Source organism: Chanos chanos, chromosome 8 (genome assembly GCF_902362185.1).
Source record: "Chanos chanos chromosome 8, fChaCha1.1, whole genome shotgun sequence".
Taxonomy (NCBI): domain Eukaryota; kingdom Metazoa; phylum Chordata; class Actinopteri; order Gonorynchiformes; family Chanidae; genus Chanos; species Chanos chanos.
In genome coordinates, this window is record NC_044502.1 from 28931711 (window position 1) to 29003799 (window position 72089).

The 72089-nt window shown below is 40.2% G+C and overlaps 3 protein-coding genes across 3 annotated transcripts in view; 2 read left to right on the forward strand and 1 right to left on the reverse strand.

Moving 5' to 3' along the window:
- Positions 1-12051, reverse strand: part of nrg2a (neuregulin 2a) — a 73145-nt gene extending 61094 nt beyond the window's left edge. Inside the window, exon 1 of the mRNA XM_030782402.1 lies at positions 11643-12051. Within this exon, the coding sequence (XP_030638262.1) occupies positions 11643-12051 (409 nt within the window). The remainder of the gene's footprint in view (positions 1-11642) is intronic.
- Positions 12052-19433: 7382 nt separating this feature from the next.
- On the forward strand, positions 19434-20462 carry puraa (purine-rich element binding protein Aa). The gene has a single exon (XM_030782156.1). The coding sequence runs from the start codon at positions 19434-19436 to the stop codon at positions 20292-20294; it is 861 nt and encodes a 286-aa protein (XP_030638016.1). The 3' UTR covers positions 20295-20462.
- A 13753-nt stretch (positions 20463-34215) lies between these two features.
- Positions 34216-56070, forward strand: LOC115819543 (SH2 domain-containing protein 4A). Its single transcript, XM_030783052.1, has 7 exons — positions 34216-34423; positions 41423-41570; positions 41863-41980; positions 43123-43161; positions 43344-43394; positions 50336-50546; positions 55847-56070. The coding sequence occupies exons 1-7, from the start codon at positions 34237-34239 to the stop codon at positions 56068-56070; spliced, it is 978 nt and encodes a 325-aa protein (XP_030638912.1). The 5' UTR covers positions 34216-34236.
- Positions 56071-72089: the final 16019 nt, after the last annotated feature.

Consider the following 72089-nt stretch of genomic DNA (forward strand, 5'->3'; position numbering starts at 1 on the left):
TGCTGGAGGAGAACAGAAAACATGGATATCATGTGCAAACAGGAAATACTAACATGAAACTGCTCCTGAAAGACACCATTTAGCCTCCAGCTAAACATTCACAGCGCTTACTCGTTTATTTTTACTTTCAGGGTTCATGAAGTAAAAGCCATGAGTTCAGTCAAAACCAATATTTTCCAGATTGGCCACTACGATAGCCACTTCCTCAGTGTTTGCATTCACCACAATGGCGGACATGTAACTCAACACTACTGAAATCTTCGACATGGAATTAACTCGCTCATTGTGTGGATTTGACACTTGAGGCGAACTGACCCGACGTTTGCTGCAGACAAGTGCGCCGTATAAAAGGCAAGAAGCAGAATACTCACTGACTCATTCTGTCCTCTATTTTTTCCCCCCAAAGTGTCTGTCATTTGAAGAATGAAATAAGAGATAAAAAGTCAAATTTACATACTTTAAAAATCTGTCACTGAAGTGTTGCTACGACATTGCAGCGGTGTAATGACAAATAGAAAAAAAAAAAGTCTGGTGTCATGCGGCTTTATTGAAAAAAGAGTTATGTCCCGTGATGTGTCAGTCAATGGCAGATGTGTACTACACTTTGGTTTCTGAAACACTTAGGCCTGATACTTACTGTGTGTCTATGCAGTTGCCAGGGCTGATGGAGGTAACGTCACAGCGTTCAAGCTGGACTGCAGCAAACTTGTTCCTTCTAAGAACATTTTGGGTCAGACAGAATACTGTTCATATACTGCCTCTATGTGGTGAATGTGATGCACTCTCCTAAGTGTGCTAAAATTCCCCAAAGTTGAAAAGAGAGAGATGATTCTAGAAAAAAAAAAAAAAGTCAGATGAGTTGAGTCATTGGTATTATGGGCTTACAATATGTATGAGAACATCATTTAATTTTGTTGGTCATGCTGTGCATCAAGATACACTGGCGTACATAAAAACCTTTTTACAGGCTTTTTCAAACCAGGAAAAGAGACCGTACATTAAATTTTTGCCATTAGCAGACGTCATCAAGAGTTTATAGCCATTTTAAATGTTGCAGATAATGTGAAACATGCTGTGACATTTAAACAATTTCCTTAAATTAGTAGAAAGTGGTTGTAAGATCATATTGATCATCCTACCAACCTCTTGGCAGAATTTATAAAGGCCATAATAATGTAACAATTGCTACATATAACTGCTTACAGCAAAATATAATGCTAAATATTACCCCATTGCAAAATTAACCCAGAGACTAATGTCGTCTTCAACTGAACAGAGAGTGTGTCAGTGTCATTGTTGTAAATGAAATTCCCGTCAGCCTTGAGTAAAACGCACTAGCCTGAATTTACCGCACGCCAACTGAGTGGTATTGTACTGCCTCTGTGAATTATCTCATCCTGCATTACTCCTCTGCTCCCAATTGGCTATACATACTGATCAATCATCAGTCCACGGCATGACTCACAGTCCATAGCTTTGATGTTTCCGTAGTTCAACAAGGTGTTTCTAAATTATGTCTATGGTTCACTCGGTTACACTATCACCGGACGCTGTTTAGACCAATTAAATATTATTACTACTTAGTGACAGACCATATCTTCATTTGGCTAATCATTGTTCAGGAAAGATTTCATTTGACTTTAGAAATGAGGGTGACTGACATATTACAAAAGAGTAAAACGAGGACGTCGTCGAATTTACCGCCCAGACATCTTTAATTTGGAATCGTCAATCTAATTTAACAATGTCGTTAAATAATCGCGCTTCTCGTTCAAGCAGGAAAATGAGGAAAGTTCATCAAGATAATGATAATAGGGGCAACATCCGCTACCAATCCTTCTCCCGGCTCGAAGGCCAAGGCTCGGTAGGCACCAGGCAAAACAAGCCTGCCTCAGAATCTCTCCCACGGGACGACGTCAGTTTCAATGAGAGGGGACTGACCTCTGTGCCGTTTGGATGGGAACTGAAATGACGGTATTTTCTAGAAGCTCTGTAACTGAGTGATTTTTGAATTGGGTATAATGTAATAAAAATGATTTAGTTTTGCGTGGTATTCAGTTACAAGGAAACTCATTGAGATGTTTGTTTAATGAGAATAGTCGATGTTTATAATTTCGATTGATTTGTTCTCCATATTGGCTTAAGAGGACAAAAAAGAGAGAGACAAAAAAAAAACCAAAGCATCCATCTGTGGCAGTTCTCGTGATTTGATGGGGTGATGGTCTCTATTATGCTCGTAAAGGGAAAATTCTAGAGAGCTCATCAACTATTATTCTTGAGTTAACCACTCAGGTCTGGTGTTAAGTAATACCATGATGACATGTTGTCAAATGGTAACTTTAAGTTTTATAAGGCTATTCATTTAATAGACACAACATGAACAATTTGAATTGTTGTAATTTCTCTTCCAAATCTGTGTTTAACTCAGGGTTTCATACTAAGGCCCTTATGAGATATATATATAAGTATCTAACCTCACCTTTATCTTTACAGTGGAGAAACCTTAAATGAAGTACTTCAGAGACCTAAGAGATTATGCTGTTTCATAGCAGTTATTGAAAACAGTATATCAATATCTATATATTTAAAAATAATAATAATAACAATAAACAAACAAGAATGCAGTTAGCTACTGAGGACTGTCTGAGTGTAAATGTGATTGAAGATGGAAGCGTTGTGTTGCAGTGGGGGAAAAAGACCAGAAGCCTTCCCACAGTCTGCTGAGGCTGTCGGAGCCATCAGAGCATGTGCTTTGCCCTGCTATGGTAGCCTAATCTGTTCCAACTCTGTCCAGCAACTGCACACACAGAACTGCTGACTAGAAAATCAATGACCGCAATTCAAATGTGACAGGACGTTTAAAGCCAACAAATAATCAGCTCAATGGGCAAGAAACCTGGACCCCGTGCATCTCAGCAATTTTCGTCCAAACAAGAGGCCGGTTAAAGAGACGGAGCACGCTCCACATCACAAGAGTCATTTCTTACCACAGCAAGCTATTAACTGTAAAATATCAGTTTCTGACAATTGTGGCCATGTTCCAATGAACTACCTACCAGTCTGGGCTGAGACGATCTGATTACATGAGACCCCTTCGTCTACAGTTTTCTACACAGTTTTCTACACCACTGTTTTCCTAAGTCCATATCCCTTGGACAGAAATGATTTTGCTCTAAACCATCACTGATACACCTTGTATGACTTATCAACGTAGCCCATAATTACTTAAATGAGAGGTGTTGTCACAGGGTTACAGTGAAAAAGACTTTTCCAGATTTTTCCAGTTGGTCCCAGGGCAAAATGTGAAAAAAAAAAAATGTTCTGCTGCACTCAGCCTAGGGAAATGTCAGCTATCGCTACTTGATTAACTGCAAACCTCACCAATAAATCTTTAATATCTATGAACAATTTTCACACACAGACATTCTGCCATTATCCACACTTTTCTCACCGAAACATGAAAATCATCATTTAAATCACTTTTTTGAAGGCAGGCCGATGAGACTTGCAAGCAGCTTTGACAAAGTCATCACTGAAGAAAAAAAATGTATATAGCAGCCATTGGTAAAAATAAGAGTAATAAATGTCTCTATGCTACCATCAAAGCCAAAAAATGTACGGCATTTTTTTCCCCGAACCATTGCTTGACACAGACACTATGGAGAGTGGATTTCATGGTGTAGATTTCAGGCATCTGAAACAGACCTGGTCTATCAGTGTGTGAGAATGCTGAAACTCCAGTGTGGAGTGCTTGTGATTTCTGTGAATACAGCAGGGCAGCTGGTGGACGGGTCACCATTTTAGCTGAAACCGTAGCTGAATGGTTGCTGGAGAGTAAAAGAGGCCCAAGCATGCAAAACTGTTAGGTAAGAGCTGAGCCAGCAATAACATTAAACAGGCATAGGGAGGAAATCACATCCACTAATTATGTTTAAGGAGCTACCCTCCTCAAAGCTGCAAGAAACCTCTCTCTCTCTCTCTCTCTCTCTCTTTCTCTGTCTCGTGCTTACAGTGGTACATGAAGTTCTCTCTCGACGGAATAGTGCAAGTTGTTTCTGAAGAGTGCAGCTTTTGATTTTATCGATCACTCTGTTCTCATTGACAGAATCGAAATATTGAATTGGGATCTGTGGGGCTGTATTGGATTCGTTCTTACCTGTTCTTACGTGTCAAACTCTAATTTGTCAGTTTCTGTAGATATAAATATTTTTTATCTTCTTCAGCATTAATATCATGTGGTATGCTACTAAAAAGACTTAGCCAATCTCTCCTCATTCTCATGAGATATATTACCATGTAAGTCACAAACATGATGCATCTTTTCACAGTTATATCTGATCATTTCAACAAACGGCCTGTTCTCCATGATTGCTAAACTGATGCACAAAACTTGATGTATCATAGTTTTTTGTTGAACTATGGTAAAAACCTAAGTGCCAATTGTTGTTTCTGAGTTAATCTTTGATCAGTTGCAACTTGACTATGACATCACTGGCTCTCATTATTACATCAGTTTCTAGAAATCTAGCAATCACCTTTGATCTACAAGTATATTTTGTGCAACATATGAAAAAGCTAGAACAGTCTTTTTTTTAAATCAGCTCAGAGATAACATACAATAAAATAAGATCATTTTTACCTTTGAACAATGCAGGGAAAATTATATGTGCTATGATTGGTTCGTGCCTTGATCATCATTATGCCCTGTGAGATGCCTCAGCCAGAAGACCTTTGCTTTGACCTCAGGTTGCACAGAGTTTTGCAGCTCTGCCTCAGACAAGGACAGAAACCATGTCAGACATTACTCCAGTGTTGTTTCCTCTACATTGCTTTGGCAGTGAATGCTAAAATTGATTTTAAAATTTCATTAATCACTCACAAGGCATTACATGAGGTTGGCTCCCACCCATATTTTGCACAGAAGCTAATTCTTCTCCAAACTCCGGGGCCTCTCAGGTCATCCAGTCAGGGACAGTAAGGTGACCAAGCCCTTGCTGTAATGGAGGCTAGACTTGGAACAGCTTTCCATGGAATGTTAGATCTACTGAGTCAGTGTTGTCTTTTGAATAAGGTTTCAAAACTCATTTTTATAGGCATGCTATTGCATTTTTACACGGTGTTCAGGATACGCTCCACTGTATTGTAACTCTAATGTAATTTTCTTTTATTATTTTACTTTTCGTAGTTTGACATTTTGTCTGTTTTTACCAATATGAAGCATGTTCGGCTATATGTTATACAAATAAAGTTATTAGTTGTGTTATTATTAACACAAAACTGCTTTTGCTAGACTGGTAAAGACTGACATAAAACACCACTGTTGGCAGATAGATCAATTCTTTTTTTTTTTTTTACCATTGGAAAAATTAGTTGTTACTCTGTTATGATATTTTTTCCTTACACAGCAAGAAAATGAGACAAGACAGCAGCTTTGAAAAAAAAAATCTAGGTGAACTGAAGCTCCAAAAATGAAAATTCCAAATAAAGATGTTAGTCTTACAAAGCTCCATAAAGAGAAAGAAAAAGTCTGTGGTATAGTAATATTAAATAAAATGCTTTACGTCATATACTGTACAGTGGGTGAAAAAAAAATTAACTCCAAATGCCCACCACCGGCCCTGCAGGATGAAAAATGAGGGGACCGTGAACTCTCCAGAAACTCATATATTTTGATATGACATTAATGACATTTTACTGGTTATCACACTCTGTTTCTCAGATATGTAGACACAGTTCCTTTTGTAGCAAACAGTAAAACTCGAACCATTTCAACCTAAAAAAAGACCTCTGCAAATAAAAGCACACAGCATCCATATAGCTAGACCAGTTCACAACGAGCATTTAACTACAGTGATTCAGTTCTGCTGATATATGCCAAACCAAACTGGAGAACCTTTCCTTGGCTATCATTTGCCTTTTACAGGAATAGCTCCACATCTTCTAACATTAACAGATCAAGACACTGGTGAACCAGGGTGCTCATGTAATTAGCTAATTTGGAAAAGACACCTCCAGTTCCATTTTTTCCCAACAGTATGGATGAATGCTGCTGCTTTTTGACTTCTTCTGCTAATTAAGTAGTCGTTATTCACCTGTTATACAATACAATACAAATGTATTTAAATGTACAAACTTCTGGGGGACATTAACAACACATTTTTATGACGTCTGAGCCATATTATTAATGAAAGTCTTACTGCTAAGACATCCAAGAACATTACCTGATCATTACAATACATCTTTACACCACATGACTCTTCATGCTCATTAACAATGTACTAGAATCTATTAGGAATACTTACCCTTCTTTGTGTGCATATATGGGACCAAGGCATAACTGCAGAATAAAATAACAGTGCTTTGTGTTGCTTGTTGTGATTTTGCAACAATCACACCTGGTAACAAAAGGCAAAATGATATGATAACAGAATAAATAAAAACCACGCCTTGTACCATGACTGAAATCTTCTGCTCCTGTTGTTATACAGAATAGTTCATGAAGTAATAGACAGAGAGAACCATACATGTTTGACATTGTCTCCTTTTGGCTTTTCTTTATTCTCTCTGATATGAGAGATTTACTCAACAGAAGTAGAAGTGAAGAAATTGTGACCTGGCTTAAGACCCCTGAGAAATGAGCTAATAAATTTCCAAAAGAGATCAGAGAGGGGCAAAAAAAAGTGAAAGAGTTTGCAGAGAGTGTTTCTAGCAGTAACGGATGTGCTTTTTGCATAGTCACAGTGATCATGATTGTCTTTTGCCACACACCAAACTCAATTTTGGAAACCAAAAGTAGAGAAAGCAACTGCCAAGAAAGAAAACAAAAATCAGGAAAAAAAACCCCACAAACAGACATGCATAACAGCTAGAGCTTTGAATGGAAGAGGCATCTCTTGTGCCTTTGGCTTCTTATACTGGTTCATTTTGACCTGAACTGTGACAGTACACAGCTTTCCTCCTTCACTTGTATATTCTCCCTCCCACACACATGCACAGACAGAGAGATAGAGAGAGAGAGAGAGAGGGAGAGCACAAATACACTATAAATACCCTGTAGCTTTTAGGTCAGCTTCCTCCTAGGTTCCAAAACCAGGGGTAGGCTACATCTTCCTTCTCCACTGGGGTCGAAGTGTAGGCAGGTTTTTACTCAGAGCCAAGTCAAACACATCAGACTCAGCTAATCAAGACTCAAACAGAATTATAGAATCTAGAAGCTAAAAGGGTCAGTTTTGGACCAACAGACGGCATATACTAGATTACGCATCTCATAACCAGACTGGGTGGAATTTTAGTTGGTTGTAAGCTAGTTGGCAAGAATTATTCAGGGAGGCATAACAGTACCAGCAGCTGAATACCACATGATCAATATATTCACCAAATACGTTCTCCATTTACTTACGAATCAAATGAATGCATTCATGAGGGCTAAAATGAGTTTTACAGACAGTCTTTTTGCTTCTCTGCTCCTCTTTTTGTAGCTCTCTTAGTGAGCTACTGAATTATGAAGCACTCTTTTCTTTGTCTAGCATTACCTAGCACTGAATAGGAGTTCTCACATCATACTAAATTACCACATTATACTGAGATCTGGTTGAATCAAAGCACACATTTACCTCCTTGTGAGAATCATACCACACATCAGCATCACCCTGCATGCTTAACGGTAGTCATACATCTTCGGTCGACTTCATGGAGTGTAAAACAGTGACGACGAACAGCTCGGTTTATGAATCCTTCTCCAGGAGAGGATGAGGAACAGCTTAGAAAAACATTTATCATCATGTGTGACCAGGATCAATACTAAAGCCCTCTTTTGGGTATTCCACTGGTAGTCAGTCAATCTAGTGCTGTTTTTTTTGTTTTTTTTTTAACTCAAGAGCCCACTGCAGCAGACCACAACAGCCCCCCTCCCCACCCCCACCCCCTCAGAGATGAACAGCACATGAAGACAGAGTTCGCATTACACAGATGGATGCCTGACTGCTAGCTTTGTGGGCCTTGTACAATGCTGAATGATGAGGGGGTCTAACTGCTTAACTGCTCTAAACATCATACAGGAGAATATGCATCATAAATCATCTAGCCGTGTGCCTTGCAAGTTTAAAAAAAATAAAAAAGCACATTTGTAAAGTCAGGAAGAAAAAAAGGAAATAAAAATAGTTTTGTATGAGCAGTCATACAGTAATATGAAGACTTTTTGTGAATTCTAGCATACCATAAATCAGACAGCAAATCTGACAAGCAGGAGAGACATCTGGCAGTAAAAAAAAACAAACAAACTGAAATTTGTTGAAATCTGACTTAATGTATCTCTCATGTAATAACTATGTGAAGCCGTAATGATCACTTATTTGAATGTGAATGTCTGCAGCCAAAGATAACTTATATGAACTATTGATTCCAAAATTAAACTCTTGTCACATTACTGGTTTTTCTAAGGTTAAGACGGCATATCTACATGTATCTAAATGCGATGCTCCCTTATTATCAATAACCTGGTTTTTATCAGTCGTTTAACTGAGTAGCTTGCCGTTGACTCTTGTAATAATTTTTGACTCAAAAATGTATCTGAAAAGAGTTTGTGTGGGTGAGCTGCACAGACAGATGCTCTTGGTAATAGAGCAAGGGCAAAATGGGACGAACTGGATCCATCTGCTCTGATTTCCTTTTGCAATTCACAGGATAGCAGCTGAGATATACTGCGGTTATAAGTACTTTGTACATGTCACTGTCATAAATCCTGATGGCACCAAATCCTTTCATGTTCGAATTGCAAAATTTGAGAATCTGCAGTAACACTGTCTGTCACATTGTTCTACTTACAGTACTAAATTCAGCGTGTCAATGGAAAATCTCAGCTGATTACATCAAAGTCTTTATGCAGGTGTTGTTCTGAAATTAAAAAAAAAAACAAAAAACAAAATTATATAATGAATGGACCACTGTCTAAATATTTAAGATGAGGTCATTGTCACGTTTTCTTAGGAATGTGTGTTTTTTGGTAAATCATCATATAATTCTAGTAATTGGTTGGTTTCCTCTGTCTCGGCCAGCCGGTAAAAAGTAGTGTCTTACTGCACCCTCATATTAGTTTAAATGTAAATATTTAAGACACTAATTTTATAGGGGGAAAAGTTCTCTTCCCCCCGATGCGTCAATCAACAGTAGTTATTCTTATCCTGTCTTGGGCAGCTGTGGCAGAGTGTCCTCTAAAATCAGTGCTAGTGAGCCATGGGCATATTCAGGGCTGCCTCCTCTCCACAGCTGTGACCCGCATGCGGGGCGGGTGGGGAGTGGGAGTGGGGGTGGGGGGCAGAATCTGCCCTGTACTCCAGCATTTTCTACTCTGGCATTGCACTGGATCATGATTCCTATGATGAGGATATAAAGAATGGGAAGGAAATTCACATACACACACAAAGCTAGGTAGAAAAAGGACTATGCAGGGAAGGAAGAGAGAGAGAGAGAGAGAGAGAAAGAGAGAGAGAGAGCAAGAGATAGATAGATAGATAGATAGATAGATAGATAGATAGATAGATAGATAGATAGATAGATAGATAGATAGATAGATAGATAGATAGATAGATGGAGAGAGAGAGGGGGGGGCAGTAATAGGCACCCCCTTCCACACCCATACACACACACACACACACACACACATACAGAGCTGGCAGGTTTCAGTGAGACAGACTTTTCCCTCCACACACAATAGACAGGGGCTTGAAGGTGATAATATGTAGGTCTCCTCCACACGGGATCTGTCTGAGAGTAGACATAAAAAAATAATAATAAAAAAAACAATGAAAACCCCCTTACAACCTACCTGCATCTACAGACTTCCAATCTAGGCTGGGCCTTTAGGGACAAAAAACATATTTTTATCCACAAAAACTTGAGGCAGCAGCCAGACCTGACATATTTGAAAGCAGAGTTGGTAAGTGAAAGACTGTGGCCCTGCTGCCTGACTCCCTGTCAGTTCAGAAAGACACACAGTAAAGCACTCAGGGTTGGACAACATACATGATCCTCTGTAGAAACCCTAAACTCAGAGACACCACTACCCCTTTCTCATGTCAGGACAGTGCTCCAATAGACAAGAAAAGAGTCACAGAAGCTTACACATTCTCTATGCAGCTGAGAAATTGGAATTTTATTCAGCAATGAAGACTTCACTCTGTAAATCAGCGTATGCAGGAGCCGCACACATATATCATCCACAAGGAGGGCCTTTAACTTTCAGACACTTTAAGGGAGCCTTTTCTCTAAAACAGAGGGTCCTGTAATACAAGATACTTTTGTTGTGTTGCACTGAGCACCTGTAATCTGGATAACAGCTTTTACTGTTTCAAACAGTCACAATTTCAGCAATAGCTCTTTGGTTGTGGGTTTCTATGTGTACACAGTTACACCATGTTTTGAAACGTAAATCTAAAGCAGACTTAAAATGTGTATGTCCTTTTAAGCAGGCCTGAGAACATGTTTGTTCCAATCCTACAAACTAGGCTCAGGTGTAACGACACAATTAACATCTCTGAACCGAGAGGGAATGCAGCTCTTTCTTGGAGAGAATTTAATTTGAGACACTTTCGTGGGGTTTCATCCGGTAAAACTGAACAAACAATAATATACATCTCCAGCTCTCATTTCCAGATAATTCTTAGGAAATGATGCATCACCTGTATGATACAGAGGACAGCGCTGCGAAGTTTCCAGGAGTTACACCGAAAATGAATGAACCACACAAATGCCTCTCTTTGTCGAGGCTAAGGTTACCTGGTCTACATGTCACAGATATCAGTATACTTTTACCGTTCACTGAAATCCCGTTAAAGTGCCTCGATACATAGGCAAGCTTAGGACACTGGCGGGTAGGTAAGCTTTTTATTCTGTCCTGGCATCAGCTTAGAAACATTCCACTCCCAGTGCAGTTGTTCTAAGGGCCCACTAAACTAGCGCAGAGCAGCATTTCCCAACATCACCAAAGAGAACGGGTCCTCATTTGAAGCACAAAAGCTGTCATTCTCGTTTAAGTGTATTTTCTAGAAAGCGAGACATACACCAATGCCGTTGCTCTTTACTAATTACATTAAAGCTGACAAATACGAATTTATTCAGTGCTATCTTTTTACACAAACGGCATAAACTTACACACACCCCATAATGAATTAACAAGATAATTTATTGTAAAGACATCATAACATCGTGAGGGTACAGAGGCCACTGTGTCATGAGTAGCCTGGCTCTAATATCAAAAGAATGACATCGAACTTCCTCTCGGAAACAGTACACACCATTGACTTGACAAATATCAAGTGTGTGTGTGCGTGTGTGTGTGTGTGTGTGTGTGGAGTAGGCTATACGTCTTGGTCTTGGCAAATGATTGACGATCTTGTGAAAACATTTCAATATTTTCACTGGCAAGCGTTGCCGCAAAGACTTCCAACGACCATCTATCTGATACTCACATCAAATATTATGATTTTATGCGTTTCTCACATTACCAAAACGTGACGCATGGACCAAGGAAGGACGTAAGACCAGAGTCAACCAAAACCAATTGCAACCACATATTCTGCCGAATGTGTCACCACAGCGTTTTGCAGCCCTGGAGGTGTACGGTCAACAGTAGGAAATAAACTTACCGCAGTCTTCACACAAGATCCTCCCAACATCTTTTTTTAGATTCTTCCCAGTAGTATCTAGGGGAGCAAACGAAGCCTTGAAAACCAAAGGCTCGTCGGTCGGGTCCATGAAAAAAATGTATTTGTGGTTCTTTTTCACTTTGGTGCACGGAGTCTCCGAGCCAAATTCCCCCACGGTGACGAGCTGCTCCCGTTCCAAACCCCCGCTGTTCCGTGGCCACACGTCCAGGACTTTCACATTCACACTGTATGGCTCAGATGAAACGTTCAGAGGCGCGGACTGCACCTTTCCCTCGATAACCACGGCGGATTTGTAAGCCTGGTCCTGCAGAGAATTCAAACTCGGGGAGTAGCAGGCGAAGGAGACCCCGATTACCAGCATGGATAAATGTACTGAATCAAGCCTCATGCCGCCTGCTTTGGCTCGGTGGTCGCTGGTCGCTTTGCGGCAGGGCTCTGTGGGCTGTGGGGCGATGGCGGTGGGGCTGAGTTGAAGAAAGAGACTGCAAATAGGCTCCTGTAGCACGGCAGCGCGGCAGACCTTGCGTAAGTGTCCATGCCATCGGGATCCGCTGCTTTTTCCGATAATTTTGCAATAGGGAAACACCAGCTAGGAACCGGAAACGGCGTAACGATGTTGGGTTAAAATCCCCTCATTGTACTCTACTTAAAATACATTCTAAAATACATGGAATTTCATGGTCTCTTTCTCCCACTATATACGCTCCTACACTACCGTAGTATCCGCAAGACGCCACCAGTCTATCTTTGCCCAAAAATTGCAGTAGTCGGGTGAGCGCCCTACTCAGCACTGATGGCTCTCTGTATCATTCACTGCAGAGAAAATGCGAAACGCTGCAGTAGCCGTTGCAATTAGTTTAGATGTCCACTCATCATAAAGCCATAAAATTCGCTTTCCTACCGAAAAACGTTTAGAATAATTTCTTTTCCTCTGACAGTATATTGTAGCTGTCTCCTTCCTGCCCCGTCTCTGTCCGCCTTTGCTCTCTGCCAGAGACGGACGGGTGAGAATATGCAGTAGTCTGTGCTACAGTCTTCCCGGTACAAACAACAGATGCACTGTTGGAGCACCGACGCACCGACGTCCTTTAAGCCTTCAGCACTCCGATGAAATACGCTCCGACCATGATCAATCCTATCACAAAATCCTCACCAATATGGAATATACAACATACAGAGATAGCATAAGCTAGCTTACTGCGTCTCTTCTAAAATTGTTGTCTCATTGTTAATATCGACTGAAAAAGAGCTTTCAGAAGCGGACTCCTCTGAGTGCGATGACTAACGCTGCGAAAGCGTTTCAGCGTCTCTGATTCTCCAACAGACAGTTTTGAATGAGTTGAACGTCTCATTCCATTACTAAATCATGCCCTGCATTCAGGTCACATTGGCCGCTCTGCCTCTGAAGGAGAAAAAAACTGATAGTGAGGCGTTGCATCAAACCCATACATCTGAAATTCCCTCGCTACTCATAAATCACGTAACGTGGCATGATATAGATTTTTCTCTTTACAGCATAAACCCCATGCCTCTAACATGAGCATGAAAAATCTGCAAAAACAGCCAGGGCTGACGAGGAAATTACAACATCCCGCAACGCATATAGCCAAAAACAGAAACACAGAGAAGAAACTATTAACAAATTGTTCTTTGGATAGATATACATGATCCTTTATAATTCAGATTGTCTGTCTTGATGTCATTCAAATAAGGTCAGGATTAAGGTTTGGTTTTGAATGTGGAGTGAACCTGTGGATCCGCAGGTAAGTAGTAGCCAAATTTTCACTACTGGCGACATCTGCTGTTCAAGGCCCGTTCGACATAACCTCAAGAGTAGGAGAGAGAACACAACAAAATTTGAGAATGACCCGATCGGTCCAGGATTTTCGGTCACAGGCCCCGACGACACAAACACACAAAAAACAAACAAAACAAAACAAAAAACGTCAAGGCATTAGTCAGTTCAACAAAATACGAATACTCATTCGCATCAACGCATCTGTGTCTCCTGTTCATATCAAATATAAGAAACTGAATATCAGAAAGAATCACATATTGCAATAACCATATATAATTTTCGGGTTAAAAAAAGATATGTTACATATATATGTTACAAAGATATGTAAAGATATGTTACATATATAAGAAATATATATAATATGCAAAGATGAAACTGTTAATCATTTGTGATGAAAAACTAACATCTTTAGTTTGCGCAAGCTCGAAAAATTATTTTTGTCCACGTACTCACGTAAAGTGCTTGTTACCCTCAGTCGTAATTCACTCATTAAGAGATAAAATGACAAATAAATTGTGTTTTTTTCTTGGAAAACAGTAAGCCACCTGATTACTGTCTCAAGGACGTATTTCCTAAGGCAATCTGATATGGTACAAGTTTTAGAAACGAGAGGAAGGCCAGATTGCAATGATCACAATAGATCTGATTTAACCTTACAGATACAGTTTTGTCGCGGTTAGATAATGGATTTTTTCTGTAAATCCGTAACTACACTTTCGAAAATGCATAATCCCAAACTGTTTTGACAAGTCGTTAGGTGCTGTCCATGGTTCTGAAATACCACCTAGCTATTCGATAAACTACAGAGACATCAACGCTTCATCTACGTTTGTGACGCATCATTTAAATTTCAGAAATTAGGTTGCTTGATCTTGTTAATAGACGTCATTACATCTTGAATGACCACTACAGTCGCACTCTGACTTATTTGCGCCATGCAAGTTTTGACTGCTTACATCAACTTGATCCATCGCTTACAGATTCTTTTGTTCAGGGAAATCTTGCTCAGTCTCCAAAGTCTCAAAATGTGTTGGAACATTCTTTGTTAACTGTTACATTTCTATTATTTTACTCTTGCTACATGAAAAATTCCCACCCTGATAAAGTCAGTCGTTCTACAACAAAAAGAACCGTGACATGCCATGCACAGACAGTAAATAATGAAGGGAATTCTGTATTTGAACGTCATATTTTTTTATTGACTGTTACTACAGAGGGGTTGTTAATCATTATTATTATTAATATTATTATTAAGGCTACCCGTTAGACATTTAGCTCTTCGCCGCTTTAATTTTTGTATAATCTCTATTTTCGGATTTTTGCTTCATGTAACAAACACGAATGTATTAGAATGATAATATGACAGAAAACACAAGCATCTGCTGTCAAAGAAATTACATATAATGCCACTCAAAACAGGCATATCACTGGTAACTGCATCAGTGAAAATCTGTGGATTTATAAAGCTGCAATGTCTAAGAGGTAACAGTAAGAGGCGCACGAATGTTGCAGTTCGCCCGGTAACATAGCGTGCTGACATCAGACGACAAGCGTACAGCGTTGAGATCTTGCGTGCGTCCGTCTCCATGCCACGACTCGCTGTTTCGTTCCATCTTGTGAGGGAGCGAATCAGTAGAGCAGTACCGCGGTAGTGTTGGCAGTAGGCCTCCGAGGTTTGCAGTTCTTCACCTTTGTTTTTTTTAACGTGTCTGACTGCGACGGGGCTGTACAGAGGTTAGAGCTCTGCCTGCAGACTGAGCGGGGTAAGATATGCCGAACCTCGTCGCTCGTTATGAGATCTTCGACTTTAACAACAAAACGTCGCTTTATTTATATGTCATGGCATTCAGTGCTGGGGTCGGTTCTTTACCAGAATTATTCTGTGAAAGTAATTTTGTGCACTCGTGAACAGGTGATGCTTATTTTGAGCAATGGTCCTGGGATTAACTCCATCAGTAGTTAGGCTACAGTCGTAATAGAGCAAAGCTGTCTGTTCCAGTAAATCCTTCATGTCCCTACTTCAGAAAGGGTGATAACACACCGTTTTGTGTGTTTAAGACTAAAAGTGCACTGAGACTGCTGAGACTGAGAGAGATCACGATTAAAACCTGCGCAACATTTCACGTGAAAACTGACATTCTCTCTCTCTTTCCCTCTCCCTCTCCCTCTCTCCCTTTTCCTCTCCCTCTCTCTCTCTCTCTCTCTCTCACATACACACACACACACACACACACACAAACACACACACACACACACACACACACCACGCAGAGAGAGAGAGAGACACACACACACACACACACACACACAAACAGGTTGACAACAAGTTATTACTGTGGTTCTTGTTGATACATTGCAAGAAACAATACAAAATCTCAAAATCTGGGTATTCAGCCAACTAGCAAGCTCGTGAAATAGAACTGGTTCTGTTGAAGCCGACAAACATTATGAATGGGCCCAAACAATAAGTAAACCAATCTGGGCTATCATCTTTAACGATGCAGTATAAATATATATCACTTTAACTATATATTACGTTTAAGTGAGAGACTTTGTTTAACAGCACACGCGGCCACAAATGCATCGAAATTACCCAGTGCAATATACTCTCGGAGGATGAACGGAGAACAATCCTGTTTGCGAAGCCCTCGTGCTTCAGTCTTGCAACGACATTATTGCAATCCACTGAGATTTGCCGACAAGAGGTGAATGTACTGTTTGATTTAAATACGAGACATTTGATCGAAATACGAGATATGCATATTATATCAAGGAGTCAAGGATGCTCAGTAGGATAAATGTAAGCCATTTCATTTTATTCTGTTCCCCCTGTTGCCGAAAGTGCCGCACGGTAAGCTTCGTATGTGTTATTAATGTATGCGCCGGATTTTTTTGTGTTCCTACTATTTCCAGGTAAAGGAAGAGACAGGTTGAGTCTCAAATATAATGTTCTGAGAACACGAACCTGTTTACTGAATTTCGTGTACTGAAGGTTCACCAAGGAAATAGGCCTACCCATCTGCAATAGTTGAACATTTTCTTTCTTTCTTTCTTTTTTTCTTAGAAATTGCTTTCCTCCTTTTTATTTGCATTCTTTTCTTTGTTTTTATATTTGCATGTTACCTGCTAATTGACATGTTAATTCTTATTATTTAGTGACTTGATTGATTTGTTACCTCTGTGGATCTGAAAGGAGGCCTAAGGTGATGTTTGCTCAAAGGGACTAAATAATCACTGAACGATGATTAACTTGCTTGTTTTTTTCACGTTAATTTCATTTTACAGTTATGTTATTGCTTTAATATATATTTTTAACGTTTTAGAATAAACAGATAATTAAATAAGCCCACGTGAAAAAGGAAAAAATAAAAATTAAATCGCAATGGTTAAGCAAAAATTAAAAAAAAAAAATCGTTTCGCATATTCCCTTTACGCTGGAGATTGGTCGCTGTTTATCGATGATGCCTGAATTTGTACTTTTTTCAAATTTTTGATTCAAGGTATCGGATGAATTGTTTTATCAAGACTGGCTACAGTCCTTAGATCGCCTACCTCATCTTGACATCTCTCAAAGTTTCCGCGGTTCACAACAGGGTTCTATAACCTGTGAAGCCTGTTTTGGGTATAAATTATGGTACAGGTTTATTTAAGGAATTTTTTAAAAATATATTTTATTTATTTATTTATTTAATTTTATTTTTAGCCAAAAAATCCCACAAATATTAACTTACATCTGCATGAATAAATATATCATAGCTTGAGCAATTTTGGTTCGACCGACAGTCACTACAACAAAGAGAGATTACTTCAGAACTGCCTTAAAAAGGGTTTTGGGAACAACAACAACATGTAACCTACCCCTTAGTATGGCACAGCACCAGCACTTAGCCCAAAGTTTTCATGCATTAAACAGCGTCTTTAAATCGTTGAATGCTAATGCTGATGAAGCCTGATATTTGGGAAGGAACGAATATTGTATATTTTAAAAATACTAAAACTATATTTGGATAATCATCCCGTCTGTTATGAGGGTTTGTGCACCCATTTAAGATCTTTAAAATGGAGGGACTGCTACAGGAAATGTGGCAAAAATAATTTAAGTAAGTAATAATAGTAATGATAATACTACTAATAATAAACTCTTCAAAAAGCAGCAGACCACAGTATATTTTCAAAGTGCGTAAATCAATTACTTTTCTTAAGCTGGCGTATCTCAAGTGATTTGGAACTTAAGTCAGAAACGAAATTCAGTTACGCGAAATGATAAGGCGCATAATACATTGTTTATATCTTATTATTTTCGGGTTATTAACGGAAACGGGTTATCGGCACATCTTTAAGGCCACGATGTAAATTGTTTAAAAAAAATCAAGTTCTGCAATTTAAGGACTTTACTTTTATTTATTATAATATTAGTGAAATATAAACAAATCCCACTATAATTTTAGTTTTAAGTAAAATCTCCAATAAATGTAATAGAATGATCATATACTCGAAATCTTTTGATGTAATTACTTCATCTCAGAAGCAATTCGTGGATCCATTCAAGATTAAAGTCAACTACATTTTTTTGAAATCGAACATTTTTCTCCATGGTGAATATATTGTTACTATCCTTTTAATCATCATAAACCAGGGAAGACTACCCATGCTTGGACTGCGAAAAACGTGAAAGCATCATGTTGCTTGTTTTAGTTTAAGTTAATTATTTAAAAATGGAAATAATCTGCACTGAGAACGCGGGCATGTACTTTTAAAAATTCTTTACAATCATATGGTTACAATTTACAGCTTGGCGGAATAAATGTTAAGATATTATTTCCTGTTATGAATATTTATTTTGAATTATTTATAAGGCTTTTATATTGCATTTTTTTAAACAAATTATGTTAAACAATGAATTCGTGTGCTGGTCTGCAGTGAGTCAGTGTATGAATGTCCATCATTCTGGAAAGAGAAGTAGTTAACACATAGCCATGGGATTAAAAACAGTAACAGAGCAGGCTGCCTTTAGAAATGCCATATGCACAGTCAGTAACTGCATATGGACCACAGAATTTTGAGCATATTTATGTAAATAAATTAATAAATAAAAGGTGAAAAACATTCTTAGTGTAGTAGAGGGTATATGGCGCATATGTTTGCTTCTCTTGATCACGCATGCCTGTCTTTAATTTCTAGAAGATTCAGGAGTTGCTTGGTAAGACAAATTGGTAACATAGAATGTTGTAAGTATTTTTAGACGAAAACAAAGTGTCCTAGATCGTTCTTATCATTAGCCTACGCCAATTTAACTCTATTTTTGGTCAACATAGCCTATGGCCAAGACAAGTTAACGTACACAAAACAGTCTGAGATTCAAGTAGCCTAACGCAAGTCTCCAAGTGACCAGACGTCCTCTGGCCTCTCTCTAACGTGTTCCCTGTCCCAAAGAGTAAACGCATCGGCTCTACGGCAATTTTAAAAGAGTCGCGTTACTGTTAATAATAGAAATTTAAGTCGTGAGATCACCGCCAAATAAAGTCCCGTCTGCACCTTAATAGGTGCTGTCGCACACAAAGCTCGATATACAGCGAACGACTGTTATCACTACTATCGTATCAACTGTCATATAAATATTGATCTCTGTTATTGCTGATATGATAATTTGGCAAAGCGTACATGAACTTTAACATTAACTGTAGCCTACTGCATCAGGCTATTTTCAATATCCAAACTGCGCAATCGATTAAATATCACACTAAATAGATCTGATTTATTTCGACAATTAAAGAATTACATTTTGGAATTTACAACAATTCTTGTTTGTTTATTGAGCACGAACAAGGAATTTCCACTTAAGGACCGTGTCGAAATCTAGGTACACTAGTTGAAATGTTCCTTGTGTCTTCGTTTGTAGATCTCGCGAGAACGGTGGCGTGGCTGGCTGGCAGTAGAGTTGCAGTAGACAGAGGGAGAAGGCAGGCAGCATCATGGCGGACAGAGACAGTGGAAGTGAGCAGGGAGGAGCAGCCACGGGCCCGGGTGTCGGTTCCATGCACCCAGTGACAGGAGGGGCGGGCTTGGCTTCCGGGCTGCAGCATGAGACGCAAGAGCTTGCTTCAAAGCGGGTTGACATCCAGAACAAACGTTTCTATCTGGACGTAAAACAGAACGCGAAAGGCCGCTTCCTTAAGATAGCAGAAGTCGGGGCCGGGGGAAACAAGAGCCGCCTCACTCTCTCCATGTCTGTTGCTGTCGAGTTCCGTGACTACCTCGGGGACTTCATCGAACATTATGCCCAGTTAGGGCCAAGTAATCCTGACATAGCACAGGATGAGCCGCGACGGGCATTAAAGAGTGAGTTCTTGGTCAGAGAGAATCGGAAATACTACATGGATCTGAAAGAGAATCAGAGAGGCCGGTTTCTAAGGATCCGACAAACCGTGAACAGGGGGCCCGGATTGGGATCCACGCAAGGCCAGACGATTGCTCTTCCTGCCCAGGGACTTATTGAGTTTCGTGACGCTTTGGCTAAACTCATTGACGACTACGGAGTGGAGGACGAACCTGCGGAATTGCCCGAGGGAACCTCATTGACTGTGGACAACAAACGTTTTTTCTTTGATGTTGGCTCCAATAAGTATGGAGTGTTCATGAGGGTAAGCGAAGTGAAGCCAACCTACCGCAACTCTATCACAGTGCCCTACAAAGTGTGGTCCAAATTCGGGAACACTTTCTGTAAATACGCAGAGGAGATGAAAAAAATTCAAGAGAAGCAGCGAGAGAAAAGGGCATGCGAATTGCAGCAACAGCAGGAAGAAATGCATGCTGATGATGGAGACGAGGATTGATAATTAGTGGGGGGAACATGCAAAAAATAATAAAAATAACATAAAGAGAAATTATAATTAAAAGAACTTTACTGTAAAAAGAAATAAACTTAAAGATTTAACTGTAACTGTCTAACTCCAAGGGAGCACCACCCACAAAAACGAAACTTCCACAAATTGACAGTTGCGACTTCTAGTCACCCATCGCTGGATGTTACCCACTTATCCACCATGAATACAGTAAGCGGCTGCTAAACAAAGTAATAACATTATGTATGAACTGTGTTTCCTACTTGATTACAAATGATGAGGAACTGAGTCTTTATTTCCCTTATTAACCAAGATCTTTTGTACACGTTCAAACTATAACAAAGTGTTTGCAATGTTCAAATGGAAATATTGCCGAGATATGAGAAACAAGTCCTTTTCATGTGAGTTAATGACTTCAGCACAAATCAGATGTTTTAGTTCTTTTATATACCAAAATTTAAAACCTTCTGAAGGGGTTATCATGATAACTTTACCACCCTACATATATATACAAATAGTGGTTTACATACACACATCATCCGAGGGCTAGGAATCTTGTTTAAACAGTCAGACTGTCTGTTAGAGGTACATAGGCAAAGCAAGCAAGGTTATAAAGTGCTCTCTGTATTGCAGTGTGCATTGCATTGACATCGTGCATACATTTAACAGATGGGTGGATCTTGACATGAAGACCTTTTACAGAGAAATGCGAAAGACTAATATCATTGCATTGTATTTGATTTTTTTTTGTTTGAAAATGACATTCAGATCAGTATGCTATGTAAGTCTCATTTTCATGCAATGATTGTTGAAAAAAAAAAAGGTACTTGACTTTAACTAAGGAAGCGTAGTGACAACCCACAAGAAAAAATGAGTACGTAGGAGCATCTTTGTGATCTAGAAGTTTCTCCCCCTAAAAGTATAAAGCTCATGGGTAAATGTACAAATTATCTTATTAAAGTGCTAATATAGAAAAAATTATATTTAAAAAAAGGTATGATTTTGTGAATCAGATGTATTTGAGCACTTACAGAAAACAAAGCAAACTCCACGTTTTCTGTGGAGGAATTTGACAAACAATCTGAAATAGGACTTACACACACACACACACACACATATATAGAAAAAAATATATACATATATATATATAGAGAGAGAGAGAGAGTACCAGTGAGAGTATGATTGGTGCTGAGAAGGATTGTCACTGCATGTTAACCTGTAAACAGCCACCGTAAGGTGGATCTCTCAGTGTGTTCTCAAAGACCCTATTCTGGTGGCTTCATTGACCCCACTTTGTCAGTAATATTTGATTCACCAGTCGATTGAATCCTTATATTGCTGTCACATCTTTAGGTTTTTGTTGGCTGTTTCAATACTGCAGACGGAATTGTAGAGTTAAAATAATCAGAGGATGTCAAATCCATGGCATTTATGACTGCTTTATCAAATCATAAATTGCGGGTCTGTTGCAACGAAAACAATGTCTCTCAGGGGTGCTTGAGAAACCTATGTTTGGAGCCCCTGACGTTGTTGATACTTGTTGGGGAGCGTACTCTTCAGCATTTAAACAACCTGGTGCCTTACATGCTCCGCATGCTTACATGCTGGCTGGTGCTCTGGATACAAGTTTGGGTTTTTTTCGTCTCTGCATTTTACTTTATTATTATTTTTTAAAGCTGTTTATATTTTAGTCTGTTAGTCTGTCCCCCCCCCCCCCCCCCCTTACGCACCTGACAAAAAAAAAAGCGTCGTTTTCAGGTGCCCAAAAGAAAGAATTTGCACAGAAGTCAGTCACTTCTGTGACCCCCCCACCCCCATCCCTCCCTTATGCCATACTTACCCCCCCCCCCCCCCCCCCCGCCTTCCCAAACCGTCCATGCATCGGCCTGCATGTAAACATGGAAGGGGGTGCTCACCTTGACAATGCAGAAGAGCAAGCTCTTCACATGCCAAGCCTTGGTCAGTGACAGAGAGGACAAGGGGTGATTGGCTGCACCAGCTGGGGGACTAGGTTTGGCTCTGAACACCTGCATTTGCCCCCTTGTGATGTTCCCTATTCGTGGTTCTGCAGCTTGGCAGTGATGTGTCATTTTGTGAATGGCTGATGGCCTCATTTACGGGGTGGGGTGGGGGGGGGTGTAGTCAGCATGCCTAATTTTTTTTTCTTTTACTTTTTAGCATTATTCCACATTATTTGTCATTTTGGTATTTTTTGACTCACTGCCCCCCCCCCTTTCCAAGGTTATATTTCATTACTGTGTGCAATATTGTAAGTGCCAACGGTGGCAATATCTGTATATCAATTAAATATATGATTAATATTTCAGAGCATTATTTCTCTCAAAGGCTTTAAAAGCCTTCATGTGCACTTATTAAGGTCTGAATCTGGAAGAGGAGAAACCAATCCTAAATGAGCAAGCTCTACCCAATATGATACTTAACCCTCAGCCAGACAACCATCCAGCTTACACTGCATTCAGTGGATATCCATGGTATCAGTGTCCCCCTCCTTGTAATCTCACCTTTTTCCCAGGTCTTGGGAAGGGTGGGGGTCATTAGAATGGCTGTAAAAAGTGGTGTTGTGTTTGGTGCCGGGGTCAGGGATACAAAGCATGAATTCATGTTCCCCTCTATACTTAAGCTTTTAAAAATATATATATAAAGAAAGGAGTACTTCGGGAAGATTCTTATGAAGGTGTTTGGTGAACTCTCTTCTGTCTTCAGTGGTGTCAGTAGCACATTGCTTTTCCAGCTGGAGAAAATGTTTGACCAATATTTGTTTGAAAATTATTTCAACAAGGAATGTCTTTGTGCAATTTTTTTTTCCTTTATCTCTTAACTTATGTTCCTTCCCTTTGCAAACAGGATTACTGAATTATTCATTCGGTGGTGATGCGTAAAATATAATTTATGTACATTTTACAAATTTTAAAATAAAAGCAATGTTAATTTACCCACATCTCACAAAAAAGTTGCATTTTCGATATCCTTGTGTTTCCTGTGTTTTTATTTTTTGTATTGAACTGTTGAAGCTGTGACTGCCAAAGCAAACCGAGACAAACTCAGATCGCTTACTTTTAGCAAATTTATACTGTTGACATTATGGCATTAACCATAGAATTCCATGAGAAAATCACAAAAATGTCATCTGTATGTCTAAAAACTTTTTTGTTGAAACCTCCTTGTCAGTGTGTTTTCATGTAGTGGTTTATTTCACAGATCAGTTTCAACCACGTGTGTATTCTGTTTGTCTGTTGTGGTTAATCTTGAGTGACTCATATTTGCTTATGACCATAGAAGAAAACTGTTGTGGGTTGTGCAGTTTTTTGTTTTTTTTTTCGGTGAAGTGCAATCACATTGAGCTGCTGTCTTTAGATCACATGGTATTTTACTTTACTGACCAGTACATTTTGTTTCATATAATAAGCAGTGAATTTGACATTTATTCATCTGTCTGTTTCTTGTATACTGTTCTTCATAGTCTATGCTGATGCCTCATTATGGTGTCTTAATTGGACCATCCTTTATTGGGAGGAATAAGATCAGTAACAATCAAAAATACTGGAACAAAATAACTTAGCATTGATAGCAATCTAGTGACCACGTTACTATACTCATCAGAAGTTGTCAGCTCCATTAGACCATACAGGCACTCTCTGCTCATAGATATCTGCTGTCTACCAATCAGTAAGGTAGATTTGACCTGATCTTTGTCTCCTCATGCACTTACTGGGGGTGGGGGTGTGATGGTCTGATGTAGCTTTTTTTTTTTTTTTTTTATTTAAGTTTGAACATGTTCCATTTCTTACACTTTTCATAACAATGTTGGCAAAACGTTGCACTCAGAGCTGCTTTTTGTAAGGTCTTAAGCATGTACAAACATCTCCACACAAATTAATTGTTGCATTTTAGTTGTGCCCATGCCTACAGTATGACAGACAAAAACTCAAAGCAATATTCCCACAGTTCACAGTTTAAGATAGTTTGGTTTGGATAGAATAATATATATTGAAAAACTATTCAGTTTAGCTTCTTACTGTTTAACTTAAATTAATATATCAATTACAGTGTTGTTGTAAACGCTTAACATGAGAAAGAACTTGTTCAATTACAGAATGTATTTGTGTGTGAATTTTACTTTTGATGTAAATGACATGCCAAAATATATCTCGTGAACTCTTTTTTTAAAAATTATATTCAGTCTTTATTGTGTAAATTTTATGTATGTATGTAGAAATACTGATTTGTACGTTTGATACTGAACACAGTGATGGTAATGATTTCATCTATGGATTTAAGCATTCCCTGTTACCAAATGTTTGTTCACTTAAACTTTGAATACGTGCTACTGTTTTCTTGAGTCTGCATGAGGAGGCTTGAGTTGAGAAAGTTCCGTTGGTTGCAACTTGGATGGTCATATTACTCACACACATATGGAGCATAAGTGAGAAAGTGTGACAAATCTATCAGCTATCTCTTGATGAACTTAAAGTGAAAGCCAGCATCTATATACAGCATCTCTAGATGTTTATATATCATGTCATAATGATCGTCAAAAACCTTGTCGTAGTCCATGCTGAAATCATTTGCATGAAGTTGATAAAATTATAACTCAGGTTGCACCTGTGTTAATGCCAAGAAACAGACCCTCTTAACATAAACCAAATAAGGCCTTGTGGGGAAGGGGGCGTAGCTCTTCTGATTAACAATAATAATATGTCGATATTACAATGAATTTGTGCCTACATTTCAATTGAAATCATTGCAGTTAATCGAACTGGTTTACTTGTTCATTCCATGAACATAAGATCATGTAATCGTATGATTGTTGTGCAACTGCCTCAAATCTCTGAAAAATAGCCTATCAAGCTAAAGTTATTAAAACTTGAGCTGGATTATTAGCCTTATCTTGTGAAGCATTGAAACAAATATACCATCAATTATTCTGTGAGGGTAAACCAAAGACTAATTTATTAATTCTAGGTAGTGAACTCACTTTAGGGTAGTTAATTGTAAATTCGTGTTAGCTTGGTTACTATAACCTACTTACTGAAGCTGACAGTTGAACTACTTTGTAAGATGGATTTCATGAGGCATTTGAACATTAAGAAGTTTATTTCTTGTGGACAGATTACCTCTGCGTTGATGATTTATTTTGTTCTATATTTGTTGCTCTACAGCGGCTGAGAGCAGCTAACTCCATTAGCTCTGATGGTAGCCAAGAGCAAGCCTTAAACAAATGCCGTCACGTGTTGGAAACTGTTCTTATGACCTGTTGGTTAGAGTGTTAACATATACATCTGTAAATGGTGGCAGTTTAATTGACATGTTTTTGTTTTTTATTGCATAAGCATATCCAAATTTTAAGCTTCTAATCTGTCCTCTTATATAGAACATGCTCTGAATGTCCATGGACATTAAATTAGCATCAACAAGTAGTCAAGGGAAACAGTTACACCGGGCACAAAACTCTTCCACTTGTCAAAGGTTTACTCTTGAGAGAAACAGACTGCCTTTCCACCAGGTTGGCTTTGGGCCTATGAACTGGCAACAAGGGTAATTCCTGACCCACTAGAGCGGTAGAACATGGTTGCAACTGGGCCAAGATTGAAACAGCTAAGTTCAGGCAAAGTAAATAGATGGTTCAAGATGCTAGCACAAGTTAAGCTAGCGAACCTTAGTGGGAGGACTGACTTCACGAATTTCAGTTTTTGATGTGAGCAGTGGGCACTGGACTACATTGTATGTTTTGAGCATTTTGCAATGACAAATGACATTACAGATGCTAAAAAGTGCCTTTGTTTTCTAATCTGATTCAGAGTGCAACATCAAGATTGTTGAGATGTTTAATAGTCAAGGCAAGAGTCATGAATTACAAGGATACCATGAAAACAATGTGGGTGCGTTTACAGCCAAAGCCACTGGTAATCCCCAAGAAAGTTTATTTCTGTTAAAGGGAGGAAGATGAGACCCTAACCCAGTACGTTGCTACGCTAAAGAGGCTGTCAAAGCCATTTGAATGTGGTATTAACTTGGACAAAGTTATGAAGGATGAAATGGGTGTGGAGTAAGGAATGAAGTGATTCAGAAAATCCTCAATGGAACCGGATGACACATCGTAGAGATATTTCACCATAGTGATTCACAGTGTCCTCTTTCACTACAACCACTTGCTACTTGGGTATTGTCTCCGCCCCAAAGGGAGATGGATTAAGTACTCCAAGGATTATTAGGTATGCCCCATTACCTGACTACTCTGCACAGCCTTGGAACCTGGGTGAGGCATTGAAAATGACACAGTTGTCCTCAGAAGTTCAGTCAGAGTAGATCCTGTCATGAGTGATGCACCTGTGTGGTTTCGCATCCAAATGCACCATGTTCCCAAGACTGGGAACCAGTTTGGTGATTCCTAACTTGAGTTTTGGAATCCAAAAGGGAGGTCTGCCTCTGACCTGGTGGTGGGATCTGATGTGAGCAGATTACAACTGCATGGTTGAATATTGGAAGGCTGAGTACCATGGTAATGCTGATGGCATGCCTAGGCTACCTTTTATGGTTATTCACAAAGACAAACCAAATTGTGTGGATACCTTTTGTGTTAGTCAGATTGAAATACTTCCTAGGAGTGGTCATTTTGACATTTGAAGAGAAATCCAAAGAGATCCAGTGCTCTTGAAGGTGTGGAAGATTGTGATTAGGGGAGCATCTCTCCAAACCTACAAGAGGAGAACAGAAGTAACCCACTGTGTGAGATGGCAAAATGACCTCACAGTCCAACAAGACTGTCTATGGTGAGTTAGGGATCATAACGGCCCCTGGCTCACCAGCGTCAAGACATAAGACTTTATCAAAGCTGATAGGGAGTGTCCCAATAGAAGTGCCTCATATTACCCAACTGCCAGCAGATTGGTTGATTTGTCCAAATAACAAAGAAGGCACTAAAAATAGCAGGGGTTAAATGCTGTTCACCAAAGACAAGACAACATTCCTTAATCTATATAGGGAAGTATTCCATATGCAGTCTGCCAAAGTATCCTGAGTCTCCTGCTTCTGCTGCCCCTGAACCTTAAACTATGCACTCAACTCAGTCTTTTCTCAACAGTCAGCATATATGCTTGTTTGTCACAGACAGATTCATTCTAAGGGGCAAAAATTTAATCTGGACCAAGCGGTGTTCACCAAAGACTGCGCAAAATGCCAAAAAAAAAAAAAAAAAATGAAGACCTGCTTCTGTAGTGGCAAAAAGTACTTGTCCCATGTTCTACAGAGAAGTGGAATTTGCGGAGACTTTTAGGAGGCATGTGGACCGATTTCAGACGACGATTGCAAACAGCAAATCCCAGGCCTCTGTACCTCTGCCAACAACCTATTTCACCATGGAAAGATATCTCCTCAGAATGCCACCAAGGGCCAACTATAGAAAAGTGTGAATCAGGGGACTGCACGGAGGTCATTGCCCAAGATGTCCCACTGCACTATCCAGACCAGGAGTGCATGAATTGGACCCTGCATTATACTGAACCATGTTGTGATTGCAGCATGACTACCGATATGATAAAACACACATTTGATATTGCGTTGTGACAAGATGTAAAACAAGTAATGGAAAGTTACAGCCTGATGGACTGTTTTGGTACAGAATGACTCTGTAACATTGTTTTCTGTTATGAACATTTTGCCATGCGCTCATTATGTGGTTTAAAAATGTGGCCGCTATTTTAAAACAAATTCCTTATGTTGTCTCAGCAGGTAGAACAACTCAGAGGCAAGTTCAACCAAAGTTTCTGGGCTATATCCTCTCCCTAATCTGATATACTGCCATATTACCAATGCCTCCTCTAGCATCACTCATCCATCCACACTTCCACCAAAATTCACATTACATGTTCTGTTTTATTGAGATGCTTGATTAAGAGGAACGCTTCTGATTGGTTGAAATTTCATTTGCATGCAAAGCTTGCATGAATGATACGAAGCATTACACATATCTCCAGTTTTTTGTGTGATTTGGTGAGTGATAAATGAATGCCATCATAACAGCTTCTTTTGTGAGATTATTGCACATTTTCTTATTGCAACAATGATATGAAAACGAGGTATCATTCAAACTTAGTGTTAGACTCACCAACAAGATTTGACTGATACAAAAACAATATATGACGTTTGCTGGAAGAGTTTTGTAGCTGAATAGCTGAGATGGGTGTTATGCCTTGTAATATATTCTTAATTCACATGTGTAACAGATGCACCTAAATCAGTGTGTACGGCACTAGAATTTTTAACAGGACAACTTTACAGGTAAATATGAGTTTCACCATAAATTTACATAGATAGAAGATATAAAAGTATAAAATTATAAAATATTATAAAATTAAGATATGAATTTCTGTAAAATTATTGTCACTTACTTGCCTCTATTGCGACAAACTTTGTTAGCAACAGTATAAGGATAATAAACACCAGAACAACTCTATATATAGTATTTATATGTACAGTTATTGTCACTGCTTGTGCCAAAAATTGTGACTAAGATGTTCAACTTCTTATGTGCAAAAGTAGTGTTGGAGGAACAGTGGTAAATAAACATATAATCAACCAGTTGTCAGTATTTCTTGCCTTTAGAACTGACTGTGAGCACACTGTAGCATTTTTTGTTTTTTTGCTTTTTTTTTTGCTTTGTTTTGTTTTTGTTGTTGTTGTTAATGTTACTGTATGTAAATTCCAGCTTTGCCCCTAGATTACAGCTTTTGTATTGATTACCCTCTTTTAAGATGACACACCCTTAAAGTGATGAGATGAAGGTATTGTATGTGTCATTTCTTTCATCGCTCTGAACTAGACTTCTCTGCTTGCCAGACAAAGCAAGTGACATGCTCAGAGGGAAACCTACTTTAGAAGACATCACCCAGGTAATTTACTAAACTGAGAACCTGTAGAACTGAATCTGTGAAACTACTTCACAACATGAAGTACTTTTTCCTTTTTTTAATATAAATATTTGACACCATAATACATCTTGATTTCCATTCCTACGTGATGTTATGGCAGCGCTAGTTCCACCTGATTACGACATAGTTAATACAGACATGATCTGAAATTATGGCTGGGCCAGGTCGGGTTCTTAATGTGATACATCTGGCGCTGATCTTTGAGTGAATACTTAATAAACCATCGGTAAGTTGGCAATAAGATCCATTGTAAATACTGACTTGTTCTAACTTTGTCGTGTAAATGCAGTAGATTGTCACATGGTTTAGTGAGGACTGTTCAAAAGCCGTGAACTTGCTTAGGAGCCACTGATGTACAGCAGTTTTCAAGCCATGCAACAAATGTTGGGATTGGGTATAACTTGTCTGAATATAGACCAGTCAAGAGCATTTAACTTGTTGTTCATTTTTTTGTTTTATATACTTAAAATGGAATTCAAGGTGAGTTTTCCTTTCATAAATATTGATTTGCCTCTTAATACCTTATGCAGCCCAGAGTTGTGAAGTGCTAGACAGTGCTGAGTCTTCTGGTAGTCTCTCTAATCAGTCTCTTTCTTTCTTAGTCATAATAGTTCAGAGGGACAGTCAAGTCTGAGTGTGGCTTTTGTTATACTGTGTACCTTCCACTTCTTTACAATTGTTATGACTATGCCCAAAGTGTATGTTTTCATAGCTGCCCTTTAATCTGGGTTATTGATTCTGAGTGTTGGTAAAAGCCAAAAGAAAGAACCTGTGGAGAGTATTGTTTTGTATGTGTATATATATATATATATATATATATATATATATATACACACACACACACATACAAATCACAAGGAAAATGAACAAGAGTAGAAGCCAGCTGGTTTACTGTATGTGATTTCAATGCAGTTAATTGAACAATTTCAGTCAAAATACTCTTTTACCTGAGTTTAGGCTAGACCATTCTACCTCAGATCTGAGAGTGGTTAGTACCTAGGTTTTGACGCAGACGGGCCTGTTAGGTTGATATAATGTGGAGGTCTTCATGCAAAGACTTTGGGGATGCTGCCCAGGGCTATCAGCACTGTTTCATTAGGGATTAATGAAATTCTAAGAAGATATCATACTTGGAATAAATATACGTCCTATCGAGTGTCACATGGATGTCCTGCCTTTTTTTTCTTTCCTTAGGACAGAGCCAGTAAGGTGCCTTGCTCTTGGGGTCAAATTTACACTCCTGCTCTGGACTAGTCTGCCATCTAGTGGCCAAACAGGTCATATAACCCTCCTACAAAAATAAACAGTTTCGTTTATGGCTCGCTAACTATTTTTGTGTGCTTGTTGATTTTTTAATACTGAGTTTAAATCACAGACACTTTTAAATAGTAAATAATTATGTCATTTTAGATGAGGCTTAAGACCGAGCACCAGGATGAGTGAGAAATGATACAATCTATTATCATATAAAATAGTAGCATTCCAGCTAGCAACTAGCAACTCATTTACGTAAGTCGTCAATGGATGTTATGAGTGCATGTACTCGTATGATTTTTGGCCCCTTTCACTTCTCATATGCATTTTTAACAAGAAGATAGGGGGCTGAACAGACAATTGACTATTAGAGTATTTTAGTATTTAAGAGTATTTGTGAGTTTTAGCAGGAACGCTTGCCTTCTCTTCTTTGAATTTAACATTCATAGTTTCAGAAAATCAAATTGCAACAACTACGTTACAACAATATGACACTTAATAACAAACAGCTTATTTGTAATGTTTCATGAATCATATTGAATGAGATGTTTTGATCGTTTACCTCGTGTGATCAGACCAGACAGACTCTGATGAGCAAAGGTAAGCAGATCAGTACATACAGATAGTACCATGCAACAATGTTAATGTGGCTTTAAATAATTTGAAATTAATATGCATGCGCAATATCACTCATCAGTTTGTGTCAGCATTCCGATCAACACTATCACTTCAGTAATGACTGATTGCAAAATAATTTTTCAACTCTTAATTTTGCCATGATAAAGTGTAAAAACAAATACCAGCTAAATATCACCTCTGTCATAGTAAGGTTATAAAAACCGATTACACTTATCAGTATATGGACTAAAATCAAATTAACAAATTATTGAATTACTTTATTTAATAACTATGGGAATATGATATTTAAAATAACCACTTTACCTCCAGTTAGGCTTCACTGATTCTCATAAAAAAAAGACTCAGGCATTTAGAAATGCATTTTTAGGTCGAAAAAATGTGACTCAGCAGTTGTACGCTATTCAGCTCAAAAAGAAAAAAAAAAATCCAGCTGTGTGTGTGCCTGAACATTTCCTTCTCCAAACATGGTTGGATATGAGCGGCTGCAGATTTGTATCCAGAAGATGGTGCTGTTGGTCAAAAAAAAAAAAAAAAATCCAAAAAAACCCTTTGTACTGGCCAATTCGCATGACAGTGCAAAAGTAAAATATATAACATATGACACCATTGTAATATTCTGAAATCAGAAGCTCTAAATGACCAGACAAAGGTGTAAACCAGGAGGTCTCTCCCTTGATATCCGCAGAGCTGAAATTGTTCGTTTACATTTTCACATGCACAAAATGATTAAACTCAGATATTGGTAAGAAACCTTGCTAATTCCACACCGTTAACACCACTTCAGGTCCCAGGTACCAGTACAGTAGTAAGAAATACATAAATCACTGGAGGGTAAATCCCCTCTCACAAACCCAAATAAAGTTCACACAGTCACACTGAAACACAGAGAGAAAGCTGGCTAACACATATAATCAAAGATTTGAAAACATGTTTAAAATGTTATTAACACCTTTTAATGCATTCAGTAGGTGTCATACACCCTTTGAAGCTATACATGTCTTTCTTTTGTAGAGAATGGGAGTATAGTCATATAGACTTTAATGATTTTCAAACAGGTCACGTTTTATTACAGAGCTAAAATTTTGTTATCGTTCTCCATAAGATGCTGTGGTAAATTGTCAGAGCCTCTTCTAACAGCGGTGTTTAAATAGCATTTGAGGATGTTTAAAGCTGTAATACATGTGAAACTGGGTCAGAAAAGGAGGTTGAAAGCTTATGTCTGGCATCTTGTGTGCCCCCTGGTGGTTGATATGATTATGAACATGTATTTTCAAGGCACCAGCGCATTAGTGTCAAGATCCACAAAAACTAAAAAAATGGGGGAAAAAATGTTATTCATCAAATCTTATTCATTTACATATGTACATACAAGTGAAATAAACCTAAGACTAAATGTAAAGTGAGATGACAGAATAAGTGTATTGTCAGCAGTGTATGACACATTCTTTACTGGGTGCAAATGTAAAAGGAGGCAGAGTCATACATACAGCTTTTACCATTGACCGCCCATCTCATTCCTTGGTTAAAAGCATTGTTCATTGGTTTTTGTTTGCAATGACACAGAAGACAAAAATCACAGATACTAGAAAGAAATAACATTATATCCTGGCTGACGTATTTCCATGTATCTCCTTACTATTTATCTGGGCTTTTAGTTTTGTTTCTTTTTTTTCCCTGTTGTTTCTTTCCTTCAGCTCCCCGCCCCTCCTACTGTTCACTCTCATGCTCTGGCCCTCCTACGTCTCAGTTAACCAGGATGCTGCCAGCTCTTTTACTGCAACAACAGCTGAGCTCCGTTTCCTGAGTCTTTTTCCAACCACAGAGAATTATAGGGAAGAGAGGAAGTCTGTGTATGTGTGTGTGAGTGTGTGTGTGAGTGTATGTGTGTGCGTGTGAGAGAAAGAGAGAGAGAGAGAGAGAGAGAGACGGCAAGAGAAACAGGCAAACAAGCCAAGAGAGACAGAGGGAAGGAAAGAGAGAGAGTGAGAGAGCTTGGAATGCTGTGATGTCATCAGCTAAGTAATACACAAAGACTAGAAGAACACACAGCCGCTCATTCTCCCAGTTAATAAGCCTGCTGTGGAGCGTCCGCACCCCACTGTGAGTACATCTTTCTTCAAACTATTCCACTTTTCCCTCTCTCTCTCTATTGCTTCTCTCTCTTCTCCCTTCTCCCTTACTCTTTCCCTCCAGCTTTAAGAGAGAGTAACTTCAAACTGTTTGTTGAAGAAGCTGACTGACAGTGCTCATATTGCCTTTGTCTCTAAAAATTCTGTCTCCTGAAATGTATAGTCTTTTTCTTTATCTTTGTGACTGAATGAATGCAGTTGTCTTAGTTTCTTTGTTATAAACGTGTGCTGTTAACTTTGGAAAGTCATTGTGTCAAAGTATGGTTCAATGGTAGCCATACTAAGGCAGAGTTAAAACAAAATGCAGATGCCTCGTGGGAGTTTGGTTGGAGGGGGGTGGGGGGGGGGGGGGGTGTATGGGTACTGACAACAAGAGCAATCTCCTCCCATCCAACTTGAAACAGAGCTGAGAAAAACGACATGTTTATGTGGTCAGTGTGCTCTTTGGCCTATTATATTTCTAATGCAAGAAGAGAGTGTCCAATCAGACAAAATGAAAGAAAGAAAGGAAGAAAGAAAGAAAAAAAGAAAGAAAGATGAATAGTTTAAGAGAAAATTTAATACTTAAAAAAGAAGAAAAAATCAACAAGTCGTATCAAAAAAATCCCTAAATTCAGAAGAAATTAAAAAACAAGCTGTAAAAGACCCAGAAAATTGTTGCCATATGTCGTAATCTTGTCATTTTTTCCAACAGTATAGTCTCCAACTCATGGCTGCTGACGAGTGCGTGTAGTTTGTGAGACAAGAGGACTGAGCAGCTGAAGCAGCCGTGGCAGGGTTGAAGACCAGACCATCACAGACGAGTGGGCAAGGACGAAACCTCACCATCATCATTCTTTTCCCAGGACTGCGCTGAATCTCAGGGATATCTAGACACACACATACACATACACACACACACACACACACACACACACACACACACACACACACATAAACACACACACTCGCTCAAATACAACCATGCTGCAGCAAATCTTGAAGGACATGTACATAGACCCCGATGTGCTTGAAGCTCTGAATGAAGATCAGAAGAAGATACTCTTCTTGAAGATGCGTCAGGAGCAGGTACGACGCTGGCAAGAACATGAGGACAAACTGGAGAGAGAGAGCAGTTCTCCAGAATCTACTAAACCTAAACCAAAGAAAGGTAGGCTACTGTTAATCCCCAACACACTAAAACACTTCAGTTATTCCCAAACAGCGACAACAACACAAGACGCAAAACATATCCTCCAATGCTTTACTTTTAATGCAATTCTCTCTCATCCTCAAATGCTGTCTCCCAGCGTAACACCAGAAACAGTATGATATGTAAGCCGTCTAATATGGCCATATGTCTCTGTTTTTTTGGCATACCATGCAATGCCATGACTAAATATGCTATGAGTCTCTCGGCCTATGAGTCATCCTTTAGCATGGCGGTTCATCTTTCAGAGTCATGTCTTCAGTTGCTTATCCAGACAAACAACTTCTCTCTTGTTATTTGAATGTGCTCTTCCACATAAATGCCTCGTATGACAACTTCAAGTCCGGATTTTAAATGTAAACACAGAAAAAAAGGAGGGGTGTAAGTGTTAGAGCCAGTTTTAACATAGTTTGCTTAAGGATATATAGGGAAGTAAGGAGCCTGTGTCTGGAGATTACTAGATGTTACTAGATGTTAAAATAAGAAGTCCGGGGTAAATTATAGATCATCTCGGTCTAAACTATAAAACTTTACAGTCTTCTTAATGGGTGGCATCCCTTGTTCATCAAGTACATATCTGTGCTTTGCTGAAGACATCATTCAAAACCAGTAATCACTTTACCAGCTCTGTAAAAGGTCAGTGAAGTACCCTGGGTTGTACTCTGTGGAGTGGCACTGATAATATTATATTAGCAACAGTGTATAATCAGCTTGATAACAACTGAGATTGAGCAATGATGTGTAATCTTGTGCATATACAGAATGCACAAACCACAGACTTAACAACTGGACAGCCAGCATCTATCTATTTGGTGTGTGTGTGTGTGTGTGTGTGTGTGTGTGTGTGTGCATGTGAAAGCACAAACTTTCTCTTAATTGTTAAGTTCTCCACATCTTACAGTTAAAAGCTTACTTTGCTCTGGACCGTAGAGTTTTACGACCAGTTCTGCAGCCAAACCTGAGATAAATGATCGGTCAATATACTGCTTAGACATGAAAGTATGAAACAGACAGAAAGTGAAAGAGATAAAGACTTTGGTTTCTCTCTCTCTATGCGTGTGTTTACGTGCTTGTATACGTGTGTGTGTGTGTGTGTGTGTGTGTGTGTGTTTGTGCTTAGGTGGTTGTGGTGGTTGGGGGGCGGACAAGAGGCCTCCCTCACATATACAAACAAGCTCCCGACTAAAACTGGTTTAACATGCAGAACACCCAGAATCTGGCCTTTCTGCATTTCTTTAGCTCTTTACAGAGAAGTTATGAGAAATCTGTGGTATAATTACTTAGCCCCAGGGGTATCTGACATCACCAAACCAGACACTGAACTACCGGGCTGTCAGAGAGAGAGAGAGAGAGAGTGAGTAAATCAGTGACGAAGACAAAAAGAAAAAGGAGGTCTGTCTATGGTAACTGCGGGTCACAGATTGTACTGTGATTATGAAGAATTCACTGCAACATGTGCGTCAGATCAGGAGAGAGTTATTTCTTCCCCTGTCCCAAAAACAAAGACATTATTATCAGGTCTCTTCTGCTGTGCAGTGAGAGGCTGCTTTCTCCTTTACACAACTGCAGCTGCTCCGGCTGGTCTGGACTCCTTCATTTTCCCTCATACAGTATTCTCTATGGCTCTATATTACAGAACTTGGCTCTGTAATATACCATATCTTCTGCTTTAGTAGTCTCTATGAGACCTAGTTTCATTAAAGTTTCATTATTATGTGGTGCACAGGAAAGCGTAAAAAAAATTTCATTATTGGTCTGGATTCAGTTTCGAGAACGGAAGTGCTTCCCAGGCCAAGCTCCGTTCCATCAAACAATACACTGCCAGCAAAGCAGGAAGAACGCAGGAAGTGCAGATGTTTGAAAGTACACACACAGAGAGAAGGGGGGAAAGAGAGAGAGAGGGGGGGGGGGGGGGGGGGGGGGGGGGGGGGGGAATTAGTAAAAGTGGCCTAAACAGGGGTAATTCACCCTTGTTGAAATTTGGTTTGGGAATTTGCCATTAAACCTTCAAAAATATGCTTATTTCTAATTTAATCCAGATGGCAGTGTTGACAACGAAAGTAGTTGCATAAATTAAAAATTCAAGTGTACGGCGGGGTGATGTGCTGTCTTGTTGGTACTGTTCTCATTCATTCTCACAGGAGATGGAATAAAGCAGCTATTTTTACTGACGATTTTTAAACACAGCATGCACAGCTGTTTGTGCTTAGTCATTGATATACTTATTGGTTATCGAAATTTAAACACAGAACTCACTGGTAAACATTGACCTTCTGATATAACGCATCAGCAAAATTACAGGGACAATTTAATTACATGGAGGCCACAGTCAAAATGGGCTCATATGTCAACATGGGTGAACTTCCTCTTTTAGGTTCAAACCAAAGCATTTGTAAGCAAGAGTTTATATGTGATTTTCCAGGCACAGAAAACAGGTGGACTGTGTAGAGCTTGAGTTTGAAGTTGAATGAGGCAATGAAAGGTTTAACCATAAGATAGTAAGGAAAGCCAGGCATTAACTTTAGGCTTAGACTTCCACATCCTCCACTGGGACCCAGTTGTAGGTGCGTGAAGGTCATCGACCCCTATTTTCGCTGGTTATTTCACTGTGGAAAATAGAAATCCTCTTGAGAACAAAAACTAAACTGTTTATGTGTTTCTTTTAAGTTAAGCTGTTTGAGTGTGCTATGTGTGGGTAAAGTTGCCTGATCTTTCTTTTTCCAATTATGCCCTGACCGATCAGTATCATCATTGCAGGATCTAGATAACAGAGCTAGGAAGCTACTCTAGGGAATACATTTAGGGAGACACATCAATCAGAAAAGCTGTGTATAGGAACAATAATTTAATTATTTATTTCATTATTTATTTGTTGATTGATTGATTTTAAAGTCTGTGATTAGGAATATAATGTGGTAAATTCATGCCTAAGATACTCTGAAATATTCTCTTTCTGCGGTTATTTGTCAAATAAGTCAGGTGACTTTCTTCCATTTTAACTTGTGTGTTAACTGACTGATTTTCAGTGTGATTCCTGGTTAAGAAGCCTTTTGTTTAAAGTGCAAAGAGAAGTATAGAAACTACTTTGGGGGAAATGCAGATACATTGTGGTTATAATTTTATGGTTCATATGGTTATTCAAAAAAAGAAAAAAGAAAAAGGGAGAGAAACAAAAGCTTTGGAGTTCATTTAAGTTGGGCTTTATACGGCATTGTGTTTATAGTATTGCATTTGCATGGAGCAGTTTCATTGCAAGCATGTGCAGGTTTTGCATAGAAATTTATGTTCAAGGTTTTATTACGTGGATGCAAAGTAAGTATCTTCAGGGAAAATTGCCACGTGTATCCATGTGGGAGTAGTGCTCTCCATATTTTTCTGTGGTTTTTTTATCACATTGAACCGTCATATTTTGCTAAACAAGATCTTACTCTTTTGTAAATGTGACGTAATAACATTTTTAAATTATGCGATTAAAAAAAATGTATATTGCTTTCCATACACTTGAACAGATAAGAAAGAGCAAAAGAAATGGTGAGCAAGAGACTAAAGCATTAGTGTTGCAGATCTCATTTCAACGCAGGAAGTGATCGGGAATCACATTGTATCTTACAAGACCCCAAGCGGAGAGACTGCATGCCCAACAACCCGTAAAGAGAGACTGCAGTCTAGATCCGTCACCTTTATATAAGACAAATACGAGGTGAAAAAAGCGGGCTTCCAGCTCTGACCGTGCTAGCATCATTAAACTTACCTTGGAGAGGGAGGGCATTTATCCTCCTACAGTAGCCCACTTTGCACTCAGCAGGTTGTTTGGTAGGAGATGGTCACTCCATTCTTTTTTTTTTAAATTAATTTACTACATAACCATTGGACTTGGATTATCCCTCTGGTTGTGAAAAGAAGCAGATAACTCAAGTGGTCTAACTGAGGACTCTGGACTTACAAAGACTCTGTCAGTATGGTGCATGGTTATGGCAAACGATCGCACCTGTAAATCTGAGAATATCTGACTGAACATTGCAAGGGCAGCTTTCGGGGATGTATACAGTCCTGTGACATTAGGAGCTTGCAAATTTCTACCATGACCTTTACATGACCTTTATTGTTAGTTCCCCACTCTCGCAATGCGAAGGCCCCCTTCACTGAAGAGGTTCCTAAATTTATCTTCGAGTTCTCTGGCTTGACCTATGAGTAGAAGACTCTGTAAGCAGTTATCAACATTTAGGCACTTGAGCTCTAAGTGCTGCATACCTTCTTCTGCCTTATTATGGTTAAGTCAAAGACTTTTGAAGGCCAAGTGCAGTAACTCAAAGACTTTGTGATCTCATTTGCTGGATTTAGTGAGGAGGGAGTTTCCCTAGTTGTGTCACTCCTGCAAGAATAAAGGAGAAGTGTATGTTGAGGCAGGAGCTGGTTTTGGTGGAATGTCTCACTAACACTCCTTGGAGATATGATACTAGAACAGGCCCAGAGAAGTTTGTTGAAGCATTGGCCTTAAACAGTCGAATACAATCCTGATCTTTGAACTGTGATAGACTATTGGACTTTGACTCTTCATGACAGAAATGTTCATTCACATGTTCTACTTGCTCTAGTTTTGTTAACTCCAGATTGTGTGATGTCAACCTTTCAGGATCTTTGTTCAGCTCTGACTCATTTTTTCTGAGTGTGGTCATCGATTCCATTTTTTGCAGCTTTCAAAGTGGGCGAGTCTCCATCCTAAGGAGGGGACTAGCATAGCAATAGCCACTGCTGGATGGGGCTATGGACCCACTTGTATCTGTCAGTAGTTCACTCTCTTATGTTCCTTCAACATTTTCTGAACTTAGCAGTGACACTTAAGCCACAGACAGCTCCGTAATGGCTACATGCTTGGTTTGTATTCTGCCTGGCTTGGAAGTCTGCCTATCTTAAAAACCATCTGCTAAATGAATAAATGTGAATGTAATGTAATGTAAAAATGGCAGTAAGCCTCTCTAATAGATTAATGTCATGTGACCTTGCTCTTATTGAATTACTCCAATTTTATTGCAGCTTCTGATCTTGTTGCTGTTTCTGTGCTGCGTTTGAAGCTTCTCTGACATGTGATTTGAGCAGCATCTAGTCCATAATGAATGATGGAATCACTCAAATCATGTGAACTGTGGTCAGCTAATAGTAATCATGCTAACGAGCTGTGAGATTAGCAAGCCAGACAATTAATGTCAGACCTGTACCTAAATCCAGATTAAACTTCATTTACATGCCAGAGGGCCTCTATTGTTTGAGTCATTGTCTAACAAGATGACTAATGACTGATTTATAGTATGGAATGTATCTGACAGATCATCTGACAGTGACTTGTGTCACTACAAATATCCACTAGCACATATAACCAAGCCAGGTATTTTATTATCACTATCTGAAGCCTCTGTCCAATCTAGAAGTAATTCAAAGGAAATTTGTGTATGTGTCCTTTGAAGGCTAAGGGCAAAAGTTTTAGACTTTAGGTGTTGAAATTGCCCAGGAGGTATTGAAACAATTGATCATTTCAAGGTCCAAAACAGTGAGAATGTAGCAGAGAAGGTAGTTTACAAGTATAGAACAAACTTGCAGTTTTTAGTGTGGCACTATATATCAACTTCACATAGTTCTGAATTTGGTGATTCTGCTCGATATAATTGTATCATGTGAGATTCAGAATGGTTTGTGTTGCATTAGTGTTGTGAGTGCAGATCCAATTCATTTCAAAAGCTCCCACTCACCTGTACCTCCCCCCAGATTGGTCAGCAAGGGGCTACACTGACTTACTGAGCTACGTTTGTGGAGGGCTTATGTTATGGGAGTAAAACAAATTTAGACATAAGATGAAAACTGCTGTGCTACCGACACAGTCTGACTGCATAGCGACAGTAACAGTGTGACACTGTCTATGAGATTATACCCACCTTTGAAATCGCCGAACATCCAATTAAAGTCAAATATTAAATGAAAGGACAAGATGATACTTATATCATCTGAAGGATTAAGGACAAGAAAAAAAAATTAAAATGTGGTTAGGCTCTGTGATGAGGCACAAATTCCAGCTCTTCATGAAGCAGTAACCTGTTGAGGGCTGCCTTCATATCCCCCAAATGAATCCTTCTCCTTTGCTGGATTGCCCTATTTAATTTTATAATCATTGGCACACAGCTCATTTGCATTTTTTAAGTCTCATTTCACCGTCATCAGAGACTCAGTTCATTCTAGCCTGATGTGCTATCACCTTGACTGTCTCAAACTGAACATGCAACATATGCTGTGTGACTGTGATCATCAAGTGACTTTTGGTGATGTATGCTGAGTAGCGAGGTCTTTTGATACCCCTGAGAAACACTTGTGAGGGGTGTAAACATACCTGTTTCTGCTACTGGCCTAAAAAATTGCATGGATGACAATTAAGCGATATACAGTATTCAGCGCTCATTGTTAGCAACATAGGCTTGTAATTAAAAATAATAGAAACCAAGTCACATCAGATGAAATATAATTTTGACCTTTTGATGATCTGAACATGGTTTGTTCTGATACCATTGTTTTTGCTTGTATGAGATCATAAGCGTGTCATTCAGGGTGTTGTAATGGAATGTAGTCTTTTTGCTATGAGCCAGCAAAACCAGTTCACTGTGTCAGCACTCCCTTGTTTTCACCTTAACCTGTCCTCTTACTTGCTTCTAATTTCTGAAAACTAAACAAATTACTTATGAAATGAAAGTCTTACATGTTTAGATAAGGTTTTTTTTTTTCACACATTTGTCAAATCTCTGGTTTTCTGATTTCTACAGCATAAAGGAAGAAATAAAAGAAAACTGGATTACTACATTCAGCACTAGATCAAACGTTGGCGAAATCATTTCTCAGTTTTATCTCGTCTCACCTGAAGATATACTCTGAAGTGACTCTAAACGCACAGTGTCATCGTTGCTCTCTCTCTTTGACTAGCACATGGGAAGAGTGTGAGCTGGTCACTGGGTCGTGATGGAGACGTGCAAGTCATTGTCATTGGGGAGACGGATGAGTTCAAGACCTCCAAAATTATTTATTCAGGACTGGGAGAAAGAAAAGCAGCGAATCTTCTCAACAGTTCATGGTAAGGAAACAAAAACGACTCTGGCTAACATGTTCTCAATATAGTGCAGGAATGAGAGAACAGATACTCAGATACATATAGGTAAATGGCATATGAAGACCCAAAAGACCAATAAATGAATGGCTAGGTAAGAAGGTAAGTTACACTGATTGTAGTCAGATAGACTTACAATGGGTCTGTTTTTTTTTTAACTGTGTGATAAGTAGGATCGGTCTTAAAACGTTTTTCTATTGCTTGTTTCTCAATATTGCCTTTTTTTGTGTTTATTTGTTTGTCCTGTCATATTTTCCAGCAACCAGACGACCATTCTGAAGAGTAACATCGTGAACAGGAAATCTGCAGATCCAGTGAAAAATGGAAGAGAAAATATCCCTCTTAAAACAACTCCAGGAATACAGTTAAACTTAAAGGTGTGTGTGTGTGTGTGTGTGTGTGTGTGTATATGTGTGTGTGTGTGCAGGGGTGTTTGTTCTCATGAACACATGTTCAGTACTGGAGTAGTGCATGTTTTAGTACTATTTTGTAAGGGTGTAAGTTTATATGTCTGCAAATATGTGTGTGTTTCTGTGTGTGTGTGTGTGTGTGTTCGTCTGTGTGTTCATGTGTTTGTGTATGAGACAGAGAGAGAAAGAGAGAGAAAGATAGTGGGTGACCTTCCTGTTGCTGTCATTAATCTCAGATACTGCCAAGGGGCAACGAGTCGGACTTTCTCCACCGGGAGAGTCAACAGCCAACAGCCAAATAAATCACAGCCTATATCTCTGCTACGCTTTACTCGACTTCCTCTCTCCATTCCTCTCAGACCACTCTCCTCCATTATTCCTTTTCATTCTCTCAAAATCTCTCTCTCTCTCTCAAAATCTCTCTCTCTCTCTCTCTCTCTCTCTCTTTTCTTTATGTCCTCTATGTAGACTGCCGCACTCACTCCACTTCCATTCATAGCTCAGTATCTTTGTTTATTCAACAGAGTGTACATGTGCGCATGTGTATGTGCGTCAGTTTGTTTGTGTGAGGATGCTCTGCATTTTGGTCTGATCATATATGTGAATGGACACTGCTATTGCAGATAAAGCAAATACATTGGCGTGTGTGTGTGTGTGTGCGTGCATGTGTGTGCGTGCATGTGTGTATGTGTGAGCATATCAAGCATCCCTTCTTAATTTGTGTGAGAGGACATTAAGGTTACTTCTCTTTTTCACGCTACCCTAACAAGAGCGGGAAGATTCACACCAAGGTTGCTATGGTGACACAATGTGGACACACAACAGAAAGGAGAGAAACTGGCCACTATGGTCAGATCCTGATCCACCACTCTAAATAAACACACATATTTCTCCTGATAACCTTTGTGTGGCTCAATCCAACTGTCAGTTACAAGGATGCTTCAAAAATTAGCATTACAAATTTCAGTTTGTTTTTCAGTGTATAGATTTTGCTATCTTCACTTGCAGCCATATTTAGGAGCAATTGGTCAGTGATTTTAAAATTAATATGTTCCTCATCAGCAGATCAGAAGTCTGTACTTAAAAGTTTTTCCTTTGTGTCCCTGCAGGAGAATGGCGAAGAACTGAAGTCATTGCCCCCTCTGCAGGTATGTTCTGGTAGTGCAGCTATGCCAAGGAATTGGAAAATTCAGTGTTAGCAAATCTCCTGTTCTCATCTCTCTTTTTTTCCTTTTCTTTTCTTTTCTTGTTCTTTTCTTTTCTTTTCTTTTCTTTTCTTTTTCGTTTGTTTGTTTGTTTGTTTTTTTGTAACTGTCTCACCAACTCTCAGGTGTCAGTGCCCGAACAGAGGCCATCATCACTAGAAAGTGGGAAACAAAGTGTAAGTACAGTTTTCCAGCATTATCAGTAATCATGATATTACCCCTGATCAACTCTACACACTACAAATTACTGTGACAAACCTTGCACTGTATTTTCTTACGTTGGTGATACATTAATGAGATATAGATATAGATATAGATATAGATATAGATATAGATACAGACATACAGTTTTCTCAGTTTGTTCACACATTTTGGAGAATGTTGGAAGAGTTAATATGTGTTTTGCATGGTTAGTATTCCCATTGTGAAGGTGTATTTTTCATTAGGCTCTGTTAACAAACATTATTATACATATTATTACCATATTCTCACTAGAAAACAACATTATTTTTTCCCCTGAGTATTATTATTCCATCAAAGCACAACAAAGTTGAGAAATATAAGGTACATGATAGAAGTAGAGCACAAAAACTTTGAGAGGTTCTAGGTTCAGGACTGTCCTGAGGGTTACCTGAGTTAAATGACTGTATTCAGACAGAGGACCTGTTGCATGGTGCCTCAGCAGTATCTGATACAGCCATGACTCTCCTCAGTCTGGAAATATTTGACTGAAGGATATATACTGTCTTCTGGGCAAAAAGATGTTCTCCAGATTCCTCTTGATGACTGTAATGAGCTTAGCTCTACCCCACAGTTCTTTTCCTTGGTAACTGTCTTTTCTTGCTGATGCAAAGTTGCTGAAGTGTCAGAACCTGTCTCTCTGACAAGGAGAGTTTGTGTGTGTGTGTGTGTGTGCGCGCACCTGCGCGCGCGTGTATGCGTGCACCATGTATTGCTATCTTTATGGGGACCGGTAAGTCCCCAGTAAGATAGCATAATCTGAAAAAAGTGCCTGGTGCCAAAATGCTGGTCCCTACTAGAGGAACAATGTTCTTCTAAATTATATTGTTGTTACTGATAAAACAAAACGTGTCAAATCATTTCTTTGGTTAAGGTTACGGTTATTGTTAGGGTTAGGGTCAGGGATAGGTTAGTATTCTTTTGTTACAGAATAATGGGAGTCAATGGGAAGTCCCCACTAGAATATGAGTACAGACTTGTGTGTGTGTCTGTGTGTCTGTCCTGTCAGCCCAGGAGATGTTAGAAAGCCCCTGTACATGATGGTGTGTGCTAATTGCCTTGGGGTCATCAGAACAGTACAGCATCAGAATACACAGCTTCTTCTGTAATAATAATAATAACAACAATAATAGTAATAATAATAACAGACCAAAACATCTTTTCAATCGTAGTCATCTTCATTTTATACTACACTATATTTACTGGTATTTACCAACCATTCGCCTGTACCCCTGCCAACCAGTAGTACTATATTTATTATTTAAGCACTTTATTTTCTCTCTATCACTCACTCATTACCTGAGCCGCTTATCCTAATTAGGTTCACAGGGGGTGCTGGAGCCTATCCCAGCATTTATTGGGTGAAAGACGTGGAAACACCTTGGACAGGTCTCCAGTCCAACGCGGGCACTTTATTTTATTATATTTTATTTTATTTTATTTTATTTATCCAGAAGAGTCCTATCAAGATTAAAAATCTCTTTTACAAGAGGGCCAAGGCCAGCTCATGATATGGTTGATTCATAATAATATGAAATGTCATTAAAATAGTCTTCTAACACTTAATGTTACTATTTCTAATCAAATCTCTTGACTTTAATCATTAATGACTTTCGTTATCAGCTCTTTTTTAATGTTCTGAGTGAAATGACGACTCTGAGATCACGTTGATACATTAAAATGATAACCAGGAATGGAGAAATAGCAGCCTCCGCAGGACCGCGTATGGAATTGCAACCACATGCAATTTACCTTTTCTCGCAAAAAATATGTCAAATATTGATATTTGTGCACATGTCTATACTTGACATCTGCTCTATAACAGGTAGTTAGGAACATTATCTACTATTACCTCACTATTTTTGCAGGGGTTGTCAACAAGTGGACACTCCATACTGTAATCATGCATAATTACATTATTTAATAAGTTTCAAGCATTGCATGACTACAGTTGTGAGCAAACTGTAAAATTAGCCATAATTGTGCTCACAATAACACCATTCATTGTCAAATACAATTAATTCTTAAGTAGTACAAAGGTTTGATTTTCAAAAAATGATGAAAAAAAATGTTATAAGGGCTTAAAAAAAAAAATCAGCTTTAGATCAAGTAATATAGGACTAGGCAAATGAAAACAGTCTATGGAGCATTAGTGCTCAACATATGGATGATTTCAGTTACACAGCTTACACAAGACTATACATTTCACAGTCTACCTGGTGCAGAAATTCTGGAAATTTTCCATACAACCTAGATTAAAACAAAACAAAGCAAAACAAACAAAAAGAAGCAACAACAACAAAAAAACACAACCTCCGCCGTGCCTTATCAGCAGTACCTCATCACAAAAGTCGGAAAAATCCATCCCGTGCGGCCTCTCGCCTCAGGCAGTACCCCGGTCGTTGAATGTGACTTCCGTCGGAATGCAAAGCGTTGTAATGTGATTGCGGCTTGGCCAGACAACGGAACGCCATCTGTCTGAATTTTTCTGTCTCACATTTTTTTTAAGTACGTTTTAACACTGGCTAAACACATGCAATGTCCTCTTATCTTTGTTTCCTCCCTCGTTATTAATCAGTGCAACAAATAGAAGATATTCAGGACAAGATATTTAGAATTGTGTCTCTTTTATGATTATATGTAATGACTCTTTTCTGTGATACATGTTGTCTAGCCCCCGTATGATTAACACCATGAAGATGATTTGTTGGAGTGGCAGTGGTATTCAGATCGCAACAAGGAAATAAAGGAAACAATTGAAATTTCTTGACTGTGATGCAGCTATGTTGCGGGAGACCAACCTCAGAGAAGAAGATTCATTAAAGTTAAGGCGAATATGGGTGGTTTAACTGTTCTCCTTCTTTAGCAGTGACACTGCCACAGGTGCTGGTCTATTGATTGCCAGAGGACTTTCTTTTAGACTTATTGAACCAATCACTGATAAAGAGGGGGCGTTATGTCTTATCAGGTCTTATCTGAAATGAAAAACGTACTCTCGTTAATATTTACGCCCCTAACTGTGCCCAAGGCGTCTTTCTAACATCCTTGAACCCTCTACTTCCTCAGAATGCAGACCTTTCCTTTCTGATTTGATGTGACTTAAATCAATCACAGTGATGTAGCTGTTGTCTGCAAAGGCCATCCTCTCATTGCACGCAGAGTTCTCACAACTGCCTCTGAAGTACTGTAAAGTTCTTTTGTGTTAACTGATGTGTGGTGTCTTGTAAATCCTTCTATTTGGTAACATACTTTTTTTTATTCCAAGGTGTATAATTTGTACGATCATGATGATGGAGATTTAATCAATTGCTGTTAAAGGATAAACAATTTGCTTCTTTCATAAATAAGAAAATATTTTCATTTAGATAATATGAATGAAGAATCGGTTCCTTTGTTCAACCAGCATGGGAAACCTTCCAAGTTCCCCTTTAGATTATCCTCTGTAGCTGTGCAAGGAAAGAGAAAATGACTGTAAGGAGAATTACATTACTGCAGGAGATTAAAAATGTTGAGTCTCAGTATGTGCTACAACTCAACAATGCAGAAGTCAAGAAAACATTTCTTCTGACTAAATCTGATCTAGACGTAGTCTGGCATTAGGAGACTTCATTTGCCCTTTTTCGATTGCTTGGAATCTAGGGAGAAGGCTTAAAAAATGCTTGCACTTGCTTTGAGACAAATGGAAAATAGACAATCAATATCTGCTTTAACAGATTGTAACGGGTCCATTATGTCTGATCAAAAATCCATTAATTTTGCTTTTAAAGAGTCTTGTTGAAATTATATCAATCTGAATACTTTGCGCATGACCAAGAAATTGATAATTTCTCCTTGTATTTAATGGGCATGATAAAGTAGACTCAGAACCAGTGGTTATGGAAACATAAATTAAAATAGCCATTAAAAGTCTCTCGTCTGGGAAAAACCCAAGAGAGGATGGATTCAGCATGACTATGAAACAGTCATTGCCTCAGACAACGTGTTCTGCTATTATCTCATTCCACATGAAACGTGGAAAAGTCCAATTAGAATTCAATCATTTACTATTGAGTTTACTCAACGACTGTTGCAAGATATGTGCTAAAACACTTGCACTTCACATTGGAAGAGTTATATTCTCCCTAGTACATTTTCATCAGGTAGGATTTTACCTTGGGCATTTGTTTAATAACAAATAACAAAAGGAAACTTCTTCGAGTTATGCCCGAGGCAAACTTTCTCCCGTGTTCAGCAGTAGCAGTGTCACTGGGTACAGAAAATGCTCAGAGACCAAAAAACTGACATTATTTATTTAACATCGAGGTTTCGTTTTGCATCTGTCTGTATGCAGTGGTTCAGGGAATTTTATCATGTCCCAGTGTCTCCTGTTAAAAGCAGTGGCTTGGCGTTGGAGCTTCTCCTTTTCTTCGGAGGAAACCAACAGGACTGTCTGTTATCTCCTCGAATGTTTATTCTTGTTCTCTAACATTTGGCTTGTGCCCTTCATGCTTTTCCTGAAATACCAAGCATTCTGGTTGGCTAGGATCATTGTAAGGCAAATTTGCATAGAGATGACTCATACCCACTTTATCTGATCCCAGCTTTTGGTTTGTAAAGTGCTTGGTTAAATCATTCAACCCTTAACAGCGTGTTCCTCAGTGTTTCGAGTGATGCTCCCTTCATCTGGAAACCTCAAGAAATGGGTTATTTGGGGGTAAATGTTACATAACAAAGACATTTGATCTGAATTGTCTAGGTCTCCTGAAAATCATCTGGGATGATATTAAAGGATGGACAGGTATACCTCAGCTATTAGGAGGGAGGGTGGACGAATGTACTCCCTAGATTAGTTTTTGTCAGTTCTGCTATCCTCTTCAAATTTCACAAAACTGGTTTAAGGAAATCAATACTTTACTCTCCACCTTGCTGTGGAGAGACTGGAAGGCAATAATAAATCTCAAGAAACTGTTCGTGCCAAAACATAAAGGCAGTCTGGGTGTTTCAAATACGTACCTGTATTATTTAGCATATAATGTGAAATTCCCTCTTTCATGTTGCTACAGTAATGAAATCATTAAAAGCAGCTGGGAATGGCTAGAGGGTTCACTCTTCTAGATCATCTGTATTGCCATCTTATTGGAGTCTGTATGGTATTGTCACGAGCCTCCTCTGAACTTTGATAATCTACTGATTAAATTTTTCTGCAGTTTGAGGGAAAAAAAAAAGGCTTACGGAGAAAGTTTTTCCTCCTCTCTTCATGCACAATTATAACACAACTCTTCTTTTGCTGTCGATGGGAACACACTCTGTGACCATGAGATGTGAAAGATTTGGCAGACTGGCAAAATAATTGACTTTGCTGAGTTAATGGCTAAATAGAGTCTATATAGAATCTGAAGAACTGGAGGGACTTGTAGGAGGTTGTTTTGTGTGGACTAAGTAAGAAAAAATGGACTGAAGGGTTTAATTAAAAATAAAAACCTCCATAAAATAATTTAGTATTAGAATTTTTCATTGTTTTCTTCATTTTTTTTCTCTTCTCACTGCGTACCATGCCCTCACCGCCTTCTTCCTTCATTACCCCTCTACCGTGTATTAGCTGAAAGCTGTCTGGACATGTTTACCATATACAGTACGTATACGACTTAAGAAAGAGGGAATTATATTTAATCTTCAGTCAAACAGCCTATGTGACAGTCTTAAGTGAGAAAAGGACAGAAAATCCAGAGGAGAAAGAGAAAGTGAGCAGCAGGGAGTGCATGTATTTGTGTGGTGCATGGAAGGACCTGAGAGGGGAACTTATCTGGGTCTCTGGGTTCCTCTGGACCAGATGGTTGATAAGCCTGATTGGGGAATTAAAGCAACCATGACGACGAAAAAGTCAGTCACAGATGGATAGGATTGTGGGATTGTTCTCCGGAGGTTTGGACAGAGGGAGTATCTCTGCTTTTGCCCCACTGAGTGCACACACACACACACACACACACACACACACACACACACACACACACACAGAACAGCTCCATTGCTGATGATGTCCTTACATGCCTCTGGCCAGGCCAATGTGGCACGCCAAGGACAAAACACATTAAACAGGCCTATTTTTGAGATCAAAAACTGTTGATAAGGAAAGCATCATTTCTTGGATGATAACGTTTCTTGCATTTCATTTTCATGAAATTATGTATTTAATTTCTCTCTTGTTATTTAAGGAGGAGAAGGAACGCTTTGTAATTAATACACGAGTAATCAATAAATCAGTGAGTAGTGTGGAAAAAAAAAAAAAACTTAAAAAAAAAAATAGCTGCAAGTAGTCATTAACTTGGCTCAGGCTAAAAAGTAATTTTAGAGTCTAAGAATCAAGAAGAGCTCCCTTAATAACTTTTGATTGTACACCTTCCCAGATGGTACATAATAAGTGTGATGAAGACTGGAGGAGTACCTTGGGAGGACTTTGCAAAAAGAAGGATTGTAGGAAAAAAGAATAGCTGCCAATATTTGTTCTTGAGGCACAGCTGATAATACTATACTGAAAGTAGCTATAGACACATTCATACAAAGCTGTCTTAACGCTACGGCACCCCCTAATGGCAAATAACCTCATATTTTGTGGGGTCGTATCCTCACAAAAACATTTATTCATTTATTTCCAAATTGCTTTATACTTTGCTTTGATTGATTGTTTCTTTTGCTTTTCTATCTATTTATTTGCTGGTTTGACAGTGTATTTTCTATTCTACTTTTCAATTTATTGTTATGCCTAATCACTGTGATTTGAGTGTTATTAAAAAAAAATCTTTTAAAAAAGCTGCAGACCGCACTGGTTTTCTTCAATGCTTATTCTAACTATGTGTGACTTTCTTTAGAAATCCTAATGGGTCTCTTTTTCTTTAACTAGGTTTCCCATCAACCCAAAGAGTTAAAAGAAGGCAGTTTTTCGGGCACTGCTGAAGACAACACTGCTTCCATCTGCTACAGGCCACACCTGAGATCCATTACCACGGCAGCCCCAACTCTCCAGCAAACCCAGCAGAAGAAGACCACCTCGCTGCCCGCAACAAGCCGACCTCAGCCCCATGAGCTGGCCAAAGAGTCCCTCAGCAGCCGGGGTAAGGACCCAACATATGTTCAGAATGGCACATGTGTGGATGTAGGGTAGTGTTTAGTTGCATGTTCAACAGGGATCCGGATAGATGTATAGAATATACTGTTATGGAAACAGAGGTTTATAGGCCTGGATTATAGGGTTTTCAAGGAAACCAGCAAGAAAGGTAAAGCTTTTGCTGTTTCTCTGGATGTACATATATTGATAAGGTGACCTCAGCCACAGCTAGCTATAACACATTTTTAATAGTGGAAAACACTGTGGCTTTAATTTCAGAGACTTTGGGCTGTTATAGCTTGGTTCAGTAGGAAGATTTGGCCCCAGATTTGATCACTGATTTGGTCGGTATGACGGACCCACAGGAGCTGTTTCATGCAGCCCACACCCACTCAGAACTCCGTGGGGTGTCAGAGAAGTGTCTTGACAGTGAGCTAGTGAGTGACGTAAACTTAGTTATGCATGAGACTAGCTGTAGTGCCATTTGGCCAGCTGTAAAATGCGAAACTGTCTTAATCGAACCTGCTATCATTAATGATGACCTACACATGAATCTAATAATATGCCATCAAAATTCTTATTTGGGCTTAAATATTGATATTAATGTTAAACAAAGCACTATAGTAAGTGTCAAGCTTTGAAATGGTTTTTCAACATGGTGTCTGTGCAGTACTTTTTCCAAATTCGTAGTAGTAGTCACCTCTCTAGACTCAGTGTTCAGGACATGTGTAGATGGTGCAGTCAGTCAGAATTTACCCCCCCCCCCCCCCCCCCCCCGCCTCAGGTAGAATAGTTATATAAGATTTTACGCTTCATGTCAGGAATAAAAAATGTGATGGTCAGGATTACGGTGTACACCCAATGGCCTGGTTATTAGGTACACCACAAAAAAGGATCTCCCCTACAGACTGAATCTTGTGGCCATGGCTTCCTGAATAAAGAAGGCAAGTAAACATTGAGGAATCTTGTTATCATTCGTTTGAACATTAAAATGGACAGGTTGTCTGACTTAAGCGACTTTGAAGGTGATGTGATTGTCAGCGCCAAGCATCTCAGAAACAGCCGTCTCCCTGGCCTTTTAATGGGAGCAAATGGTAAGAGATGGTGGACAATGGTGTAACGAACCAAAAAGAAATAAATAAATAAATAAAAACATGCGGTCAGCATCAGCTACATGAGAAGGCAAAATTATGTAATGGGCAGGGGCCACAATTCAACAGATAAGGGCACTGAGGAAAACTTGTAGTTTATTTAGGACAAACCATTCATCGGTCCTGGTAGTTTATTTAGGACAGACCGTTCATTGGTCCTGGTAGTTTATTTAGGACAGACCATTCATTGGATCTGGTAGTTTATTTAGGGCAGATTGTTCATTGGTCCTTGTAGTTTATTTAGGACAGACCATTCATTGGTCCTGGTAATTTATTTAGAACAGGCCATTCATTGGATCTGGTAGTTTATTTAGGGCAGATTGTTCATTGGTCCTGGTAGTTTATTTAGGACAGACCATTCATTGGTCCTGGTAGTTTATTTAGGACAGACCATTCATTGGTCCTGGTAGTTTATTTAGAACAGGCCATTCATTGGATCTGGTAGTTTATTTAGGGCAGATTGTTCATTGGTCCTGGTAGTTTATTTAGGACAGACCATTCATTGGTCCTGGTAGTTTATTTAGGACAGATTGTTCATTGGTCCTGGTAGTTTATTTAGGACAGACCATTCATTGGTCCTGGTAGTTTATTTAGGACAGACCATTCATTGGTCCTTGCTTGAGCAACAGACAGCCACAGCGGCTCTCACTCCTGTCAGTGAGAGACAAGAGGAAGATCAGCTCCAGTGGTCACGTAGTCATTGACACTGAATAAATTTAAGAGTAGAAAAACACTGTGTGGTCGGACAAATCCCGATTCCTGTTACGTTACGCTGATCGTGGATTTGGGATTTGACGTCCGCAGAATGAGTCAGTGGGCTCATCCTGTCTGGTGTCACAGCTGTGGGCAGAAAAGGTGGAAGCAGCATGAGAGTGTGGGGAACGGTTTCCTGACACACATCAGGTCCATTCCAACACCCTATCAGCACCACAGCATATCTGAACATGGAAACTTACTGGGTTTATCTCTGTTTTGCCCCTCACCTAGAGAATACTTCCAGAAGGATAACCTGCCTCATCAGAAAGCATGTATTTGTTACAGAATGGTTCCATGAGCATGTCAGCGAGTTGACTTCACATGACTTGCTTACTCAATCCCCAGACCTCAATGTGGTGGAGCATCTTTGAAGTGTCTCATGACATGATGGTAACTCCGTCCAATGTGCAGGAGGTGTTTGATGCCATCAGGTTATCGTGGGTCAACGAGAAGTTTGAGAAACTTTGTAGAAGCCTTGCCTCAAAGAACTGAGTCTGTTCCCATGGCAAAAGGGAGTCTATTCCAGCACAAGATAAGCATACCTAATAAACTGGCCTGTGTGAGAGAGAGAGAGAGTGTGTGTGTGTGTGTGCTGATTTGCACATAATGTGACTGGTTGTAGTAATGAGGATAAGGTGTGTGTGTGTGTATATGTGCATGTGCATGTTTGTGTACTGCTTCATTTCAGAGTTATGCAATTGGTGAAAAATCCATCCTGTTCTCTCTCTATGTCAGTAGTTACAGTATTGATTCTGAATGAGTTGTCAAAGTAGATGGCCTATTGGTATTTAGGCATGCATGTGTGTGTGTGTGTCTGTGTGTGTGTGTGTATGTATGTATGTGTGTGGGTGAGTTGGCTATGTTTGTGTGCACATGCATGTGTGAGTGTATCAGCTTCCTGCAGCTGCTGGCTCTGTGTGTGTGTGTGTGTGTGTGTGTGTGTGTGTGTGTGTGTGTGTGTGTGTGTGTGTGTGTCTGTGTGTGTGCGTTTTGCGTGTGTGAGTGTCTCCTCTTTTCACCCTCAGAGGGAAGGACATACATTCCAGTGTGCTTCCCGACTCTGGCCCTGGGCAATGCTCAGCCGGAGCTGATAAGTGACAGGGCCCCTAGCCTCTCTCTCTCTCTCTCTCTCTCTCTCTCTCTCTCTCTCTGTCTCTCTCTCTCTCCCTTTCACTCTCTCTCTCTCCCTCTCCCCTCTCTCTCTCTCTCTCTCTCTCTCTCTCTCTCACTCTCTCCATCCGTCCCTCTGGCAGCCGTGACCCCCCCGCGGCCTGGCTCAGCGCACAGACGTGCCGCTCTGGAATTCTGCCCTCTGCCCCACTTATGCCCCACCCTCCTCCAGCCCCCCCGCCCCCCACACACCACCCCACCCCCCCCCTTCCCACAGAGGTGGGAGGCATTTAAAGAGATAGCAATGCCTTCTCATTACAGAGACCCTGATTTGTCAGTATAGCCCTTGCACACACAAATACACACACACAGAAGAAATATGTAACACTGATATCATAAAAACTTTGGCAAAAGGTTTATGTATGTGTGTGTTTGTGTGCGTGCGTGCATGTGTGTTTTGTGTGTGTGTGTGCGTGCATGTGTGTGTGTGCGTGCGTGTGTGTGTGTGTGCGTGCACCGTGACTGCGTGTTTGCAGGCTTTGTCACAGATGACTGCACAGTTAGGGTGGTGGTGGGTGTGGGTGCTATTTCACATTAGCTGAGCTGTAAAGTAGAGTAGCTGGCTGTTTGGAGACTCCAGGTTTCAGGCGTCACCGCCAGAGTCTCAGGTTCCACAGTGAGAGACGGTTCAGTGGGGTTAAGGGAAGAGAGGCACACCATGGAACAAACCACCGAGATGCTTTTTTCATACTGGTGTCAGCTTGAAGGCACAGGTATAGACACATATTTGACCGAACAATCCCGTGTACTCTCAGACACTCTCTATCTCTCTCTTACACACGTGTGCATACAAATTCACATGATGTGTGTTTTTCAGATAAAGCATATGCTATTAAAAGGGTGTGGAAAATTCAGATAAAGAGTCAAAAAGCCTTAGACCACAAGTGTGCGTGCGTGTGTGTGTGAGAGAGAGCGAGAGAGAGAGAGAGAGTGTACAGCGCATGCATGTGTATGTCCACCTTAGCCACTGGAGCACATCCAAGGTTTCCGTGGCGACCACACAACATAGCGAGACAATCAGAGGCAGGCCTGGGCAGTGCAGTGAGAGGACATTAACACAGGAACTGTGGGTCAGGGGGCAGAGGAAGAAGGGGGGGGGCAGGGTCTGGGGAGAGAGGGGGTGGGTGGTGAGAGAAAAGGGTGAGTGGCTATGGGCAGAGAGAGAGAGAGAGAGAGAAAGGAGAAAAACAACAACAACAAAAAGTGGTGAAGGGCAGTTGTGGCTTGTCCCTAGCTAAGCTGACAGACATGGTTTGTTGCCTTTGAAGGGCTCCAGGCTTTGGGGTGGGACTGTTTTGGCTTTACGCTGTGACACTTTGTCAGAAATGGCCAAATGCGTGGTGTAGTTTGCAACCAGTTGTGTGTGAGTGTGTATCTGTGAACGTGATTTTAAGAATTGGGGTGTGTGTGTGTGTGTGTGTGTGTGTGTGTGTGTGTGTGTGTGTGTGTAAAAAAACACGCCTCTGAAAATTTGTGGATGACAGAGTGTGTGTGTGTGTGTGTGTGTGTGTGTGTGTGTGTGCGCGCGTGTCTGTGTGTGTGCGTGTGTGTTTGCGCGGAGAGAGAGAGAGAGAGGGAGAGAAAGAGAGAACACGCTCACACATCTGTGTCCCCCGGGGACAGAGACTAAAAATACACAGCTCCTCAAGCCTTCTGGTGTCTGAACAGCGTCTGTCTGCTCTCCACCACCATCCCTGTGGCCCTCCTCCTCTCCTCATCTTCCATCGCTCCGTCCCTCAATTACACACACTCACACACACACACACCCACACCCACACAAACACACACACACACCAACTATACCCAGCTGCGTCCCTTCTCCACTTCCTTTGCTGATGACCTCCGGTCCGGCAGTCTGCAGCCCTTAAAGAAAAAGCCAGGGACAAGGAGAGGAAAGAAAACAAGAAAAAAGAGAGGAAAAGAGAGAGGTACAGAGGGAGGGTGGAGCTACGAATGGAGGAAATCTCAAGGAGAGAAGAAATGAATACAAGGACAGAGGAGGAGGAGGAGGAGATTGAGTGGAAGTTTGAGCTTGTTGTCAGATTACTGGAGTATGCGAGAGAGTGTAATATATTAATTGAGTTATGTCACCTTAAAAAGAAACAGTCTTAGTACTTTTCTTTTAAGGTTCTTCATCTAGCAAAAAAAATTTAGCTGTACACATTCCCTCTGTTTTATTCTCAGCATCTCTCTGTATTTCTCTCTCTGTGTCTTTTTGTCTCTTTCATAGAGTTTCGAGTAGTGCCTGCTTTTAAGAGGGGTTTGTCTGAAGAGACAACACCTACGGAGGGCGGAGACTGCGTCGTGGGCCGTGGCCGCGTGGCTCAGCTGACGAAGACCTTCAGCGTGGCCAATGACACAAGCTGCACACAAACCCAGCCACGCGCTAACAAACCTCCGATCCCTGCCAAACCCAGCCACCTGCGGTTCGCCCAATCCCCCTCGCTCAGGTAATCTCCCTCAGACCGGCCCCCGCACCACTGCCAGGGCCGAACGGGATACCGCAGAGCATCCAGACAGGGACTGTCCATGCCTCAGGAACTTCTCCATTGCCCAAACGATGGAGTGGGATGGGAAGGGGAGGGGGGGGGGGGGGGTTGTTTGTTTTTTTGTTTTTGGGATGTTATTGCTAAGTTTGTATGACTACGCTGTAAATCTCACTGAGAATGAAACTCCACCATACTTGTCATGTTCTGTTTGAATATTAGGTGTCTTTTATACTTTGTTTATTTCAGCTCTACCAGAGGTGTATCCTCGATGTTTGTAATGAAGTCGTTAATTTTTTTGATTATGTTGTAAGCGTGCGCGTGTGCGTACGTGGCGTTGTTTTAAATCAGTCTGTCATTGTCAAGTGTTGCATTTCTGATAGAAGGCTGTTGCATGAGAAGTGATGCCATCAGTTGTTTTGTTTCTTATTTTGGGGCCATATACCTGGTTCTCTGGAACTGAATCAACAAGTGCCAAGTCTCAAGTCTTATGGAATAGCAACCAAATGCAAAAAGAGAATACTCAAATGACCATTTCATGAACATCCACATATTTTGCAGGATAAATTTCCCGACTTTATGAAGCATGCCGTGCTGATAATGCTAACTCCCTCACTCAGTAGACTGACAGTAACCAGAAACAACCTGGTACTGGCAACATCGACTGCATGGAATGTACAAAAAATCTCACGTGGAAAGTAAGCACAGGTCTTCATTTTCATGGTTAAATAGTGGCTTGTATGAAAAACTAACTGGTTAATCAGCACAAGATCTTAATGAATCCGAGCACAATGATGCTTTCCACTGAAATCAGTCACACACTGAACTGACTGATTTCTAGAAAACAACTGTTTTGTTTTGTTTTGCTTTGCTTTGCTTGGCTTTGTTTTGGTCATATCCCATCTACTGTGGTCATTTTAACAGATATCGGATGATATATGACTATAATTCCTTCTGTTTAGATTTCTTCACCTCATTTTAGATTCTGCATCTAAAATGCATCACAGCTTCCAATTTCCTGAAACTAGCAACCCACATGTCGACCTGTTAACTTGTTTTCAATCCTTCATCAATGACAAAATTATAATTTGTTATAATTTATTCCAATATAGTTAAAAGGTATAGATGAATTTCAGATTCATGGTGTTAACCTGTACTATAATCATGGTAAAATCTTATTTATTAAAGATATAGTCCTCTTGACTTGCACTCAAAGGAGTCTGAGAGGGAACTGTTGTTTACAGGTAACATCAGTCCCGTACTTACACTGGCCTTACAGAAAAATGCAGCCCCGGGTCATTCTGCTGTAATTTCCATAGTTTTTTTTTTTTTTTTAAATTTCAATTGAAGAATTTCCAAGTAAAATTCAGAATTTGACCCTAGACTCTCCAGAATGACTGATTAGTTAATCAATAATTCTGACCCATCCTTGGTAAGCATATGAGGAGGGTGAGGAGGGTGAGGAGGTGAGTATCTTCGTTATCTGCTCCTCATATTCTCTGCTTTGCTTGATGAGACCCCACTCAATGTACACAATCAACAAAGACAGAGAGAGAGAATGGGGTTGATTATAGATGAAAAGAAGAACAGAAGAATTCCTCAAAGTGTTGCAGCACCTTTACCTTTAGGTTTATGTGCAATTATTCTTTATATTCTGTCAACTTTTCCCCTTTAACCCTTTGCCATTCTGCTAAAATTGCTAGCTCTGTAATCAATACGTAAATGAAATTACTCAAGTTTCTTCATTCAGTGTTTTTGTAATTCTGTCATTGGCCAGTGAGATGCCAGTCAGACAGCTGAATGTGTACATGTGTTATCTGTGCTGTGAGTCCAACAATAAAGTCGTCTGACCCACGCAAAACCCGTGGCTGTTTGTATTTTCCCGTGGATGACTTTCTGGTCGTAATGTATGCAAATGTGTGCCAAGAGGGTCACAGGCATCTAAAGTTGATATTGCCTTTACGTGTGATGGGAACAGAGGGAACATATAAACTAGATGTGTGTTGGGAGCAAAGCAAGCTCTAATTAACACCACACTACTATACCATCAGGAATCTATACCATGATATACAGTCATACAGTAGTTCTCTGAACCTTATGCTAATGTTGTCTGAGTCACAAAACAGCTTGTCTGCCTCTCATATTGCCATCATCATTCCACACTATACATTATCCTCTTGGTCGCCCCCTGCTTGTCACTGTTGGTAAAACAGATCACAGCAGATCGTACAGCATGAAAATATCTTTCTTTCTTTTTTTCTTTTTTTTAAAGAGAGAGGTGTTGAAAGAGGGTTGAGATGTTTCAGTCAGTCCTTGAAGCAATGCATAGATTTGAAAATGTATTGCCAACTGAAATGACTGGCTACTGTCTAAATATACCCATGCATACATTTATGACATGCGTAATAACATCTTAATATCTTGTCCAGGATGTATAAGAATGTTATTACACATTGAATATGAGGATTCCTAACCTTCCACTCAATGTAATCAGTCAAGATTAATATATATATATCACAATATGAGGATCACCTTAACTGTTGTCTTCACATTTTTTCCTGTAATCTAATGACAGTGATATGTCATACATTGTAAAATCATACAGACTAAATATATCCTCAGTCAGATAGAACCTTACAGGCATGTCTCATAAGGACCCTAAACACACACACACACACACACGTAGGCACACATGCATGCATGCATGCACACACACACACACATGTACACATGCACATACCAACACATGCACGCATGCATACACGCACACACATACACAGACACTGACACACACACACACACACACTCCTAAGCCTAGGACTTTCTATATACAAGACCAACAATAGCCCTGGCTGTTCTCTGACGCACAGAAACGTCGCCAAGCCGTTTCCAGGCGAGCGTGAGAGGCCCCTGTCATCCTCTCCCCCTTCACACACACATACACACACCCAACCCTGATCAGTCTTCCAGCTACTCTGCTTCATCCCTCCCTTCCCCTCTCCTCCTCCTCCTCCTCACAGCCTGGCCACTGCCGACAGGGCCCTCTGATGAGAGATAAAAAACAGGGGCTTGTTGCTACTGCCACCATCACCACCGCTGTTGTGCTGGGAAGATGGACACTTCCCTCTCTCTCTCTCTCTCTCTCTCTCTCTCTCTCTCTCTCTCTCTCTCTCTCTCTTGCATTCACCCACAGTTTGTCTGTCTCTCTCTCTCTCTTGCAGCTATCTCCCAATGCCCACGGAGGAGGAAAAGGAGAGACAGAGAGAAAATAAAGAGAGAGGAAAGGCAAAGAGAGAGAAAGAAAACCGTAGCGTTCTGGGGCATCCAACCACCTTCCAAAACCCTCACCAACCTCCCTCCCCCCCCGAAGGAAAAGTGTGAGGAGGAGGAGGTGGAGGGGAGGACAGGAGAGGGGGGGTTTGGCTGGGCCATGTGATAGAGAGAACGTGTAGGCTCAGGCTGGGCCCCCGGGCAGAGGGAATGGGGCCTGCTGTGTCTCTCCCTCTCTCCTGCATGATTAATCTGGCTGATGGGCAGAAGGACTGCCACAGCCCCTGCTGCTGTTAACTCCCTGCTTGCTACACACATACACTCACACACACACACACACACACACACACACACACATGCACACGCGCACACACACACACACACACACATGCACGCACACACAAAACTCAGAAATCTGGGTTGGTGGCGACACTACTGTCTGAGGCAGTGTTTCCACCTGCAGTACCAAAGCTTAGCTTGCTTTGGAAAACTGAAGTTGTTGTTGTGGCCAAAGGCACCGGAGTGACACAACACACAAAAACATGCATACACGCATGCACTCAAACTCTATCACACACACAAACACACACCCACACATACAGTAATGGGTGTGTTTGTCTATAGACACAGCTTCCAGACATAGTCACTGGACGATAACTTTGCACAGTGATGCTGTTGAAAAGTCTACAGCTGCTGCTGTTTTTTTGTTAAATCACTTTCTCATGGTTTTTATGTAAGTATACTTTCCCATAAAATCTACTCTTAATAAAACTGGTCATGGTTCAGTAGGTATATGCACTTACACGCCCCTTTCTCTTAAACCACGCTGTTCATGTCCAGAGCTGAATAACTCCACAATTAACATCTCTTTTTGTCTACTATACAGGTTATTGACTCTTTGTCTTCAGAATCTTACAGATATTTTAAGATATCCATCACTGCCATTCGGTAAAACCTCATCCACACGTTAGGTATAGGGCACTGAGAGCCAGCCAGGTATTTTCCAAGGCTTCTGATTGGATGAGTGCTCCAGTCGTGGCAGGCCATTGGTTGAGAGAAGGCCCTCAGCTCCTTTACCAAAGACCAAACAGGCAGGCAGAGGGTTAAACTCCCCGCAGTCCACTCCGCATTAACTGGAAAGGAATGAATTGTCAAGCGTATTCTCACACCGCAGCAAGACGGTCAAAACCTCGCCACCCCCCCCAATCTCCCCCCCCCTCCACTCCCACTCCCTCTCTCCCCAGCAGCCTCCCACAGCCGTGACCAAATTATTTTCGAGCCCTCCCGAGATTCGCCTCACCAGACAAAAATCTGCGGCATAGCACTGATTCAGTGCGCAGGCACGCAGTCTCCTTTCGTCTCTCTCAATGCCTCTCGGCCGCCACTTTGAAGAAAATGGGCCTCCTGTTTTTTTTTTTTCTTTCTCTCTCTCTCTCTCTCTCTCTCTCACTCTCTCTCTCTTTTTTTAAATGGGCCTCTGCTAGGACATCTCCTGTTTACACTCAACAGATTTAAACGCTTCCAAAAAACAAGCGCCCATAAACAACTTGGCTTCCTCTGTGAGTGAGGTCCGGTCCAAGTGGCCTCTCTTTGTTTCTCTCTCTTTCTCTCCCTCTGTCTCTTTTTAACTCTCACTTCTAGAAGGTTAAAATTGATCATATAGGAGGCAATGGAAATCCCTGCGTAGCAATTTTTACATCAGTCAAAAAGTGAACACAAGGAAAGAGACAGAGAAGATATTGGAAAGAAGTGCTTCCCCCAAATGAGAAACCAGGTAGTAGACTGGCAGGCAAGGAAAATGAGAGGGAGGGAGGGAGAGAGAGAGAGAGAGAGAGAGAGAGAGGGAGAGAGGGAGGGAGGGAGGGAGGGAGGGAGGGAGGGAGGGAGGAAGGGGTGTGGGGGGGGGGGGGGGGGGGGTGAAGAAAATAAACCCCACCAGCAAGCAGGCCGCACAGCCCTGCCAAACTGCTTCAAAAAAAAAAAAAAAAAAAAAGCAGCCCTCTGTTTTATTTATAGTGCGCTGTATCCATGGCAACCGAAGAGGTCAGGCAAGCCGGGTCTGCGTTTCACCCTGCTCTGGGGATTAGGATTTCATAGAGGTTCTCAGATGTGTGGAAGGTGGGCTTGAGCTGCTTGCCGACACTGCCTTGTGGGAAAAGCCGGACCTTGTGGAGCAAGAGCACAGGGGGAGCGGTAACACAGCTCTGGGATTATTCTGGGAGTGTAAGTCTGTGGCTGGAGCGAAGTGGAGAGTTGAGGAGGGGTTTTTGGAAGACTCACATGCACTGGAACGAGGTGCGATGCCAACCGTAATGAGCTACCCTGGACTCCAGGGGGCCCGCCAGCGTCGCTGTTGGTTGGTTTGTTTTCACTTATTCTTACCGTTTTCCCTCCTGTAAGTTCAAAGCCTGTTAAAACAAGGAGAGCCGAACGACAACGTAAGGTCACGCCAGGTAAAAGAAAATCATAGACTTCTTACAGCAGTACAGTAACTGAGTGGGAAGTTGTCATTGGTACTCTAAATTTTCTGAGACTCCTGGTGAATTCCTAAGTTCAGTGAGGCAGTTAGGAGCTGAGGGAATGTGCCAGATTATCAGGACAATCTGAGGTTACAGTGAGGTTCATGGGATATGGATTTATGGATCTCTCACAGCCAGAGCGCTCTGTGGTCCGGGGTCATTAGCCAGCTATTCATAATGCAAGAATGGAGGGATGACTTAGGGAGAGCAGAGGAGGGAAGAAGAAGGAGTCTGTGAAACAGGGGATTTTTGTGGCCTTGTTATTTTCATCGTAGGCACTGCGTGCGAGAGCCGTTCCAAATCCTTGCGTGGGAGCCAGTTGGAGGAGAGCAGACAGAGGGGAAAAAGAGACAGGGAGAGAAAGGAGGGGAGGGGTGAGGGGGAGCTTTGACATGCACTCCAAGAATGGCATCGTGTGAGCATGTGGACTTCCGGATCCCTCCTAGGGGAAACACAGTAGCCGTTGCTAGGAAACAGACCATCGGGGGGGTAAGTGGAACCACACATTGAGGATGTTTCCTGGTGGAATGGTGTGGACCTTGACTCGCTTTCCTAGAACAAACACAACGGATGGAGAGAAAGAGGCTGCTCTGTCCACACCTTCCAGAAGTACAGAAGTGCTTTTGCTGAATATGAACTTCATCGTAACTCCTCCTACCTGGGCCAAGCGTTGTCCAAACTTTCAGAAGTTCCAGTGCCTATAACAATATAACTTCTACCAGTTGTGACCACCATGACACATTGTTGCCAGGCAACAGTAACTGTTATGTGTCTGAGGCTTCCACTGTTGCCAGGAGATAGTGGGTAAGACCCTCGACAAGACAGCCATAGTTCTCATGCGGCTGGCGTCACCAATGGGACGAGGGTCTGCTGTTGCTAAGAGATGGCGGTGGCCAGTCAACACTGTCTGTGGCAGTGTCAGAAAGGAAAAGCAGCTAATCAAGTTGGAAGAGGGGACAAACGAACCCATGAGTCAATGTAAAACCCACTGTGAACAAATGTGTCCCACAGCCTGATGTTCAATGCAACAGACAAAATACAATACACTACAACATGCCACAGCAGAATGGTGTAAGATACCCAATGGAATGCACTACGTCAGCTCATGAAAACATAATTACACAATTACACAGGGTTCTGCTGAACGATGCTACAGATCACAATGTCACGTCAGAGAGAGAAAAAGAAAAAGCTTGATTAATTCTTACTGAAAAGACAACATAAGGGTCTAAGTCTAAGACAAGGATTAGTGACATACTGAAGGTGGAGTTCAATTAGACATTTCTCCAGTGCCAAAAATGGTCTCTTCAGAGTTCTCTGAATTACAGAGTTCTGTATCTTACAACAAATTCATTTCAATCAATTCTTCATCCAGTCATTTATTCTATAAGATTATATAACATAAAACCCATCTTAGCACACCAATACAGTGGCCCCAGTGGTGCGTCAATAGGTCTCTACACTCTATCCCTTCATAGGGCTGTAATGTTGGGGTGTTGAGTTCTCTATCCATCTTTTTCTGCTGAAACGGCATGCTCAATCAACAATCTGGAAACCACCATACAAACCAAACCATGACCCAAAAACTGAAATATAAACCGAACCATCAGTAGGGTGAACCATTACACCTCTAGTAGTAACACTCTAGAGTTCATGTATCAAAAAGACACTTATGATCAAATCACATCTGCGCCACTCTAATGGTGCTAAGATCTAAAACCCAAATCATCAGCTCAAACACACACACACACACACACACACACACACACACACACAGCCTAATCTCTTGATCTACTTTTCTTGGCTGTTTTTCCTTCATTTTCCCATTATCTCCACTGACTGACTCCTTTGACTGATGCTATGAAGCATGCTATATGAGCTCTCATGGACATGCCCCCACAGAAATGCACACACAGACACACATACACACTTTGAAGCAATCACATAATATGAACCATTCTGGCCAATCATTCTCCCTCTGACTTTTTGGGGGATCACACCACTATCCAGGTACATGGGAACTTGTTCTTCCTGAGGATTAAACACAATGTCCATTAGCTCCTAAAAGGTGGCTGGGCATCCATGAATCCCAAACAATAGTGTAATACCAGTATGTCATGCCAATAGTAAAGAGAAATTCTGGTTCATTGCGAATATTAGACTTAATACTAATATCACTTAGCTGTAACCATAATCTTATTTCAGAACCTGAACCCAGTGAAATCACAGTTGTTCTGAAAACTCTGAACACTGAACCGTTCTGAACACTGAACCTAGAAATCATTCAGAACTCTTCATCAGCCTTAACATATATTAAATAATAGCATTAAGGTAACAAGTACAATAATACTCTTCGAATTCAATACCTCTAGCTAACTAAGTTCCTGGATCACCACATTCAGTAACTTGGAAATAATTTATCACGTACTCGAATAGCAGGAATACGAACATACACGTTTATTACAATGATCAAAAATTGTAGCTGCTCAGCTGATAGCCCATATGTCCTCTAACAGTCTGTTTGAAATATTTCAGATAGGCTTCAGGTGTTTTCATTGTACTGAAATTGTGCTTACGAGAGTAACTAATGATCTTTTATTTGCCATGGACGCTGCTGCTACTTCTGTTCTTATTCTGCTTGATCTGAGTGCAGCATCTGACATGGTCAATCACATTATATTGCTAAAGCGCCGGGAAAATCAATTTTGCATTCGTGGCCTGGCGCTCTCTTGGTTTACATCTTATCTCTCTGATAGAAAGCAGTGTTTCCACCATAATAATGTGACCTCTGAGTACTGTGAGCTTAACTATGGTGTTCCTCAGGGGTGAGTCCTTGGCCCTCTTCTATTCTCTATTTACATGCTTGGGTGACATTATTCATAGTTACAACATTAACTTCCATTGTTATGCTGACGATACTCAGATTTTCTTACCTATCCAGCACAATGACTGCTCTGAATTGGCTAACCTTGAGGCATGTCTATGTGCTATCGAGGGTTGGATGTCTTCAATTTTCCTGATGTTTAACACAGGCAAGACTGAAATGCTGGTCACTGGTCCCCCTACGTATAAGCATCTTTTCAGTGATCTTACCGTAAATTTTGACAACTGCATCACCCCTCAAAACTACAGCTAAAAACCTTGGTGTGATTTTTGACTCTAGTCTCTCGCTAGTCACTCATATCAAGAACACAACCAAAACTGCCTTTTTGTAATATTGCTAAAATTAGGCCCTTTCTAAGTATGGCTGATACAAAAACCATTGTTCATGCATTCGTTACATCTCGCCTCGATTACTGCAATGTTCTGTACTCTGGCCTGCCTGCCTCTATTACCAAAGGTCTTCAGCTGGTTCAGAATGCTGCTGCCAGAATTCTGACCAGAACAAGGAAGTTTAATCACATTTCACCTGTCCTGGCTTCCCTTCATTGGCTCCCAATTCTTGCAAGGGCAAATTTTAAGGTCCTCTTATAAACATATAAAATTTTACATGGGCTTGCACTTACCTATCTGACTTAATTAGACCCTATAACCCTCCTTGCACCCTGCTCTCTCAAAATTCTGGACTATTAGTCGTTCCAAGAGTTAAAAAGAAGTCTGCTGGCAACCGAGCCTTTTCCTACCACTCTCCCTCCCTCTGGAATGGTTTACCTACAGAAATTAGGGAGGCAAACTCTCTCCATACCTTTAAAACCAGACTAAAGACTTATCTATTTTCTCTAACTTTTGAATAATATAATTTTGACATTGACATTGTTATAGATATGTACAGCGCTTTGAGACTATAAATAGTGTTATTGGGCTCCAAATAAACTTTTATTAGTAGTAGTAGTAGTAGTAGTAGTAGTAGTAGTAGTACTAGTGTTAACAAATTCAAATGGTACAGAATTAATCTAATGTTGAATAAATTGTGATTCAGGCACATCCGCTATACACACACACATACAACAGCATCTAAACTACTCACAAGAGGACAAACAACTAAAAGTAGACAATAACAGTACCCTCGTTACAAAATGTATGCATAAACAACTGTGCGAGTATGAGGTATTACTCACGAAGACGCATACTTAATCAAAAGAACTGGGCGATGTTCTAGTGGAGTCACTTACACACAAAAGGGTAGTGAGGGAGGGAGAGGAGAGGGGAAAAAGAAGAAGGCCCAGCCACGTTCAGGTAGGAGAGACTAGAGTTACTGAGGTTGGCAGTAGGAGACTGTGAGTGAGACTTCGTGTCGGTCCCGGGGAAAGTCTTTTAGCGTCATGGATCTTCTGTAGCGGTGAGCCTGGGCCAATTTTTTCATGGAGACGAGCAGGACAGAATGGACGGATTTACATTACAGCTGATACAACCTGAGCTCAGCTGGAGCTGAACTTTAGTTTCGCTGAATCGTAGGATAGCAGGAGGTCTAGCATTTTTTCTGAAATGCAGACAGAGGGGTGCATAATTAATTGATAATATCTTATGGTTAGTTTCATTTTTCTTTTGTTCTACATAGTTTGTGCCCGAGTGGAGCAATGTAGATTGGGCCTGTTGCATGGCCTTAATTCCATTCTCGCAGGGAAACTAATCTCTTGAGGTGATCTAGTCTCCTTTGAATTGATCGTTATCAACTTTTGACCAAAACTGGGTACGGGGGTTGCTGCGAGTGGTTTCTGCTTTAATGTGCGTTGGTCCTGAACACGGAGAGGCTTGGGCCATTAAAAAGGGTCAAAGGAACAGAGGGGGGGGGGGTCAGAGAGAGAGAGAGAGAAACAGGGGGAACATGGGGAGAGTCTATACAATGTTAAATCTCCAAATAAATGAAACATTTATTAGCCCACGCATTGCAATGTAAAAAGTCTCTCCTCCAGTTGCCGCCCGACAGGTAGAAGGTGGGTATTGCAGACGTGGCCTTCTCTCTGGTTTCTGAGAATGGAAGAAGCTGCAAGTAGCCTTTGATTAAGTTCAGGTTGGTGATCAAACGGATCTTACCCAGTCATGTTACTGGCATGTCCATTCAGGGTGTGCTTTGTTGAAACAATGGGAAACAAAGGAGAAGATCACATTTCGGCACCATCATAATGGGGCTGTACCAGAGAAAATAAAACTCTTAAATGATGTGATATTGCCTCAACCTCCCAACTTCTTTGTTGACAGCTTTCTTTATAACCTCAGCAAGGTCATAAAATTTTGATATGGCAAAATCAAAGGTTTTATGTTGACAACAGTCCCTGATTTGGTCTGAATCCTACTGGATTAGATGAGTTCATTCTGACTGAAAGAAAACACTTAATGGAATTGGTCAAAGACTTCTTGAGCCTCTTGGTTTTGGAATGGTCTTAGAACTCATCGACTCAAAAGCAAAAACAAGGAATTTCATTGACCAGTTCACTGAAGTGTTTTCATTCAATTCAGGATGAACTCATCAGTGAAATTGTCTTTGAGTTCTCTTGCCTCTTGTGTTTAAGCTAGATGTGAAGCCCTCTCCTACAGCTAAGAAGTTTCCCAAGGTCTCCCAAAGCTGCCCTGGCAGTTGCGCTGTCATGAGCAGAAATTCCTCCCTGGAATGTGATAGGGTTCACATGGTCCAGTGTGTGATGAAGATATAAGTACAATGTGGACAACTTTTCTTTTAAGATTAGAATTCATCTGCAGCTCAAAACCTGAGGAGCACTTGGTTTGATTGGTGTACTTGATTGGCAACAGATATACTCTGAGTACCTCACAACACAAATAATGAAACACCTGTGTGATTGTGGATACACTGCTGAGAACATAATCAGTCTGAACTAGGATGGTACCACTGTCATCAGTGGAATAAAAGGCATGGTGTGAGCTCTGTTATAGAAGAACCTTGCCAGGAAGGTTCCATATACGTATTGCTGCAACCACCTGTTACACTAACAGCAGTTATAGATGCTATTCATACTATTCAGACAGATATATGTGCCAGATTTTTTTTTCCTTTGAGCTGTCCAGCTTGCTGCTCCCATTCTTCCGTATGTTTGTGATGCACAACAGCACCATACAACTACACTAAAAATAGTGTTAGTGATGTGTCAGCCTTTTCACTTAGATGTGACAAGGTGTATTGCTGACAGTAAAGATGTGATCCCAAATATTCATTTGGAAGTGTAAGACAACGGAAATCATCAGATATATGCAGAGGCTTCTGGGCTCTTAATGCAAAGAAATAAGCACCGTTTTTTGTTTTTGTTTTTTTGCTTGTTTGTTTGTTTTTGGGGGAAATTTCTGGTGTGTGTATATGGCTCTCTGACATGAGCCAATTTCATTCTTTCATTCTTGGATTTGTGCAAGACTGGTCAGGTTTTTGGTACCTCACTAGAAGCATTAAATGTTTTCTGGACAGAGAATTTTCAGACTCTTGAGGATTCGAATCCTACCAAAAAGTACAATGAGAAGACAATTGTATAACAGCATCGTTCAGTTCTCTGTTAGATATACAGATTCTGACAGTCCCATCATTACAGCACTATATCAAGTCAGTCCCTGAAGATCCCTACTGAACATTCTCAACAGAGCCATTGCTGAAATGGAACATAGATTTTTCAGTAGAGGTTTGAGCCTAATCAGATCAATATCTTGCTTCCGACCAAAATCTGATGCATGTTTGGTGACACCCTTTTGAGCCCCCAATAGATGTATATTGTTAGCACAATAGCACAATAGACACTTAGTGGATGAAATGAAATTCATGCAGCAAAACGCTGTGTGTAAACAACTGTTGGAGTACGAAGTGTCATTTCTCATTTTTTCATCTTCTTACAACACCAAACTGGAATAAATAAATAAATAAATAAATAAATAAATAATCAGAGACTATTTTCAAAGATATATCAATATACATCTTACACCTCTAGGCCTTGGAAGGTGCATAACAATTGAGGTGGTAAAGTGTATTTAGATGGTAAATGTATATTTACATTGTCACTGTACTTAAGTCATATATTGAGGATTTGTGCTTTAAACAAGTGTCAGGTGATTAGAGGCAAGTGAGGTCAAAGCAGCACTCAGCTAGGACCTATAAGGCATTATTTTAAGTGTTTACCTTTGTTGGTATACAAAACAACTCATACAAGACGATGTGCCAACTTTTTTTTCTGTGAGAGAGGGAAATAAATGTTCAAATGTGAAGAAATGCACTAAAGCAGACAAAATTTACTGCTTCAGTTAGTATGATAGCTAACATTAGCTAGCAAACATTTCACCTGTGATTTACTCCAGAGAGTATCAACTACCTTACTGCTTAGTTGGAAATATGACTGGGTATACCACTCTTTTTGTCACTGGCAAATATATGTCATCTTATTTGTGAAGTTCAGCATGCTAGCACTTATGTTAAGTAACCATGTTAACTTGCAAGATATGTATCTAAGATATTAAACCACTAGATTAAGTAGGTATGAAATTACATTACACACTCTCTCTGTACTTTAGAACATTAGTACTTTAAAACTTTGACTCAAGTTTTTTGTCTTGTTCTGGGTTTTTTTGCTGGTTTTAAGTAGTAGGTGATAAGTGGGTGATTTTCCCTTTTTCAAAAGTTATTCTTTATGGTCATACATTTGCTTAAACTTCAGTAAAATATTTGAAAAAAATTATTTTGGGAAGTCACAATCTTATGTAGAACTATAAGATTTTTTTAAATTTTAGTAGAGAATACTGATTTGTGATTTGATACATGTCATTATGAAAAAGGCCAAATCATGCCGATAGTTCAGATGTTTTCTTTTTGTTACGCCATGCCAGTATTGGAATCAGACTTCAGATGGAAATCAGAGCCTTAATTCACTCAGGGAAATATTATGAAACAGTTTATTGGAAACCAAATAAGACCTCTGGATGTAGACTTCTGCCAAAACAATTCTGTTTTGTTCTTTTAGCTGAGAATCATACATCTTCCCCTCAGAATGCACTCTGATGTAAAATTTTGCATAAATTAGCTTCAGTACATTACTATGCCTCACTCCAACATTTCATATTTCTCATTTTATACATAACGATCCAAACAAAATGAAAGCTGCTCTCTGCTTACCCTTGGGTCAGTTGTGCTCAGTGAATAGAAATAATTAATTGAATGAATTTAAAACTGTGGAATTCATTCAATTACACACCAATATACATATACAGACAACCCATTGTACAACTGGGATGCTGGCACTGCTGAACCGAATTGTGGACAACTCTCAGGAAGCAGTTTACTGTCACCCAGTTGATAATTTGGTTCTTTGACAAGGAGGTATGGCTGTAGCCAGTGTATGCAGGCCTGCCGGAGTGGGATCATGTGGTGGTTGGTGGTCATTTGTGAAACGCACGAGCAGCAACTGCTGGGGAGAAGTCCACTCGAGCCAGAAGGTATAAGTTGGAAGTTTTGGTAATAGGATGCCTCTTGGATAGCTGGTTTATCATAAGTGGTTAAGGTCTCGCGTGTAAGAAAAGGAACAAGAGTGTTAGGCCGCATTTCTGGTTCCCACATCTTTCCCCTCATCAATCAACTGGGTAAGGAGGGGCTTTGCCACCAACTGAGCAGAATAATGGGAATTTAGGCTCTCTGTAACCTGAGTGATGTAGTCGGCCAGACTTGAGTTGTATGCTGATGGGTCACATCGGTATCCATCAAGGATACCCTACAGCCTCCATCATTGGGTGGGGATTCAATCTTGCTCTCTGTACTACCAACATTGTCCACCATTTTGTATGGGAGTAGGGACACTGCACAGTGAACCACACAAGTTAGACTCACAGACATAGAAATAAAGTGGAAATTCCCCAACAGGGTTTATATTGAAGAGAAGCGAGGGAAAGTGATGTGCATGTTGATAGGGAGGATGAGTTCCTCGCTGGGGTTGAGGGGCTCACCAGGGAAGGGGTTATGGATTCTTTCTTACAGAGGCAGTGTCAGTGTCTGAGGCACAGGTATGCAGTCTGATTGGAGGCTGACTCCTCAGGTTTGGAACTTGCGGGCACTAGACAGAGAGAAAAAGCGAGGGAGGTAAATATTCATTCAGAACTTTCACACTGTGAGGATATCTTGTTTTTATTTGGAGGGCAGACCTTGTTCCAATAAGGAGGGCAGACAGGAAGCAGCTGTGCCCTTCCACAATCACCAGGTGTTGGTAGTGTTCCAAGTGATGTCCAGGGTTCCTGATATTTTTCACTGACAGCTGTCAGCAGGAACTTGACAGCATAACACCGTTCATAATCCTGACTGGTGTTTACCTTGTGAATGCTGGAAACTATGGACCACCCAGCCACCTATCCCCAATGGGAACTAACCTGTTTTCTGAGAGCATTTTCCTGAGCCAACTCAGCCTTGACTCCTTTGTGGAAGTATATTTTTCAGACCCTACTTTTATTTATTTTATTCATTCATTTATTTATTTATTTATTTTTACTCACCTTAAAGTTCCCAAAAAATTCAAAAGTGAACCATTTGCACTCAGGTGTTTGTGCAGGTGTGCTGAGGTGAAGCAGAGAGCAACAGATGTCATTCAAAAGTTCAAACTGTCAGAGTGACAATCGTTACTAAATAAATGAGGACAATATTAAACCAGATCCCCTCCTGCATAGTCACACAGAAATCACAGATGTTCACATCCCAATATAACAAATACTAAAATGCTCCACCAAATCATCTTTCCATATCACTACCTCCACCAACTCCTCCAACTTCCGTTACAAACAGTGTTGTACCCACTATTGAATCTGTTCCAAATTGAAGAGGGAGAGTCATCCTCAGCCTTGTGATAAGCAGTAAAAAGGAAATAAAAAAGAAATAAGGTAAAAAAGGAAAGAAAAATTGTGTATGAATATCTTTGTGTATTCCCCCCCCCCCCCCATATATATATATATATATATATATATATATTTATAAACAGTTAAATCTGACCCACACTTTTTCTAACAATACAATATTTGAGGTATTGTACATAGCGGTTAAAATGCAAATAATCTGCAATACACAGTTCAGAGTAATACAGTGACATAGTGCAACAGAAAAGTAATGTGATATAGTGTAATATACAGTAGAAACCGCGACACAATGCACAGAATTGTAGATATGTAATAAAATGCCGTGGGACTGCAGTATAAAACAGTGAAGCTATGTTTAAATGTATGGAACCATGGTGCAGACAAGAGGAGGTATGGCACAGAGAGGAGGCAGCGGAGTACAGAGGTAAAGATAAGGAGTATG

Bases quoted from the DNA above. Each gene is read 5' to 3' on its own strand.
- puraa (XM_030782156.1), top strand. From the start codon at position 19,434: ATGGCGGACAGAGACAGTGGAAGTGAGCAGGGAGGAGCAGCCACGGGC.
- LOC115819543 (XM_030783052.1), top strand. From the start codon at position 34,237: ATGCTGCAGCAAATCTTGAAGGACATGTACATAGACCCCGATGTGCTT. The intron at 43,162-43,343 runs GTATGTTCTGGT...ACCAACTCTCAG, and splicing joins AGTCATTGCCCCCTCTGCAG to GTGTCAGTGCCCGAACAGAG. The intron at 50,547-55,846 runs GTAAGGACCCAA...TCTCTTTCATAG, and splicing joins AGAGTCCCTCAGCAGCCGGG to AGTTTCGAGTAGTGCCTGCT.